The following is a 72,089-nucleotide window of genomic DNA, read 5'->3' on the forward strand; positions in this document are numbered from 1 at the left end:
GGATTTCGCGTCGCGCACTATGCCCCCAGACTATTTTGGTTGACCCAAAAATTGTTGCCTTCCACAATGATGATGTCTTTGGAGGATTTCATGGAAAGAAACCCCGAAGTTTACAGAAAATGTGATATGGAAGTGCTTAGTAGGATGTCACAAATTCTGATGGATAATGGGGTATGGGTTCCTCATTGTTGTTTTAATGACTGCCCTTTGTTTTTATGTTCAATTTTAAGAGCAACGAGTTTTGTTGCTTATAACTGGTAGTTTTTCAGACGCTGACTACAATTTCTGTTTTCTGCCGTAATTACACCATTCTAGTTTATTCGTACGTGCCTTTACATTCTTTGCAAGACAAATTTGAATGATTTTGGGTTTTCTATCCTCTGAAAACAATTTTCAAATTTTTTCTCTAAAATCATCACTCTCAGTTGGTTTAACTATCAACTAAAAGAAATTTTTTGCTTTTCTACTCAGAAAAATGAACTAGTTTTGGTCATGTTTTTTATGCAGCATAAGGTACAGCAGCAAGGTGTCTATGAATCCCTCTATCGAGACGTGATGGTGTTATTTGGCAAATGGGAGTTTGACCCAACAGAGCTGGAAGATCCGTTCCCTGATGGTGAGGGCTCTGTTCACCTCTGGCAAGGTTACGAAGATGGGATTGTTTCCTTTCAACTGCAACGATACATTGCGCAAAAGCTACCTTGGATCAAGTATCATGAAGTTCCTGGTATTGGGCATATGATGTTTCATGATGATGTTCACTGTGAAACCATCCTAAGGGCACTTTGCAAGGAGAAGAACACTCTTTAATATTGATTTTCTAAGTAGTAAAGCTTTTAAGTTAGTTCTTGAACAATCAAAGAGATGCTACATTGGATTATATTTGAATGTTTCCGACGTAATAGACTTTTTATTATCCATTTGCATTCAAATTTTCAAGCAACTTGTTAGTCATTTTCTCTGTCTGAACCGTGCTGTACAAACAGCATTTCTGCAGATATATCTTTTAAATGATTGCAGATATTCGAGATTTACTTGGAAATTTAAAAAGAACCTGGTTGTAAAAAATAAAAAATCATCTCATTTGGAGATCATATCAGAATTTTATAATGAAGACGACTTCCACAAAAGATATGTTACACGTGCACAGGATGCATACATGTGTGTGTATTGGAATGGCGGGTGAGAATAGAACTAGAATATGGTGCAATGGAATGTTCGTTATGGTTAGTACCATTTTTGGTTGGTCAGTGTGGGAGGTTGGGTAGTTGGAATGACCTGGTCGACCTACTTTAAGAACTTAATTCACATCTCCTTTTATATTTCGATTATGTTCCTATCACATTCTTGAAGAAAGGCAGGTAGTTAGGTTCCAACTAAAAGTCAAAACTGATGGACTATAAAAAAAGAGTGACCTCAAGAATCAGTAGAGCCCCTGATAGTCGACTAAACATAAGGTATTATCTTCATTGCTTGAAAGCTATTTCATGTGACCATTGAATTCAGATAATATTAGTTTTTTTACACAGTTAATGTAGGTGTCTGTGTTCTCTCTTACAGGGATGTGGTCTGAGGCAGTGGCAATATTGGGGATTGGCATTGTGATATGGGCATATCAGGCCATAAGGCCTCCCCCTCCAAAGATCTGTGGGTCGAAAAATGGTCCTCCTGTGACTTCACCTAGAATCAAGCTTAGTGATGGAAGGCATTTGGCTTACAGGGAAAGAGGTGTTGCTAGAGAAAATGCGAAGTACAGAGTTATTGTTGTTCATGGCTTTGACAGCTCCAAGGACATCTACTTGCCACTCTCTCAGGTGTGAACTCTCTATTCTTAAAACCAAACTTTTTTGGTAATGTGACTGGGGCTTTTGAAAAACACCATCGTCGTCCTCATCATCCTTTGCCTTAATCCCGTATCAATGGGGTCCGCCACATGAATTATCTCTCCCCTATCTTTTCTAGTACGTGCCATTTTACGTACTACGTTTAAATTTTCGAAGTCCTTTTTAATAACCTAATCGCTGAACAATATTCTTGAATTTTGAATTTTCATAGGAAGCTTCAATTTCTTCAGAAAGGATTTCATAATAATTCTCAAAAGATATGTTCTATCTTAATCATAATATATTAATCACTCACTATGTGATAAATGCATTCGTTTAAAGCAGACGCTTAAAAATTACATACGCGTTGCAGAGAAATGAACATAACCAGTCGTGGCCTGCAGGAACTGATAGATGAGCTGGGAATATACATTCTGACATTTGACAGAGCTGGGTATGGAGACAGTGATCCTAACCCGAATCGCTCAGTGAAGAGCGAAGTGTTTGATGTTCAAGAACTTGCTGATCGGTTGCAGTTAGGAGAGAAATTTTATTTGATTGGAGTCTCCATTGGGACATACACCGCCTGGGGTTGTCTCAAATACATACCACACAGGCATGTTCGTCAATTCAAGTCTAGATTTCAAGAACCGCATTAATTTATTTTCATTTGAAGGAATTTAGAAGCTATTAAATCTGACATTTCTTCTATTAGTACTTCGTGAACTTAAATGAATGTTACATATTTGGAACATTGCTTCAAATTTGAATTACGACTCATGCCTTCATTTACTTTAAACCATGCAGGCTAGCTGGTGTTGGTCTAATAGTTCCAGTCATAAATTTCTGGTGGCCTTCTTTTCCATCTGAACTCTCTGCAGAGGAGTACAAGAAACAACCTAAGAAGGACCAATGGAAACTTCGTATCGCACACTATGCCCCTGCACTATTATACTCTTGGATGTCCCAGAAATGGTTTCCTTCATGTTCAATCATGGCTAGAGATCCAGTAATTTTCACCAAACGCGACTTTGAAATCTTAAAGAAAATGTTACAAGTTCCCAATCCTAATGAGGTAGCTTTCCTAAATCTTAATAAAAACCTTTTTCTTCTTCTTCTTGTTTAAAGTGTCAAAAACAAGTTCTGATGATTTATGATGGTTGCGACGATCTATTGTCTCTCAATTGCAGCATAAGATACGACAGCAAGGTGAACACGAGTCCCTCTACCGCGACTTGATGGTGGGTTTTGGCAGTTGGGAATTTGATCCAATGGAACTGAAAAGTCCATTTCCTAACAATGAGGGCAGTGTCCAGCTATGGCAAGGTTGTCTAGACACTCTGGTGCCATCTCAAATGCAGAGATATGTCGCGAAGAAGCTGCCTTGGATTCGGTATTATGAAGTTCCTGATGGTGGACACTTGATCGTCCATGATAATGGTTTATGTGAAACCATGTTCAAGGCACTGCTGCTCAGAGAAGAACCCACTATAGTGTAGATTTGATCAGATGATATGGTGTCTCTAAGTTTGAAATTTGCAACTTGTTTATCATCTATGAGTGTGTGTTTGTGTGTTTTTGCTAGTAATGGAAGTCTGTTGCACTAATACTAACGAGTGGACAACTAATATGAATGAGAAAGGACTGCATTAGTATGAAACTATTGATCAAATGGAATGAAAGTATATGCTCGGTTCAACAAATACAAATCAATCTTCATTTATTTTTTATTTTTTTATTTTTATTTTCTAATCATCCTTAAGCCATTATGAATCAAACTGCTCAAATTTTCAAATTCATGTAGGTGAGTATAAATTGTGGTTATTGAGAAAACAAAAGCAGTGCTCACTATTGGCATTTTTTCTCTTTGTTCTAAAGAAGATCCTCCTATTTTTCTTACCATTTATTCACATTTTAGCAAATCAAGAATTTGAATCTTGGAGGATGTTTTTCACAAGTTCAAGTCAAAAAAAAAAAAAAAAATAGAACACTTGGGACCATTTAGATGGTTATACTCCAATTTTCAATTTTGAACAAATTTTGTTTTTATTTATTTGTTTTAGCTAATTTTCTCAGTTATAACCAGAAATAAACTTAAAAATTTTGTGTTTTTGCCTCGCTAGTGGTAATTTTTTTAATCAATACTTACGCATTTAATATTTATATATGAACCAGATAAGCATAATGATGCATAAAGTTCTTGCCCCATTTTATCATTAATAAACACAACTTACAAATAAATAAATAAATAAAAAGAAAAAAAAAAATCTATTGATGCACCATGCCTGAACCAAACTCACAAAAAAAAAAAATAAAAAAAATAAAATAAAGCGCTGGGACCAAACTTAGCTGGGCTGGACCTTGTTGTCGATAACAGTATTCGGGTCGGTTAACTTTAAACAGATCCATACCTAATTGTCCAAACCATTGGAGCCCAGATGTAGAGGGTGGATTAGATTAGACACTCTTTTGGATATTTTTCTCTTTTGCCAAGGAAATGATTTATAAGCCCAAAACTGCTGGGCCAAAAGCATCCCATCTCCCCCATCCATGGGACTTGGTAAGCTTTCAGCCCAATACTGCAAACGAAGTGTTGGGCTTGTGTATCAGACAGCTCTATTTCTAAATATTTGTGAGAAATTATTATTATATGGTTTGGACAATTACAACTCGTACAAATAAAATATTGAATGAATTTTACACATTTATTTTTTAACTTATTAGAGACGGAATGGACCAAAAAATTTTTGAGCTGCAACCGTGATGCCAGTCATATTCCATTGTGAAAGTGTGAAACGGTTTTTAGAAATTATTGTAATTGCAGTTAATGGTCGGAAAAAATCCTCGAATCAAATCCTAAAAAAGTTAATTATATATTGTCAGTGTCGTGATGGCTCCAATTTAGATCATTTGACAAGGCACTTGTAAATTGAAGTATGTACTATGTAGTTCATCACACGCTATAGATAAACAATATGTATACACGTACTCAAAAACATAAAAAGGCAAAGCACACCATGTTGTGATATTTTGAAAATAAATAATATCTTTGCCCTATTGTGAAAAGGACAAGGCAGTGTGTATCCATTGTTTAACTAGTTCTATACTCTCCAGCAAGGCACCCAAAGAATATCCTTAGAATTTGGTATAAACCCAAAACAATTATTCCATTATTCCAACAACGATGATTAGAGAGAGACACACACACATATATATATTTATGTCTGAAATATTAATAAATTGATTGAATGTGCTAATTGTTACCTGTGGAGAAAACAATAATTATATAACATATGAACTAATTTTCACTGCACTTAATTTATCATGATGGGAAAAAATTCAAAAAATGTTATGCTCTGAACTTTCCCTTTCATATATAAATTTTCAATAAAAATTATATATATATATATGCCTCTTACTTGACCAATTATATATTTAATTAAAAGAAGTAATTTACAGTGGTTAAGTACTATATAACAAACTAGAAGCAATAGTGCCTAGAGTGATGAATATAGAGGTCAAATAAAATTTGATTGAAGGACCAAAAGTAACCATGAGCATACTATACAACATAATTAGAGTGGGTCAGTAGGCTAGTAGTGGGTACAATCTTGATTGTGATCACATGACATAAAATGTAAGTCGGTGAAGTGCAAGAGGATGAACATATATCCCTTGAACTTTTGAAAACTCTGTATAAATTGCCGCCTCCCAATAGCTTACCGTCAATTTTGATTAATTATTTTATTAAAAATTCAAAATACCTTTTTTTATTTTTTGGGATGGGGAGTTTTTTTTTTTTTTTTTTTTTTTTTTTTTTTTAAAGTATTTATCAATTTATGATAATAATAAAAAAAAGATAAATAGATTTGTAACTATCATTTTTTAAAACGATTAACTTATTATTAAAATTGTATTATTTATAATAAAACTTATTATAATCAGTTTAAACTTTTTTTTATAGTAGAAAAATATTTTTTATATACAATATATTGATGAAAATTAATAAATTTTAAAAAATACTAGTACTTTTCATGTAATATATTCATTAAAATTATGCAAATTTAATGAATATATGTCATCAAATTAGTATGAAATTTTTTCATAATTTATTTAAATAAGAAAAACAGATTAAGTATAATTCAATAAGAATGACCATTATGGTTATTTAATGAAATATGTTATAGATATTAGAGTAATTTGTAACAAAATGTGATGGTTTAAAAAGTATGCACAAAATATAGTTCGGGGTGTTATTTACAAATTAAGGGTGATAATATTGACGCTTCAAAAAATATTATAGTGCTCCATCCATTATTTTATTAAATTAAAATGACAAAATAAGTTCTAATCAAACATTCCAAAATTGCGTTTTTTTTTTTTTTTTAAATCGTTTTCCCTTTTCTCACCCTAACTTCCTTTCATGGCTCCTTGCTTACCTAAAGTAGTTTACTTTATTCACGAAGACAAAATAAACACGGTGATAAACAATAAATATCTATGCATTGAATCCAAAAGAAAGATATAGACAATCATTGACCAAATCAATTTATTCTTTCTAAAGTTTTAAGCAAAACAGGTTTTTTTTTTTTTTTTTAATTCTACATACGATGCCAATTTGATATGACCCTCGAACATTTTCATTGTTATGCGATTAGTTTCATATTTGTTACAATTGAAAAAGTATAAGCAAATAATATGTATAAAAATAAAGTTGATTTTGCATTCAAATTTCTAATCAGCTCCTTAAATTTTGAAAAGACAGAGAATTAAGGAAGAATCCGAAATTACAAGGAAAAAAAAAAAAAAAAAAAAGGTTGCAGAGGTCTGCTACAAGGATGGAACAGGAGAGTAGAATAGAGATAAGTGAGATGGAGATGGAAACAATAGAGTAGAAATCCATTACAACACAACAAGAATATTTTTGACATTTTATTTTATTTATAATAATAGTGGAGTGCAAGAGTACTGTTTTAAAGTTAGAATATTACTGTTTTTTACAAATTTGAACATAATTTAATTTAATTAATTAATTAATTAATTTTTTTTTTAAACACACTTTATCCTAAAATATATATTCTGCCTCCATTGTTACGAATCTGCCTCCATTGTTTTCAAATTAAATAAACTCAATTATAGAGGATGGCTTGCCCCACACCATTTATGGAACAATGTGCGCTGGCATACAGAGTATGAGTCATATAAACATCTGTATTTCCGACAAAACCCATATCTTTTCTACAACTTAATTTGCAGCACATGATGCCAGCCAGCCAAGCTAAGGACATAATGGTTATTACCTCCTCAGTCTCACAAAGAGTATCTTTTTAAGAACATGTGACAATCCAATTTGTGAAAATCACAATTATCAAAGTGACACACTTTTTTATTTTTTTATTTTTTATGTATGTATGTATATAAAAACTTTCAATTTCATTTTCAAATTACAAGTTTAATCGTTCTTGTATTTCAAATTAAAACAGAAATTAAAGACTTATTTGATGCGTAATTTTTGAAACTGTTCTAAAAAATTCAGATAATAGAAAACAGTTTCCAAATACTAATAGAAGACAATTATCTAAAAATAGGTTTGTGTTTTTTATTCAATTTTTTGTTTTCAGTTTTTTGTTACTCTTCTTAGAGTAACAAACCAAACACACTTAGATTCTGAATACAGGACAAAAATAGGTCATTTATTTATTTTTAATCTGGTCAAAATCGAGTTAATAATTGAAATAAAAGGGAAAACTGTGGAAGTTAAAACAGTAACTGTGGATCGGAAATGTAAATGCAAGTTAATTAATTTTGTAAGTAACAAAAGGTGATGTTAATCAAAGTCCCACAGTATACACAAATAACCCATCTAAAGAAGTCACCTAATAAATACTAATTGGAAAGTCAAAGGTGAAGGAAGAAAGAAATAGACAGACTCTCATCTTTTCAGAAAATGTCCCTAAAATACTTAGAACAGCAGCAATTCCCCTGAAGAAGTCCTGTCTGGTGAGAGCTCAAAACCCTCTATTCTTCCTTCTTGAAAATATTACTGTAAATCATTAAATTCCTTTCTATGTTTGAATCACAGACTCACTTTTTTTTTTTGTCCTTCTTTTTTTGCCCCTTTTGGTTCAGGAATGAACAATGGTTCTCAGGAGAGTAGCTATTCTGCTGATGGGGTGTTTTGGAATTTCTGGTTGTCAGACCACAACAAGAGCCCTTCCACCTCCAGAGAGTATTAGTGGGTCATCTTCATCAGATGGTGATGTTGAAGATCCACTTGTTGATCCCCCAAGAATCAGATTGAGTGATGGAAGGTACCTAGCTTATCAAGAGAGAGGAGTCCCCAAGAACAAATCAAACTACAAAATTATTATTGTTCATGGATTTGGCAGCTCCAAAGATATGAGCTTTCTGGCATCCCAAGTATGTACAAACTTATAACTCTCTTCCTCAAATTTTTTTTTTTTTCTTATTATTGATCTCAAAATTATCAGTTAGATTTGCATATGTGTAGAACAAAAACACAGCCTCTGTGTGTGAGAGAGAGATATATATCAGTTCACAATAGGATGAAATTCATGAGAAAGCTAATGGGAAATTGTCAAAATTCTTAAAAAGTGCATAGGAATTTAGGAAATGTACAAGGAATGTGAATGCTAAGAGATCTCTTAACTTGGTAAAAGGATTAAAAAAGAAAGAAAAAGAAAAATTACATCCCTATTTTTACAGCATGTTGAATCTTCCTATATGAACATCATGTTTCTTGTGCATATCACACACACAGCAAATGGGAATTTTCTGGGCTCTTCCCAACTAATTCAGAGACTAATGCCCAAAGTTTTCATTCCTATTCTCAGAATAGGTTGCCTTGAATTGTGAAGTTGTGGTTGGAATTTTGTTCTATAACTATTTTGTAGCCTAGTATATAAGGGGGTGTAAGGTTTAGGGTGTGGTATGAGAGAACACTCAAAGCTGCAGTTTAGAGAGTGAGAGGGTTTTGGGGCTGAAACTTGTAATCATTTTATTTTATTTTATTTTTGGGCATTGTGAAAACTTTCGTTGGATGTAGACGTAGGCTTTACCCCGAACCATGTAAATCTTTGTGTTGTTCTGTGTGTGATGTGTATTTATATATTTATTTATGTGTCCCGTTTCTTGATTGCGATCTTGGTGTTGAGGTTGTGGAGTCTAATCACAAGCCCAGTTTACGTTGCCACTTCGCAGACTCTGGTCAGGGTTGATTGTTTTTTTGGGAGACTGTCTTTTACACCATTGGATGCCCTTTGTATTTAATTCCCCTTATTTTTTCTTGTTTAGGGTTTTTTTGTGGTTTTGAGAGGCAGCCGAATTGTCAGGTTTTCTGTGCACCCATTGTTGATAGTGAAATTTCTGATACACCTATGGATGTAGGCAAAACAATTTTGCCGAACCACGTAAATCTTGTGTTTTCTTGTGTGATAGTTTTCTCTTGATTGTTTTTCCATTCCCAACACTTTGTTCACGGCGTTTGTTGTAACAGGAAGAATTCCTGCTAATTTTGCTGTAAAATAAACACTGGACAAAAGGCACAAGGCAGCAATGCCATGCACGACAATTGCACATACAACAGAAGGTTTTTGTACAGTAAAAGCACCAGGGGATGATTTCCTCTTGTCTTTTTAGGCATCATTGTCATAAACATAATTCCAACTATATGGGCAATTCACAATTGCAATCAAGGCCACAAATATGGTTCAACACAGGTTCAAATTAACAAAATCAATCTCACAGTGCTTCAGTTTTCAGGATCTAATGGAGGAGCTGGGGATATATATTCTGATATTTGATCGAGCTGGGTACGGAGAAAGTGATCCGAATCCAAAGCGCTCCATAAAAAGCGAAGCATATGACATTCAAGAACTAGCTGATCAGTTACATTTAGGATCCAAGTTCTATGTAATTGGAGTCTCATTGGGTTCTTACCCCACCTGGAGTTGCCTCAAACGCATACCACACAGGCAAAAACCACTCTCACTACTTGTTATATAGCTTCTTGGCTCTTGAAATGCCAATCCTGTCTAAAAATCCGCTGCTTTTTCCTCAAAACCTCTCTTACAGGCTAGCAGGCGTGGCTCTAGTTGTTCCGGTTGTCAATTACAGCTGGCCTTCTCTTCCCGATGATGTAACAAACGATGATTATAGGAGAAATCTTGCCCGGTGGGCTCTCTGGACTGCACGATATGCCTCCGGACTACTATACTGGTGGTTGACTCAGAAACTGTTCCCCTCATCTACTGTCCTTGATAGAAATCCAACATTTTTTAGCAACAAAGACTTGGAGGTCTTGAAGAATACACCAGGATATCAATTGCTCAGTCAGGTAAAATACAAAACAATGAATAATAATGGAAAGTGCAAAGTTTATGTGCTAAGTATTATTATTGAGTAATTGATTTGTATTTATACATAGAATTACTGGGAAAATGATTGCGATACTAGTTTATATTTTGCTTCCATTTACAGAATAAGTTGAAAGAGCAAGGTGTGTTCGATTCTATCCGTCGTGACTTTATTTCAGGATTTGGCAAGTGGGATTTTGATCCACTGGACTTGAGTAATCCGTTTCCTCAAAATGAAAGCTCTGTTCACATCTGGCAAGGTTATGAAGACAAAGTTGTGCCTTTTCAATTACAAAGATATGTTTCGAAAAGGCTACCATGGATTCAGTATCATGAAGTTCCTGATGGTGGACATTTGCTTGTGTATGATAGTGCTGTCTGTGAAGCCATTTTAAGAGCTCTCTTGCTTGGAGAAGATCCTCCATTATATAGACCTAAATCAGCCAATTGATTCTTTCTTTTAACTTTTTCTCATGTGTATCATCCAAATTGATTGTTCATATCTTTTTCCTTGTCATCAAATTGATTAGTCTATTAGCAGATTGATTTATTTATAGGGAATGACAAACAAGTACTAAATTACATTTGTTTCAAGAAAATTCAAAGGATATTACTTTAATCCTTTCTGATTCGACTTTTTTACTTGTTCTCTACATAGTAAGCCAATGCTATTTTGTTGTTTGAGCATTTTGTTGCTAGTAAGGTAGGTCTGAAAAATGCATTTGTATGCTACATATATTTTGTAGTACATGCATTGGGAGTGGTATATCATATTTTTCATAATGATTCGATGCCCCAATCGGTTTTTTGGCGACTCCAATGAGCGGTGTTCAGCAAGGACTCCTACATAATAATCAAATGAGATTTGACTGTCTCTCCTGTTATTGTGTTTTCAATCGATGTTTGGCATTCCAGTTGGCTTTAAAAACCGATCGACACTTTTATCATTTTCCCTTTTATTGTTCTCGTTCCAAGGGAAAGTCATCTTGTAATCTTTAGTATTTCCAATGAGAAAGAAGATGCTTTTTGATCCAAAACCAATCTTCTTTGAAAGTTTCTCTTGCCATTGGAGTTGAGTGATTACTCTTTCCAATCAAGCATGTTAAAAACATTCAGGTTTCAATTGAGCCTTATTATCAGTTCCTCTGTTATTTCTCAAAAATTTCATTTTTATCAGCTTTTGTTATGAGAAATTTAATATTTAAATTAACTTTCAATATACCTATCTGAAATTTTAAAAGCAACAAGATATGAACAAAAATTGGCCTACAATAGATTGTCCATTCATAATTATCAGACACGATTTAGTGGTGCAAAACAATATTTAGTGTTGGAACTTGGAAGTTTCTCTTTCTGTCCTTTTTATGTGTGGTTACTGAGAAGCTTTCATTATAGAAGGGGAAAAAAAATAAGGGGCATAATGGGTACAACTGAGCTAGCAAATCTGCCTAACTAAATTTTGGGCTTGCATTACATAAAACCTTAGGTACTTCAGATAACTTGCAACAAGAAAGCCCATTCATGTACCATCTATGATCTAACATAACAAGACCAAATTTATAACAGTAATAATTCGTTCCACAGCTTGCAAATTCAGCTGTAATAAGCCTCTTACAAAACTGGATTGTATTCCTAGAAAGTAAACAAAAGAGCCCATCATGAGCCAAAAGTGGGCTGTCCCCTGATACTGCAAGTTTGCTTTTTGAAAGTAACAAAAATGGGAAGGTATTTTAGATAGGTGTTAGTTGGGAAGTTTTATATACTCGCTCGTATGTACTCTGTTCATTTTTCGTCTGGGGATTCGATGTGGGATGAACCCTTTTAACAATAGGCTACTACTTTAGTTCGCAGTCACAGTGTAACGGATCCTGATGAATATTAATGTAAACCAACCAAACTGACTGATTGTATAACGATATGGGACTTTTGAAAAAGGGTCATGTATCGACCTATACGGCGAACCATGACTATTACTATTCTAAATAGAGTCTTCCAAGTATTCTAGTTGCATCCCAAACGCTGGAAAAATGCTTTAGTTTTTGCTACAAAATTCTTTTAAGCAATCTGACAATGGTTTTTAGCTCCAAAAGGTTATAGCAGAATGGGGACTATTTGCTACAAAATTGTAATGTCGCAAAATATTTACTACAAAAATTAGTTTAATCTCAAACAGTTTAACAGTTATTGCAACATAATTTCATTTCTGTAACCTTGGCTATAATTACCCACGAAGCTGCCACAAATTATTTTTGTTGCCAAATGGTATTACAGTTTTTTTTTTTTTGTCCTTTTAGTTATTAAAAAAAAAAAAAAAAAAAAAAAAAAATAGACCTTTAGCTACAAAACCTTTCATAGCCAAAAGTCTCCCCTATTGTACAGCTGAGATAATAGACTGCAATTTTCTGCTTATTTTGCCTCTTTTCTCTGGTTAGCAGCCCTCTCATAGGATATGACCTCTCCATGCTATACCGAGGCAAGTATGCGACTTTCGATTGAATATAGTAGCAAAAATTGACAATTGGCATGAATAAGTATGTTGACGGAATCCATTTTTCTTTGTAACCAACCTTGTGGCTGATCTTTGCAGCCCTTGATGAAACCATTTGATCATTTTATAGTCTTATAATGAAAGTTATGAGGGAAAAAAATGAAAAAAGTCAACCTATTGCTTCCAGAAAGCTCAAACTATATAAACAGTCATGGCTGCAATTTTTGATGGTGACTAAACTGTTGACTATGAATTATATATGATAAAAACAAATTAAATTAACAATTTATTTAATTTTGATTAATGAAGAGTGCTGAATGTCACTGGATTTTGGTTCTCCTTCATTTATTACTTCCTGTTTCTTTTATGAAATTATCGGGTGAGCTTTCCCAATCATTCAAGTCAATGCCAAACAATCCATTACAAATGATGTTGATCTAGACATAGTGATTGTTGAAGTAAACATTCATTAATCAAGTCTTTGATCAAATAATGTTAGTTGTGTATGGTTATTGGAGATTACCAAACTTTCATCAGATTTTGTTAATCCAATTCATGAGGTTTAAAGGAATGAGTAGTTGAATTCATTCAAATTGTTATATGTATTAATTGCTTCTAAAAAGCTCAAACTAATGAGAAAAATACAAGCTCACCTGCCATGATGGGGCATTCGTGGCTGAAGTTTTTGTCGGTAAATTAAACAGTTGATTATGAATTATAATATACACAATTTGAGTTAACATTTTATGACTTTAGAAGATAATTAAAACTATCCAATGTCAGTGGATTTGGTTCTCCTTCATTTGGCTCCTATTTCTTTTATGAAAGATGAGGTGAGCTTTTGCAATTGCCAAACAAGCTCTTACAAAATTAGTACTGTTCTATAGCATTCTAAATACTAATAATTAATTTGCAATTTTCAAATAGCAATTAGATTTACAAATCAAGATCAAGTATTTGACAATCTGATGACATGGTCAACCAAAACGACTGCTTGAAATATTTCTACTGTTAGTCAATTTCTGCACATCAAAACTGACAAAAAGAAAAATCATATCCAAACACAACACTAATGTCCAAGATCTTATACTATGCATAAAAAAACAGCTGTTTAACTATAAAATTGTATAATCAATTAAGACCAAAAAATTTAATATATGATTTTTTGCCACCTTGACATATATAAATTATATAATACATTTTGCTTTAAATGTAGTGTCGCTATATATGATTTTTGTAGGCAGTTCTTGTTGGGCTATATGAGATTAATTTACTATCAATGATAGGCGTTTACAATGGAAAACTCTCACAATTCGACCGCCTCTCAACACACACAACCCCACAATTTGGCTGCTACTCCGGAAAGCAATGCACCCGGGACCCCTGCGAGTAGGGACGGACCCAGAATATTACCCGGGGGGTAGCAATATTTTATGAGTATTCAATGAAAAAAGAAAAAAATAGCAAGGTATATTAATAAATAAAAAAAAAAAAAAAAAAAAAATTCAGGTGGGGCAAATTGCCCCCCTCACATACACATAGGTCCATCCCTGTCTGCGAGCTGAACATGCATCTCAATCCTACTCCTAGTGAGCTCACCAAGTAGCTCAACTGACGACCGGGGTCAGCTAAGCGGTAACAATAATCAAGCTTTTGATTCAGGCTCCACAAACTCAACAGTAGAACGTGAACGAAAATTAATGAATCTCACTTTCTACAAGCACTAGAATCATTTAAAAACTAGGTCATCAGAATCATTTCAAAAGCATCCCATTATCCCATATCTTGGGTTAAAATCTATGTCATTTTAGATTTCTTTAGAGTCATACTCAAAAAGTAATGACAAAAGCAGCATATATTTACTCTTTGATAAACCAAACCTAATCTGTAAAAAGATGTATACATTTAAATAAAGAAAGATAATATGATAGATATTGCACCAATAATCTAATGGGGTTTTTGCAAAAGCACGCTGATAATGACTAATATTGGTAGTAGTTTAATCTATAATGCTCATAATGGAACCAAAAGCAGATTGACCATAAAGTGTATATATATATATATATATATATATATATATATGTATAATTTGCATTAACGAATCTAGCATTGATAGGTGAGACTAATCAGTCACAGGAGCATGCTAGTTGATGTCCTTGTCTTCTTCTTATACTGCACGCTAGCTGCAATACAGAGTATTATCTTAAACAAATTAAAATAAAGTAACAATATTGACATTTGCATAAGCAAAAATTAATTAGTGCCTCCTGATATATTATGGTTAAAGAAAATGTTATTTTTTATGTTTACCGTAATTTACTATGATATTAGTACTTGAAGTGCATCATATTAACAACAATTAAATTAAGGGTAATTTATCTGTGTTCGACACAAGGTGGCAGACGGTGATATACAATTGTAGAGGTTAGAAATTGATTGAAAATGATAGAATAGACCGTATAAGATACTCGTTAAAATTGTTTCTCAATTATTAAAATGGTTTCTGTGAATACTCCATAACAAAAACTTATCTCTATTTCAAATGAAAATCAAAACGCAAAATAAAAAGGGTAATGGTATTAGTATAGCTTTAAACTCTTATTGATCAAGAGATTTTTTTTTTTTTTTCAGTATCTACTCAGTCTCTTTGCTTTCACGGGTTCCTAAATTATAGGAGGTAGATTGAAACCCACGTTTTTTGAATTTAATTATATATATAGAAAAGTTTTTGTACTTTTTTGACCTTTGAGGTAAGCGTTTTATGTTGTTCGGGGTTATTATTATATACATGTGCAAGCGACGGTCAGGTGGGTAAACCACTGTAATATAATAAACAATTATTATAAAACCGTATTATGAATTAAGTCAATTTTTTAAAGGAGTGTTATTCTCGTGCTTCCCATGCTATCGAATTCAATCCCGTGACTTAGATTGTGAGGAGTCATGTATAAAAATATTTTTGATATTTTTTTAATATAGAAAGAAACTTGGTGCACAGAAAATTGTGGATTCTTATATAAAAATCAAAATGTTTGGACGACTATTCAAGATACTTTGTATTTTTTTCTAGAGCCATGCTTTGGCTTTACTTGGATCAAAAGTCTTAGGGCAGATCATGCTTTGGCTTTACTTAGATTATGATGAAATTGTTTCAAACCTTCTTTCTTGTCAAGATAGTTGATTTATTTTTTCCAGAAAAGAAAATTATATAATATAATATAAAAATGAGGTAGACAATATTAGGGCAGATTGTGGATGATTTTAAAAAGGAATAATGAAAGAGTATGGTGGTGATCAATGTCTATGTGAATATTGAAATTCTTCACCAAGTGGACGACTTTGATAATGTCACGAAATGTCATATATATAGTTTTAATTAATCTTACTCCTTCATGTTTAAATTATTATTTCTTTGGATTAAGTGCAAAAAAACTCATTCATAATATACAAAATATGCAATTACTCCTTTATTGTTCGAAAATCTCTTTACTTTTTTCAATTTGTACAAATAAGAAGAAATCACATTTTTGACTATAAAATTACTAAATTAATCTTACTTTATCATTAACAAAAATGAAAAAAAAAAGAGGCAAAATGTCAAAAATAACCTTAAAGTCATAATTTCTTCTCTACCTACTATATATATATATATATATATACACACACACACTTTGTCTCTCTCTTCGATATATCTCTCTTCAATCTCAATATTCATATCTCACAATTTTCCCTACAGTTTATTCACACACCCATCAGCCTTTATCTTTTATTCCATAACCGTAAATAAACAACTTTATCTTTAATTCCATAACGTAAATAAACCTAATTATTTATAAAAGATTGACACAACACTGCTTGGCATGTTGTAATCGTACACAAAGTTAAAATTTGAAGAATGAATATGAAAATGTAAGAATTTGCAGATAAAAACTAAATAAACACAAATGAAAATACTCATACAATTGATCCAAACTTTCTAATATTGCTTTCATTTTGCCCTTATCTGAATACAAAAAGTTTTTTTTTTTTTTATTATCTAATTTCTCTTTATTTTTATATATCATTTTTTATGATTTCTATATATTTATACCAAAAATTTGTAACTGGTTCTTAATTTTTTACTCCTTATCTTCTTGAAGAGATTGGAATTGGATTGCTGATTTTTTAGAGTGAGTCAAACAACGTCTTCACGGGTTGTGCTCCCCGACTCTACTGATATTATAAAATTTTCTAATATCAGCTATTTTTCATCAAATTCATTTAATACAGGAAATATGCACTTTTTTTCTAATAGGTATATTTTTTTTTTACATATTTCTTATATAACTCGGGTTTTTATTTTTATTTTTATTTTTTACACTTAACCCTATTTATTTTTATATTTTTTTCTCCATGTAAATTAACTCACAATGTCCTATTTAATTTACATGACATCAAATATTTTCATGCTTGAGACAACTATGGTGATCTATGAAACACGGACACCCCTCTCAGGGTCCTGTACCATTGTCGGACACTCGTGTTCGAGCACGAATATACGTGTCTGACACTTCTGTGAAGTGTTCAGAAATTATTTTTTATGGGACACGTGACGGACACGGATAGGACACGTACTGGATATGGCGGGGTATATTTTGTAATTTTTTTTTAAGAAAAATGGGGTACCTAATGTAATTTTAAATGTTTAAAAGTAAAATTTTGAAAATTTAAAAAAAACTAAAATTTTGAAAATTTTAAAAAAAAACTACACAAGCAATGAACTAATGAATGAAGAATGTTAAACATGTTAGAAATGTACTTGATCTTATTTGTCTAATTTTGTTGATAACTCTGTTTGGTTCTTAATTGCTTAGATGATGAATTAAAGTATTTCATGCAATATTTTTTTAGGATGTTAAATTTATGGTATTGTCGATTTTGAATATATATATATATATATATATATATATATATATATATATCGTCTTGCTGTATCCGTGTCGTGTCGTATCGTATCTGTGCTTCATAGATTTTTTTTTTTTTAGCCTAGCAATAGAATGCCTTATGGCATCTACAAGCACAGAAGAACAAGACAGCCACACAAAAGAAACAAACAAGCAAAGGCACAAAAGAGCCAGAACCCCACAAAAATAATAGATCAGTGTGATGTGTCAACCCTAGGTTGAACATCACCAACCAAATGAGCTAGCTGTGTAGCAAAAGACTGCGATGGAGATGATTCCGAGTTAATTGAATCGCTAGTCTGCGCACCAAGAGGAATATTACACGCAGCTTCAAATGAAAACTGATCCGTAACCAAACAATCCGTAAAAGGAACCACTGAGACCTTAGGCTTCTTCTCATCAATTAAAGAGGATCCCGGAACCAACACAGGATTAATAGTGCGACGCTTACAACTGTTCCACACGGGAAAAGATCCCTGGCTTTGAGAAGATTTTGACAAAGCAAAAGAACGACCTTTACGAGACATCGCCGGACCTTTACCTTTCCTGCTACCTTTAGAGAGTTGATCCCATCGGGACAAAGGCAACATCTGCCCTTGGCCTTGAGAAACTGAGGGCACACATTGAATGGGCTCCTCCACATAGGCAAATGCCATAAAACTCTAAGAGGGGGAGCTATGAACATCATTATTTGCCGACCCATACACACCCGCCCTTTCCTGAACACATTCATCAGAATGACCCGATCCCACAACCGCATTAACACCCAAAAGAGACCCCACAAGTGGAGACTTGGAACAAGCACCTATAACAACACTGACCCCTCCTACAGCCGCCACACCCACATTTGATAATGCCTCTTCCACAATTGGAACAGTATCAAAAGGAACCTGACCACGAGGCGCAGTCACAGTGAGATCACCCAAAACCCATCGAAATCATCACCCTCCACGTAGAGCCAATTCTTGCCGGAACTCACAGCCAAATAGTTAGTGCGATTACCACCGGGATTCTGGATATCCTCCCCAAGTAACCCTCCACCCCCAACCAAGGACCATACTTCATTAATTCCATATGGGGCCGAGAAGCACTAACCGAACAAGTATTCCAGTTATGCCCAATAATACCATAAGCATAACACAAGGAAGGGAGTTTTTCATAACAAACTGGAATCCGAAACTCCGTATCCGATGGACCTCGTAACCGCACATTTCGACGAAGTGGTTTAGAAATATCCAACTCCATTTTGAGACGGAGAACTTGACTATTAACCAACAAAGTCTCCTTGCTCTCTATCACACCCTTGTCATGCAACTTTACCTTCAAACACTGGCCAAAGGAATCAGCAATGCGCCAACCGACCATTTCAGAGAGGTAATTAGTTGGAACATCACAAAGTTGAATCCAAAATGGGGAAAGCTGAAATGCCGACTCGGAAAGGAGAAGACCTTTCTCCCACTCTTTGAGAACCAACAAATGTCCATCAAACAACCATGGGCAGCCTTGCAAGATCCGGAGATGAACCGAACTGTCCGGAATGACAAGTTGAAACAAATTCTCGGCAATTTTATAAGCAACTAGACAGGAGGACAGAGCTTCAGACTGTCGCTCCTTTGGCCACAACTTTTGAAACATCCGACCAAACGTATGTTTAGCACCAGCAAGCGTAATAGTCTTTGCAGCTCAAACTTTGCCAAACAAGCTATTACAACACATAGACACCCCTTGAGCTGTATCCTCAACCAATAAATGAACAGGCAGCTTCTCTGCACTCGTAAGAGTCAAGCCATTCATTTGGGCAATCAAAGAAGATGCCATCAACCCAAGACAAACAAAAGAAAAAACAAGACCATAGAAGAAGACCCACAACTTGCGCTAACTCTGTAAAAGAGTAACCATGAACCCAAAAAAGAAGCACAGAAGGCCCAGATAATATAACACAAAAAGAAGAAGATACGAGAAGAATATAGAAGCCAGTCAACCCTTGGACTGCAAGTAAAACACCCAAGCCACAAAGAAATAGAAGGATAATAGAAAGTACAACGGCACACAAACGTGCTTGAAAGTAAGCCACAATTTTAAAAAGACTCGGACAGAGACCCACGTGAAGCTTTGGAACAAGTAATAAACTGATATAGGATAACAGCAACAGGTGGCAATAAGAGAAGACAAAAGCAAAGAAGTAACTAGGGGTGCACAAAAGAACCGTGGAACCGGAACTGTGAGAACCGGAACCAATTTTTCGGTTCTCATCGATTCCGGTTTCGGTTCCAAAAATAAGGAACCGGTGAAACCGATTCCGGTTCCTAACTCATGGTTCGGTTCCAGAACCGAACCGAACCAAATCGATATATATATATATATATATATATAATTGTACTTGATTACTTGTGGGGTGTGGGCTACTAGTACTGGGCTGTGCCAACAGTGTTGTTGTGGGCTGTGGAGTGTGGGTCGTTGTAAGATCTGCTTAAATAATAATAAGATATCGAATTTTGTCTATCAAAAGTTGAAAAGTGAAAACTCAAAACAAACTCAAAACCTAAATTTACTTAACTTCTCAATTTCTCAAACTCACTCGGTCACTCCGCAGCTCTGCCTCCCATCTCCTCTCATCTCATCTCCTTTCCTTTCAGCCTCTCGGTCCTCTCACTATCTCAAGTCTCAGAACTCAGAAGTCTTTATCTTCTCAGATCACACTCGCGACTCTCGCGGCTCCGACTCGCCTCTGATTCGGTGATTCGTGGATTCGTGGTCTCTATCTTCTCAGATCTGACAGATCTTCGGCTTCCGGTCTCAGTTTGGTAGGTAGGTATTTCAGATCTGACAGATTTTCTTTATATTTCTTGATCATCCATAACAACGTTGTTTTATTTACCTTTTCCTTTCAATCCTAAGTTATTTTGTTTCATAATAATTTATTTTTGTTTGTTAATTTAATTAATCACATCTTCTTTCAGTTCTTTGGTTATAACTTTATATATAACTCTATGAATGCATATATTGTTTTATTTACTTATTTTTTCTTTTCTTTTTGGGTAAATAATTTTCTTTAGTTTCTTGTTTATATATAGATAGATGTAATTATTTTGATAAGATCTTTCCTTTTCAAGCGTACATTTTATATTATAATTAAATGATAACATCGCGTGTCTACCAGCTTTGTTTGGCAAGAATTAAGGTTAGTTTTGGACCTTTGGTTATTTTGAGATAGGATTTTGTAACAGTTAAATTTGTTCCTAGAAGTACATCCAGCTTTTAATAGCAAAATTAATTCAACTTTTATTCTTTAGAAAAGTACTTCTAAAATAGTACTTAAAACAGCTATGGGTATGAAGCAACTACTCGTGCCAAAAGTAATGCTACATAAATTCAGTTTGGTATGAAGCAACTACTCGTGCCAAAAGTAATGCTACATAAATTCAGTTTGGTATGAAGCAACTACTCGTGCCAAAAGTGAATTCTACATCTAGGTGAATGAAATGTTAGTCAAATTTTAAATTTTTTTTTTTTAACTTAATGATTAACCTGTTTTTTTATTTTTATTTTTATTTCGTTTCATATGCATTATGCAGATAGCTTTTATTGAATTAAACGATGGATTTTGGTATTTTTTGTTTCAGTGACTTTCAACTTTCAAGTGTCAACTGGCTTCCTCATCATCTTCCTCAGTTAATGTAATTTTTATTTTTCTTTTTCTTTTTCCTATTATCTTTTTCATTTTCCTTTTCCTTTTCTAATATATTTATATAATTTCAGATTCAACATTGTTAGTGTCTTTGTCAAGTGACTCCGGGGAGGCTGGGGAGCATTCTGATGGTCATGCATCTCAACCTTCTAAAAAGGTATTTAAAACAACTTCTTAAAAAAAAGGTAAAAAAAAGGGTCGGTCTCCTGTGTGGCAACATTTTACTAAACAAATAAAAGATGGGAAGCCAAATGGTGCCAAATGTAACTATTGTGGAGTAGTATTTAAGTGGTCGAGTGAGAATGTGACTAGTGCTTTAAAAAATATCATATTAAAGTTTGTCCTAAATTCTCCAATAAAGACAAGAAACAAAAGCTTTTGTCATTTCAATCGGGGACATGAAAAGATAGTAGTAGCCTTGGTGTTTGGAGTTTTAACCAAGAAAAATGTAGGCTAGCTCTTGCTAAAATGATTATTATAGATGAGTTGCCTTTCAAATTTGTAGACCATGAAGGTTTTCATTTGTTTTGTAGCGAATTGCAACATAATTTTAAAATTGTGTCACGCACTACTTTGGTAAGGGATTGCTTTGCATTGTATCTTGATGAGAAAAAAAAATTAAAACATTTGTTATTGAAGACAAACCAAAGGATTTGCATTACTACAGATGCATGGACCTCACTATAAAACCTGTCTTATATGTGCCTTACAGCTCACTTTATTGATAGTCATTGGAAATTGCATAAAAGAATAATAAGCTTTTGTACACTTTCTAGTCACAAAGGTGAGGCGATTGGTCAGGCTATGGAAGAATGTTTGATAGGATGGGGTATTGAGAAACTAGGTACTATTACTGTTGATAATGCGAGTTCAAATGATGTTGTTGTTGGATATTTGAAGAACACAATTTCTAAGGTCAATGAAACTTTCATGTTGGGTGGTGATTTTTATCATGTTAGGTGTTGTGCTTATATTCTTAATTTAGTTGTGAAAGATGGGTTAAATGAACTGAAAGATTCAATAATTCGAATTCATGGGGCAGTAAAATATGTTAGGAGTTCTCCACAAAAAGAACAATGCTTCAAAACATGTGTAGAGAAGGAGAAGATAACAAGTAAAAGCTTTTTGTGCCTAAATGTTCCAACTAGGTAGAACTCCACATATCTAATGCTAGAGGCTGCAATCAAATTTCAAAAAGCATTTGAAAGGCTAGCATATGAAGAATAATTCAAATTTGAACTTAGTAGTAATGATGGAATTCCTACGGCTAAGGATTGTGATGATGCTCGTTTTTTTACTCAAATATTGCAAAAATTCTATGATGCCACAGTGCATTTGTCTGGTTCATTGTATGTCACTTCTAATTTGTTCTTCAGTGAAATTTATGGCATTGAAGCTAGCTTGGTTGAATGGTCCAAAAGTTTGGATCCTTGTATGTAATACCCCTAATTTTAAAACGATAGTCTCGATATTTATTTATTTGTTTTAATTGTATTTTTTAATTATTTAATTAATTATTTGACTAATTACTTATGTGTTTAATTGAATTAGGTATTACTTGATTATTTGATTATGTGTCTATGTATTATTTGTATTTGTCTATGTGTTAATTGTTTAATTAGATTATGTGCTTAAATGTTGTTTTGATTAATTGTAAATTAAATGTTTTCTTTTCTTTTATTATTTTATTTTATTTTTCTTTTATGGTTATGGTTAGTAGTAATGGGCCAACCAATTAGGTTCCATGGACTACTTGGATAGGAGGTTGGATGTGTATGAATTATTACCCATGGATAATGTATGTGTATATATAGATATATTTTATATACATATATAAAAAGGAAAGTAATTTATTAATTATTTTTATTGTAACTTGGGTAGTAATATTTAATCTGATGTATATGTTTTATATTTAAATAATAAAAATATACATAGATTTGATACGTGTTATGTTTTAAGTTACTTTATAATATTATGATAACTTAAGTATTATTAGATAATCCATTAATAAATAATGGAATGTGTATAATTTATTTATTTAATAAACATATACATAAATTATATACGTAACATATTTTACTTACCTTTTTAATATATATATAAAAGAGAAAGTAATTTATTAATTATTTTTATGGTAATTTGGGTAGTAATATTTAATCTGATGTATATGTTTATTTAAATAATAAAAATATACATAGATTTGATACGTGTTATGTTTTAAATTACTTTATAATATTATGGTAATTTAAATATTATTAGATAATCCATTAATAAATAATGGAATGTGTATAATTTATTTATTTAATAAACATATACATAAATTATATACGTAACATATTTTGTTTACCTTTTTAATATTTTTATTTTCATTTTTTTTTTTTTAGTTGACTTGAATTGGGAAAAGGGTTAGGGTTATTTTATTTAGCCTATAAATATATAGCTATAGGTTGTAAAAGGGGGTTAGAAATATTCACGTGATATATACTAGAGAGATAGTGTTAGAGAGGGAAGGAGGAAAAGGAAGGAATGAGGAGAAAAACCCTGTAGAGAGAAGATCAAAGAAGAAGAAGTTTAACTTTCGATCCGAAAGTTTAAGCCAAGTTCTTCTTCTATCTCTTTCCCTTTGATTCGTATTTCTGTACATGCCTAGGAAATTTCAGGATTTATTAAACACATAAAATTAAATAATTATGCATGTTTAATTAGGTTAGAACATAGGTTTTATGAAATTGGTTCATATCTGTTCTTGTGTTATGAATTGATAAAATGTATGGTTTTGATTTGATTTCTTATGTGAATTTTTACATGTTTAAATTATGTATTTTTCTTATCTGTGGAATGATGGAACGTAGAAACATGCCTAGGATTCCTGAACATTAAATAGGGACTAGGTTTGGGTTTTAATAAATTTAAATAGACTCAATCATAATGATGCTTGCTATTTGAATGTTTTAAACAAACGAATGGATTTAATCTTTTAAAATATTTTAACAATTGAGATTAAATGTGTAGGATGAATTGGATATAGAGAATCCTTATTTAACGGTATAACAAAATATCATCATATATAAGATTCAGTTTGTGTAGGACATATGATATAGGAAGTTTAAAGAAATAATAAGTCATTCCTATTATGTGATAATTTGATATCATATTTATTATAGTTATTTATGGAATGTTTGATGTATTTCCTTAATTGTTACATCAATTGTTAAATTGTGTGGTTTAATGCACCGGTATGGGACGGTGGCATTCTAGGGATGGATTAATTTATCAGTTAAGTCCTACCTGTTTTATATAAGGGAATGGATTAACTAAAATGTTAAATCCTACTTATATTTAAGTCAGGTCAGCTGAACAAGTTGAATGACTTATGGAGGATTAATTTATTATATAAGGGAATGGATTAACTAAAATGTTAAGTCCTACTTATATTCAAGTCAGGTCAACTGAACAAGTTAAATGACTTATGGAGGATTAATTTATACTGGATAGGATGGTTACTAGATTATATATATATAAGTATGGTGCCATGATATGAGCTTGAGTCTCAGGATCAATGGTTAGGGCGCGTATATTGCCAGGGATGTGTAGCTAGATATAGTGTAGTTGTGTACCCTGGTAGGTTTAGGTACTCATGCCCACTATATGTGCGTTTTGCATGTTGCCTACTATTCAGGTTAAGACAACCCTATAATCTAGTGAGGTTCCTTTAGTGTGTATATATATATATACGGACTACTAGGTACTGTTGGATTGACTAGGATGTATACGTGTATCGGATCTCTACTTGGACTGTAGTAGAGTAGAACTTGTTTGTGGGCCTGACCCACCATTATTTTTCAGGTGTTCGTCACGAGTAGAGGTTGTTCGTGCTGAGCGGGGATCAGTCTATTTCATTCTTCCGATGCTACATAGGAGTTCCTTTATGATTCAGTTTCCTGTTTTAGATTACTGTCATTTGTTTAGTTTGGATTTTCTAGGGGTCCACACAGTATGGATTCCCGAGTTGTATTTTGGAGGATCAGTTGTATCAGAAGAGTTTATTAATTAATGGAAATATATTATAAGATTTATTATTAGATTATCATTTTAGTTTCTTGTCAGCATTTTATTTATTCTTCTTTATTCTTTTGTACTCTGTGTTCGTTTATTATCAATTTGTTTTGATATCCTCGGGTATTCGGGCGTGGGCCTGGCCAACCCGCATTCGGAAATTCGGGGGTATCACAGTTGGTATCAGAGCACTCCAGGTTCAAGTGTCCTTAGGAGTGTCTTTTGTTATGTGACTTCCGCGTTGCGTCTCTTAAAACTTAGAGCCCGTATTAGGGTTCATTGTACTTTATTTACGGTTTGTTAGGAGGAGCTGATGTCAATTATATTCTGTAGTCATAGAATGGTTGGCACTAGAAAAAGGATGGGTTCAAGGCGAAAGCAATAAAGACCCAAAGGAGTAAAGGAGTATGTTATCGATTTCGTTGCCAGAAGGCAGAGTTAAGGATTGACGGTTTAGGTTCGTTTGGCGTTACTTTAAAAGTATAAGCCAAGGAAGGATTTAGGTGTACGTGATAGGTCACCGCATATCGGGACCAACACGACTTCAGTTGATCTCAAAAAGAAGACAAGCAAGGAGTAGGAGCCGAAGAGGATCCTAATGGAGGAGATTTATGTGTATCCAATAGAGAGGGTACTAAATCTTGAAGAGGGATGATTGCGCGAGGTGATCTGAATTGCTAGTAGTATAACGAATGTTATTAGCAGAATTGGGGTTGATCAATCTACAAATAATTAAATCTTTCTTATCATCTCTAAAAGAGGTATATAAGAAGTATTGTTCAGGAGTTTGGGGATCGGATGTGTTCTTATCAAAACGAAATACATAATTTTTAAATCACATACAAAAAGGCATTGGTATTATGTTATGACGTTCTAATTCGATTTATAAAGTCAAGTAAGACAGTTTACATTCCGCATATAAGGAGGATGAGGGTTAAGCCCTTAGTATTTGCTTAGGAAAACATTTGTACTTCTAAGCGATATTTTAAAGGATATGTTTCGTGGTTGAATGATTATTTACGAAACTATAAAAGGAAATTTTGAAACAATCTAGTAAGGTTGATTTCAAAGGAGACTTTCTTTTCTAGAAAGAACGATATCCTAAGTAGGAGTATATTTTGTTCTATTGTATTTATCATACGTGTTTTATTTTATTTTTTTATTAATTATTCGGGATTTGGTATGTGGTTTAGTTGGGGACATAAGTGTGTGATCAACCAATTATTGTTTTAATAATATGGAGTCATAGCGCTATTTACGTTAAATTTGTGAACATACGGTCATAGAATTTGGTAGATACACATAAATCTAACCAATCTATTAAACCTGGACATGGGTCATTATGGTGTGTTTTGGGATGGGATAATTAAACCATCACTACGAGTCAAACAATCTAGAACAATTAATTTGATATACTTTACGTTAGGTATGGATTCGTATCATATTACAACGCCATGATATTGGTGATTGTTATTGTTTCGGTATGCGTGAGGTAGTGGTAAATAAAGATCACTAAAACGCCATGATGATATATCAGAGGTGCTGGATTTGCTGAACATCTTCTTGAAAATTTCAGAAGTTGTTACCAAGTCAGAAGGAGGATTTAGTACTGAATTAAGTACTTATTGGAATGACACCGAGTGAGGATAGGAGACTGAATAAATATTCATCAGTAAATTCTTAATCAAGAATTTATTCAAGAGGGTGTGTCATTGGGAGGAATTTGCCGGTGTTACACATGGAGGAGGAAACTAAGTCTCTTCATTTCCATAAATAATATGGAATTATTTTTTTTAGTCACAATTTGCAACAATTAGCTGTTGTAAGGAAATTGATGACTTATGTAGAGGATGGGAAGATTTCATATTCTTTTGAAGTTAGATAAAGAAGTCGGATTGTCATTAACTTGTCTTAAAGAAGCAGGGTGTGTCAAAGACAAGATGGTGAGACCAAATACTTATATAAAGATGAGGTGCATGGTATGTATGGAAAGGTCGTAGTTTGTTGACTTTTGTTGAGTTAAAGTCATAGTTAACTATTGATAAATTGAATTACCGATTGATTTTTAATATCGGCAAGTTTATCACGAATTAGTGATGGATAGATTTAGTTACAGAATTCGCTTTTGAAGATGCTCCAATTTAAACAATGGGTACAAACGAAAGCTGGTGGTACCGGACTAACGGTACTTTCTGTAGATAAATTTGATGGAGGATGTATGGATTGAGTTTCACAACTCTTAGTTCTTTATTTACCCTAGTAGAAACATGATGCTTCATAGTATGAAGCAGATGTTTGGAGGACAGGCATGAAGAGGAATATAATATTTTTTCTCTAAGTCTAATATTTATTAAATAGTAGAGATGGACCATCAAAGATCACTAGATTCTTGCAACTATTTTCTATACTAAAGTGGAAATGACAGAGCATTTTCACGGATTTAGTTGAGGGATTGCTGATTTGATGCAAGGGTCAGGATTCTAGATAGGATATTGGTTGACTGATAAAATTAAATCAGTTTCATTTTGTCTATTTTGATCAAGCTGGTAAGATATCAGTTCATACGAATATAATGGATCACGAGACGGCTTAGATGGATGCAAAGTGTGAATAATAACACTTGTTATTACCAAGGTAGTTTAGGAGGTCAATTTTGAATATCGGAGCTGACCCTAGAGAAGGTGTTACATTACTCAGATGGAATTTAAGGTACTGGAGGAGGAGTTAGTAGTTTCTATAAATAGTGATATGACTGTCGGGCGACTGAGATGGAAATTTATAATTTTTTTTTGGTACACCCAGACGGTTAGAAGGTACATCACGACATCAAATGTCAGTTTTGGTGAACAGGTACGGATAGGGACGTGTATATAATTGCCCTAAGTGTAAAACCTGCTACAAAGGTAGAAAATTGATCATTAGATATCATAGGAATCTTTAGCCACTTCCTATAACAAATATGGAAGTTGAACTAAACAGGAGTGATAGTTGGTGGGAAGGATCGACATTGATTTGGAATTTCAATTTTCCATATGGAATCCGAGTGGTGGATTGAGAAAGATCGCTTGAGGACATAAATTTTAATGATGCTTATTTTAGAATTTCATAGTAGTTATATAGTTCAGTGATAGTGGTGTTATAGTATGTGGATGTCCATATTAGTGGATGTAAAGTGCTATTTCGAAGGAGCTTTATGAAGATTTTGGAGCAGCAGCTCTACTTCATATATATAGACGGAGGAATTAATCGAGAGATTAAATTAGACCATAAAGGATATGTTTGAGGCGTATATCTTAGATTTTCATGGACTGTTGGAAGTGTTTACTTCACTTGTCGGAATTTTGTTTGTGATATTGTTGGCACAAGGAGGTTAGTGTGACAACTTTGGAGGTTTTGTATCTTTCACAATGCATACCTCTCATTTGTTGGTTGGAAATGGAAGTAAGGGTTGTACAATCAGACCTCGACTTCATTTAAAAATATGTCGGAAATAGATACTTCCCTTTATATTGAATTGTGCGCGGTTGGGAGGCAACAATAGGATGTTGTAAATAGTTGAACTCGTATACTAGAGTTTTTCTATCAGGGAGTAGTTTGCTCGTTCTGTTTTCTATGTAGGAAGAAAGGCGATTTTTGGAGAAAGGTCAATTTTACTTATTACATTGACTTTTAGAAGATTGTGTTTTGCAATTGAGGCAGTCACCTCTGAATTAGCGTTACCAAATTATTAGCGCTGGGTGCATAGGAGTTTGTGCGTATATTCTATGGCACTTGGAGGTATGTAGATCATTCCCTTGTCGATATAGGAGGATTACTTTGTTATTTGATACAACCTACGCATTGTATGATTATTATGTTTCTTAAAATATAGGAACTCTGTATACCACTTGGTATATTAGAGTTAAGTGGAGCCCTTATAGTGAGGTTGCGTCTATTTGGGAATATGAGAATGTTTTTCGCTCACAGTTTCCAAGCATAATGGAAGAAAGTAAGGGCGAATTCCGAGGACGGAATTACTTTTATTAGGGGGGAAGAATGTAATACCCCTAATTTTAAAAGGATAGTCTCGGTATTTATTTATTTGTTTTAATTGTATTTTTTAATTATTTAATTAATTATTTGACTAATTGCTTATGTGTTTAATTGAATTAGGTATTACTTGATTATTTGATTATGTGTCTATGTATTATTTGTATTTGTCTATGTGTTAATTATTTAATTAGATTATGTGTTTAAATGGTGTTTTGATTAATTGTAAATTAAATGTTTTCTTTTCTTTTATTATTTTATTTTATTTTTCTTTTATGGTTATGGTTAGTAGTAATGGGCCAACCAATTGAGTCCCATGGACTACTTGGATAGGAGGTTGGATGTGTATGAATTATTACCCATGGATAATGTATGTGTATATATAGATATATATTATATACATATATAAAAAGGAAAGTAATTTATTAATTATTTTTATGGTAACTTGGGTAGTAATATTTAATCTGATGTATATGTTTTATATTTAAATAATAAAAATATACATAGATTTGATACGTGTTATGTTTTAAGTTACTTTATAATATTATGGTAACTTAAGTATTATTAGATAATCCATTAATAAATAATGGAATGTGTATAATTTATTTATTTAATAAACATATACATAAATTATATACGTAACATATTTTACTTACCTTTTTAATATATATATAAAAGAGAAAGTAATTTATTAATTATTTTTATGGTAATTTGGGTAATAATATTTAATCTGATGTATATATTTATTTAAATAATAAAAATATATATAAATTTGATACGTGTTATGTTTTAAGTTACTTTATAATATTATGGTAACTTAAATATTATTAGATAATCCATTAATAAATAATGGAATGTGTATAATTTAATTATTTAATAAACATATACATAAATTATATACGTAACATATTTTGCTTACCTTTTTAATATTTTTATTTTCATTTTTTTTTAGTTGACTTGGATTGGGAAAAGGGTTAGGGTTATTTTATTTAGCCTATAAATATATAGCTATAGGTTGTAAAAGGGGGTTAGAAATATTCACGTGATATATACTAGAGAGATAGTGTTAGAGAGGGAAGGAGAAAAATGAAGGAATGAGGAGAAAAACCCTGTAGAGAGAAGATCAAAAAAGAAGAAGTTTAACTTTCGATCCGAAAGTTTAAGCCAAGTTCTTCTTCTATCTCTTTCTCTTTGATTCGTGTTTTTGTACATGCCTAGGAAATTCCAGGATTTATTAAACACATAAAATTAAATAATTATGCATGTTTAATTGGGTTAGAACATAGGTTTTATGAAATTGGTTCATATCTGTTCTTGTGTTATGAATTGATAAAATGTATGGTTTTGATTTGATTTCTTATGTGAATTTTTACATGTTTAAATTATGTATTTTTCCTATCTGTGGAATGATGGAACGTAGAAACATGCCTAGGATTCCTGAACATTAAATAGGGACTAGGTTTGGGTTTTAATAAATTTAAATAGATTCAATCATAATGATGCTTGCTATTTGAATGTTTTAAACAAACGAATGGTTTTAATCTTTTAAAATATTTTAACAATTGAGATTAAATGTGTAGGATGAATTGGATATAGAGAATCCTTATTTAACGGTATAATAAAATATCATCATGCATAAGATTCAGTTTATGTAGGACATATGATATAGGAAGTTTAAAGAAATAATAAGTTATTCCTATTATGTGATAACTTGATATCATATTTATCATAGTTATTTATGAAATGTTTGATGTATTTCCTTAATTGTTACATCAATTGTTAAATTGTGTGGTTTAATGCACCGGTATGAGACGGTGGCATTCTAGGGATGGATTAACTTATCAGTTAAGTCCTACCTATTTTATATAAGGGAATGGATTAACTAAAATGTTAAATCTTACTTATATTTAAGTCAGGTCAGCTGAACAAGTTGAATGACTTATGGAGGATTAATATATTATATAAGGGAATGGATTAACTAAAATGTTAAGTCCTACTTATATTCAAGTCAGGTCAGCTGAACAAGTTGAATGACTTATGGAGGATTAATTTATACTGGATAGGATGGTTACTAGATTATATATATATAAGTATGGTGCCATGATATGAGCTTGAGTCTCAGGATCAATGGTTAGGGCGCGTATATCGCCATGAATGTGTAGCTAGATATAGTGTAGTTGTGTACCTTGGTAGGTCTAGGTACTCATGCCCACTATATGTGCGTTTTGCATGTTACTTACTATTCAGGTTGAGACAACCCTATAGTCTAGTGAGGTTCATTTAGTGTGTATATATATATATACGGACTACTAGTTACTGTTGGATTGACTAGGATGTATACGTGTATCGGATTTCTGCTTGGACTGTAGTAGAGTAGAACTTGTTTGTGGGCTTGACCCACTATTATTTTTCACGTGTTCGTCACGAGTAGAGGTTGTTCGTGCTGAGCGGGGATTAGTCTACTTCATTCTTCCGATGCTACATAGGAGTTCCTTTATGATTTAGTTTCCTGTTTTAGATTACTGTCATTTGTTTAGTTTGGATTTTCTAGGGGTCCACACAGTATGGATTCCCTAGTTGTATTTTGGAGGGTTGTATCAGAAGAATTTATTAATTAATGAAAATATATTATGAGGTTTATTATTAGATTATCATTTTAGTTTCTTGTCAGCATTTTATTTATTCTTCTTTATTCTTTTGTACTCTGTGTTCGTTTATTATTAATTTGTTTTGATATCCTCGGATATTCGGGCGTGGACCTGGCCAACCCGCATTCGGAAATTCAGGGGTATCACATTGTATATGTGCCATGGCTAAAAAAATGAAGATTAAGTTTGATAAGTATTGGGGAAACATTGAAAAGTTGAATGTAATGCTATTCATTGTAAATGTGTTAGACCCTCGTTGTAAATTAATGTATTTAAGGTTTTGTTTCTCCAAAATTCATGATCTAACCAAGGTAATTGTGTTGATGAAAAGGATAGCAGATATGCTGAAACGTCTTTTTGATGAGTTTGAAAAGGCTGAGTTAGCTAATTCATCCTCATTTCAAATTGTAAATGTTGAGACTAATACTATGGTGATTGCCCATTAGGTGGTACAAATGATGTGGTCTCACTATCAGAGTTTGAAAAACATATGGAACAAGAAGGTGATGAGAGAGACAAAACTAAAGTAAACAAATATTTGGAGGAATCTCGTGAAAAGAATAGTTCAAACTTTGATATTTTGAATTGGTGGAAGGTGAATAGTGTGAGGTATAAAGTTCTTTCTGAAGTTGCAAGGGTTGTTTTAGCCATTCCCGTCTCTACCGTTGCTTCCGAGTCCACATTTAGTAAGGGAGGTCGTGTTCTTGATCGATTTCGTAGTTCTCTTAGTCCCAAATTTGTGAAATGCTTAATTTGCGGACAAGATTGGTTGCGTTCTTCACCAGTCCCAATTCAAGTGGAAGAAACTATGGCTGAAATTAAAGCAATTGAATCTAGTACTATTAATTTTATATAAAATATAGTTTTAAAGTATTTTGCTTTTATTAAAATATTTAGAAAAATTGTCTTTGCCTTTTGTAGATGAGAATGTAGTAGCTGGTTAGCACTTGGCAACAGCATGCAGCCAGGCATGATGCATCAGAATGTCTCACTGAGTCACTGGTGAGTTCTTTTGTAGTTCTTTTACTGGTTATACTTTTTTAGTTTCAAATTCACCACATTCTGTAACTCTTGTTTTTTTTAAAAGGTGGGGAAAATGCTTTCTGTGTGAGGTTGTGCGCAGCTAAAATGGAGGCTGTTGCTGATGATGCTGCATAATGGACTATTAGTATTAGATTTCATATCAACTATTAGTGAATGATGTTGGATTGTTGAATGTTGAATGTTGATTCAGTTTTTTTTTTTTTGTAATTCTAATGGAGTAACTGAATTTGTGGGATGTAATATTTTTATATTTTGTGTTTATTTATGTTTTTATTTTTGTTATTGTATTTGTATTTTTTTTAAGGAAAATTAAAATAATATTGAAAAAGTCAGCTTGGTCAACGGTTCCATGGAACCGAACCGGAACCGAACCGTTTTTCACGGTTCGGTTCCGCTGTCCAAGGTTCCGGTTCCGGTTCCATTTTTTAGGAACCGTTAAGACCGGTTCCTGTTCCGGTTCTAGTAGGAAACCGTACCGAACTGAACCGTGTGCACCCTAGAAGTAACAGGCAAGCACTAAACGCACCTGCATACCCTGACATAAACCCACGTGAAGGAGTCCCACATGGAAGCGATCGGCCAGGGTCCACCACAAACCGGCCCAACCACACAAGACCCACCAGAGCCCAATCCACACCAACCGGGAACACCCCTACGATCGAAACCGACGACGAACGCCGACCACTAACCGGCACATAACAAAGGAACAAACACACAGCAGCCATCGCCGCCGAGAACCCACCCAAACAAAAACAAAGAACAGAGGTAAAAGTAGCACAGGAAGAAACCACCAGGACCACAAGAAGAAAACCTCATGATCAAATCGAAAACGGAAACGTGAATAGCTTGGAACAAGCATCATGCTTAACCCACAACAAGATCAAAGAGCAACGACAACAAGAAAAAGAAAAATCAAAACTCTAATCACACAGAGAACTCAGCGAAACTGAGAACTCTCATGAGAGAAGGTGAGTTTGGTTAATGTATGCGCGTGTTTTGTAACTGAAACTTGAGAATAGAGTACATATCTCATAGATGGTTATCATCAAAAGCTAGTTTTACCCTCTCTTTTTTCTCCAAGATAATTGCATATATATATATATATATATATATATATATATATATATTTCCATAAATCAGCAATCCATATTTCTAGGTTTGGTAATGATGTTTTGTACGTACAATAACAAACCAAGAAATATGTACATATATATATACAGAGAGAGAGAGAGAGAGTACAATATATGTTTGTTCTCGTCATGGACTTTTTGTTTTCTTTTCTATATAATACAATATATTTAGATCAGTATAATTAATGCAGCTCAACAAATAAGTGGAATTGCAGGAACAATCGGATTGTTTTCCCCACAAAAATATGAACATGATCCATTGAATGTGAAAACCATCCTTACCTTCCATTTTTGCAATTTGGTTTGCACCATAAATATATATATATATATATATAGGGAATGTGAAATCAAAAACTATATGTATCCAATTATAAATTATAAAGTAATTATAAAGTGCTCTACAAAGACCGATAGAACCATTCTAAAAATAAAAATTATTCTCTCCGTTTCATAATAGATGGGTCACAGTTCCTAAAGTATCCATTTATTATGAGACAGAGGAAATATAAAAGTAATAAAAATCTCAGCTGAAAAGTAGAACTTATGAAAATTTATTTACATGCAGACGTACATACATATATATATATATATAAACATGAAGAAGTTATGTAGGGAGTATATATACCATATTGTCTGGTAATGATGAGCTTTGTACGTACAATAACAAACCGAGAAATATGTATATAGAGAGAGAGAGAGAGAGAGACCAAGGGAGGTGCATTATCTTCTTCGAATGGCACTTGACTGAAGGGATATTGTAAGGAGAACTGTGTTGTTGCTTTGTGTTTACATGAAGAAGTTATGTAGGGAGTATATATAAACATGAAGAAGTTATGTAGGGAGTATATATATAAGAAGATAATGCACCTCCCTTGGTCTCTCTCTCTCTCTCTCTCTCTATACATATTTCTCGGTTTGTTATTGTACGTACAAAGCTCATCATTACCAGACAATATGGTCATCTGGCTCATCTCTCTCTCTCTCTCTCTCTCTCTTTGTTTTTTCTGCATTAGAGTAATCCCTCATTCACAACCACTCCATATAAATGAAGAGCAACAACCCATCTTTATCACTCCCTCATATTCTTTTGTTTCTAGCCCCCTTTTTATGCAAGACCATTTAGAACAGGACAATGAATACATATAATTCAGCTCTCTCTCTCTCTACCATTTTGTTTCTACGATTATAATATATATATATACATATGTGACATTAAATTTAAAACCTATTAGAAGAAGACAATACTAGATCTATATATATATATATATATATATATATCACAATTTTCATTGTCTCTCTCAACTATTGCTTTAATTAATCCAGCGAAACCTTCCTCATGCACATAAAATTGATTTACATTTACAGGATAACATAATAATAATACTATTTAGATATTAAAAAGCTAAAGCAAAAAAGATAAAAAGAAAAAGAATCCTATCTCCTCCTTTCAAGTTGCACCAAGTAATCCAATATGGCAATGAGGCTACTGGGATTAATCTGACCATCAAGAGACAAACAACCTATCTGTCATTTCTCATCTTCTTCAAAAGTTCGCAAAGTGATGGTTCTGTGAAGATTGAACCATTTGCAAATCCGTGCTTGTTTGGCAAGAGTTATCGTCGCTGATCAAATTCCTACAGAAAATAAAAAGAATGAAGGCATAATAGGGTATGAAAATATCAAGATTAAACCAGAGAAATAACTATAGATTAAGAAAAAAAATTTGTCCTTTTTTATTTTTTTAACCAAGTTACAAGTAGACATAATTGTGCATAAAGTCATAAACTAACTAATAGTGTGTGCTTCATTACTGTCAACTTCTCCTTTCAAAAGTGGCAAACTAGGGGAGGGAAAGCTCGAATACAAGCATACCAGCTCGGGGATCTAGGCGTCTACCAACTAGACTACTGGATAATATTTGATTCAACTTTTGTCATGATTATCAAGAAGAAAGACTTTAATTGCACTGAAACCAAAAGGTTGGATATGTTTCAAGTAAATAACTGACCTTTTTCTTTTTCACCTAATCTTGAGCTAATGAATATTCAGTTTTTAAAGTAACTTCTTTACTTTACTCCTCTTTTTTCCTACCAAGTCCTTTTCTTTCCCTTTTTGTCTAAAAAAGTTGCCCAAACAGTAGTATGGGCTTTGGAGGTTTAAAGAGAGTTGTTCTATATGCAACTTAATTTGGACTTTCAGAGATTTAAACAGTGTAAAAAGAAGGGTACTACACCCTTCTTTAATACTATAAATTCTAAATACACTCTAAAATATGGAAAATGATTCTCTAACACAACCAAAAACTCTAAAACCGATACTTTTCCAGCATTCTGATGCAGCAAAGTGGGAGGGCTGGGAATGTATTGGCTTTCTAAGTCCGTTGTTCTGTTCTGCCAGTCTATCATTACTCTTTGAACTATATTAGGAATGTGTATGCAGTACTTACTCTCGAGGGCGAGATGCCCAGAGGGAACTTAGAGCTCGTAGGCGGCCATAGTACTCGCCAATCACCAAGAAACATCTTGCTGCCTGTCGAACAGTCAATAATCGGTGCAATTGATGAAGAGTTTGCTGTCTTAAATTATCAGCCTACAAAGTCGATAAAAAAAAAAAAAAAAAAAATCAAATATAACATAATAATGTTCAAGCAAATAAATAAATTCAAAATCAATGAAAGAGACAAGAATAAGTCCAATTATATAAAGGATCAAACACAACCATGTTATTCAATTTGAGATGGGACCTATACGCATGGGCACAAACTTTAAATTAACAAAACTTCATATGAGGTTTGGACCATTCCAACAGCAAATTAAAAATTTAATATGCGTTCTTCAATTCTTCAATTAAACTATCCATATAATGCTTTCCCAGAATTATTTAAAAATTTTGTTGACAGGTGATCTTTTCAGCAGGTGTCATTTTCAAACTCCACTGTGATAGAAACAATTTAATTAGATGAAAAAACAACATCAAGTACTCTCTCATTCAACACTGTGAATTGACTTCTTAGCAGCGTAGCAATGTATTTTCATTCAAAAATAAAAAAAATCATTGATGAATGAAGAATTATAAATTAAAATAAGCCAATCAAGTAGAGGAACGATTTCATCCATCAATCATATGCAAGGCAAATATGCACTCAAGGAATCCATTGATCAACTGTATGAAAATGCCTTGTGTTCGACTCTTTCTATTGACAAAAATGTTTCAGAAAAATGAACACGTGACACGGTGTCGATTCATCTAATTTGAGAGTACTAGAAGTGTTTTTGTGATAGGTTTAATTACCTGGCGAACAAAGCCTTCAAGATCAGTAAGCTTGCCCAGAGCAACCACCATATGATGCATGCCATCACTGACAGACCCTCCTGCAATAATGTCAATCATAGACTGTTGTAGCTGTTCCAAACCCTGGGTAAGGGCCTCCTCGGCCTGTTGTGAGGAATGCTGGAGGTTGTAAATCCCCATGATTTGCTGCTCAGTTAACGGGTCCAGTTGTCCTATTAACATCTGATAAAGGAAAAACACACACACATACACACACAAAATGAGTTAAAAGAAGTAAAGGTTATTGCTTGGTGCATTGGTAAAATGCTTGGGCTGTCGAGCGTGAGAGCATGAGTTTGAATCTCTAGAGCAATCACTTTGTGCAAATAATGTTTTGGGTCAGTATCCAATTCAAGGCTCGTGAAGGTCATTGTTGTAATTTTGAGCAGAGAGCTAATTTTGATCAAGCATGTAACTAACACCAATGATTACTCTAGAAACTGTAACTAGTAATGGTTTATTAATCATTGACATGGCAAGAAAAGGAAGTCCAAAAGTGTTATTCCATGAAAAATCTGTTTTAAGTCATAAAAAGGAGCATTTTAGTTTAAGGACTTACTTAGCCTTGTGAACAACTCTTTTTGGATTGGCCAGGTGTGCTTGAGAATAAATCTTCCTTGTGTTTGAACTTCTTGGCAAAATCACAAATGACCAGAATGACCTGATTTGTTCCTTATCTTGAAAGAAACTAAATGACTAAATTACTCCTACATTTTTATGGATTGGGTAAAAAGTCCACTATGATGACTAAAGTGACAAGATAGTTGTAATGAATGCAGTTATATTCAAAACAGTGGCTTAAGTGAACATGGTTTAGAAACAATATGCTGGAAATTGAAACCTTGATGAGTTCAGAGGGCCGGAAACCGCCCATCCAGAGGAAGCAGCGTTCTGCCGGAGTAAGCCACATTCCGGTGACGAGGTGGAAGACATCAGATTTGGCTGCCATAACTTTCAGGCGGAAAATTTCGTCATAGTGAGCAATGTATCCTTCAACTATTATTCTCAGATCACCATCTGATAAATGTGCCTGCAAAGCTGTCCTGAGCTCCGACATATGCCTGTGGTCATCATCTAACCATCTGGCATACTCCATGTCAAATATTGCAGCACCTGCAATAATTAAAATATATATATATATTAACAATAGCAATTTGGAGCCTTAATAACTATTCACTTAAGGAGTATTATATTATTTGTTTGACAATGTTGCATTTCTTTGACAAGGAAAATTACATTGACTTTATGAGTAAGTGGATTAAGAGATTTGATTTTGGTGAATCAGAAAAGTAAGCCTATGAATATTCTAGAAATCATGGAGACTATTTTGGGTTGGTGTTGAAGGATGCATTGAAATACTTGACTAACACCAACAGTAATCTCTGACAATTGGAATGCATTGAAATGCTTGAATAAGGTTCAGATACATAATGTTGAAGATTTTAGAAGTTTGTCATTATTGTATAACTTATTGTTTTCATAACAACTGTTCCATAAAACAAAAGGGAAAGGACAAGAAATTAGACATCTTCCAAGTCAAATTCAGAATTTCTGTCTATTCAAATAATGAAATCAACATTGAATACATTGAAATCCAAAACAGGAGTTAGCATAATCTGACAGAAAATCTAGTTCTAAAACTTTCAGATCAAAGCTACAGCTAGCAGGTCAAACTTGGCCGGAAACTAACATTTTGGATATCATGTTCAGTGCCTCTGTAGGAACAAAAACTGAATCGTTTTATTTATTTTTTGACAATCACTTTAATCAAATAACAAGAAGGTAAAAAATTTCACTTCATTTGCTATTCAATTTGATCAAAGTCAAAAATTGAATAACACCATTCATACGGTGGTAACCCTTAATTAAATACCAATGACAAAAAGGGTTTTTTTTTAATGCAACTTTTGAGTCCAATGTAAAAGGTCGGGGTATTTTGGTAAAACTCACCAGAGCTAATACTTCCACCGGCACCGGCACCTCCTCCCATGAACAACCCCTGTTAACCCAAACGATCAATGTCACAAACAATTAATTAACTCACAAAAATAGCGCACACACAATTATACTTATTTGTACAAGCTTTTGCTGAAATTAAAAACCTGAGCTCGAGCTCGTTGAAGGTCCTGCTCTAGCTGACTGAGCTTGATCCTACTTGATTCCAACTGCTGTACATAGGCCTGTTCAAGAACAGAGAAAGAGATTAATGGGAAGTGAGATTCTAGAATTTTAAGCCCGGAAGTGTGCCGGAATTCGACATTTTCAGGCAAGTTACTGCGGCTGGAATCTGATCCACACCTTTTTTCTGAGTCTGCTCTTCCTTGCAGCTTCTCTGTTTTGAGCCAAACGCCTTAATGTCTGTAACCAATTTATGCATATGTTTTCAGCTTAAATTTTACAACTTCAAAAAGTAATTAATATTAGCATCAGTCCTCAAATCAAGTGAGAAAAATTAAGAACCAAAAAAAAAAAAAAAAAAAATACAAACCAAGCAAAAATTATATATATTACAATAATACCTTTGCATCAAGTACCTTCTCTGAGGATGAACTAGCTCCCTTCCTCTGCAACATTCAGAAAGAAAAAAATAATAAATAAATAATTGTTGTTGGAAAAAGCTAGAGATGCCTAATTTTGTTGGAGTATACTTTAAGAAAAATTGCAGTAATAAAATTGTTTTCCTTTTGGCAGAGAAATATTGGCTATTGCCAATACAATGTACATCTTCCTTTCTTTGGCAATAAAGAGTCTAAAGGTAGCCCACATGATTATAAGATACTGTTTTTGATGGTAAAGAAATAGCAGTATCCCTGTTAGAGATTTTGTGATTTCTATAACCAAAGTGTATGATTAGAAGGAAGAGATACGACAGTCCGTACTTGGGCATGTCTGATATCTGATACTGATGTGAGAACTGTTGTTGCTGGAACAAGTAACCATCATTACATGGCGAATGTATATATTATTACCCGCCATATATATTCGTCGCTCAAGGGGTTTTTAGATTTGATATTCTAATTCCAAGATAGATTATGGCCTAAAAAGACAAGTACTTAAACTACAGTTTTGGGGATTGAATAAAGGTTGTCATTATTATAATAGATACGAAATAGTGGCAACTACTGTAAAGATTCACTCTTTTTCTCTATCTCATATTCTCAATTCATGTCAGACCTTAATCAGAAATCACCAAAATCAGAAAAACTCTGCCGTTGATTGATTTTCTTAAGGTTCTTGGGATCTGTGCCTTTTTTAGGGAGAGAAAAAGAGGGAGAGACCCCCCCAAAAAAAAAAATGTTGCCACCTTTTTCCCAGTTTTTGAAACGTACTAGTAAGAGAAGAGGTGGTTGATCTATGAGAAATAGGCATTAGAGGACAGTGGACTAAGAACCTTTTCTGGGGAAGATTTGGCAGCTAGTTGAGTGACTTGAGTCTGTGATAGTCTTGTTGTAGGGCTATCACTTGCCATCTCTAGCTGGTGCTGTTGATGTTGATGTTGATGTTGTTGTTGTTGGTGTTGTTGGTGTTGTGGTAGCATGAGATGCTTCTGATCAAAGGAGGTCTGATGATCTGAAGATGAAGATGCCTTTTTACTGATGGGAGATTCTGGTTCTAGTTGGGTATCAGCTTTACTTGAAAGAGTGTTCACTGCTGAACCTGAATCAGTACTCTCTCTCTCCCCTCCTGATTTTGAACTACCCTGGATAATTAAACAACACACCAACCAAAATTATCCAAAAGGGTATTAAAATATCAACTCAAATACCCATCTTTTCAAATGGGCATTCAAGAACCATCCCCACAGAAACATTTAAAAAAAAAAAAAAAGTTGTCATTTTTTCGAATGGGGGTATTACAGAGTAGTCTCAAAAACCCCAGGAGAGAGATGAAACAAAGATTAAGGTTGATGGCGTGCCATATAAAACAAATGGTCAAAGATATGAGAGAGAGAGAGAGAGAGAGTTACAGAAATTACTCTTGGGGTCTGATGGAATCTCATAGGCCATGAAGGGAACATTTCCAGAGTTGCTGCAGGCCTGGCTGTAAATAAAGCTGCACAGAATCACAAAAGCAGAATCTCTCAGCATCAGCAAAATAAAGACTCCAAGATTTTCAAAACTCGTGAAAGGGAAAACCTAATCCCCCTTTTCTCTTTTCTGCAGTTATGGAGTCAGTAAATCATGCAGAGGGCTCAGGTTTAAGCCCCCACGCCATCAAGTCCTTTGTCCCAAAATGATTACTCTATTGGAAATGGTAAACCTTCCTCTGTGAACTCTGTAGACATATTCAAACCTCTCTATGTCTCTCTCTCTCTCTAACCTCTCTGTCTCTGTCTCTCTCTCTCTCTCTAGGAGTTGGTTATGCATATCAAAGGAGGGGGAGAAAGAAAGTAGAAGCCTACGTGCTTTTGATGCATCATTATTGAGCCTAAGTCCTTGCAGCACAATAGCCTCCTCCAGCTCTCCAAAATCAAAAGCAGATCCTTCTTGATTACTGGAACAAAATAGTATTAATTTACAGATTGTCAGAAATGAACAGGGAACTAATAATATACCAATCAAATTAGAAAAAATGAAGCAAACCCATGTAGTAATCAATCTTTAATTTTGTACTCTGAGAAACAAAAAAAAAGGGTAGAAGATTGAAAAAAACCCATTTGGAAATTTTTTGCTAAGCCATACATGAAACTAGTACTAGCATGATTGAGCCCATGAAGAACTGCATATGGGTTGTGGTGGTTTGAAGGTCCCAAGTCTGACAAACCAGTCTCTCCAATTCTATGGTTCGCCATGCAACAAGAATAGGCTTCACACCATTCTAGTGCTTCTTCCTCTGGAAGCAACTGCAATAAACACAAGATGAAAAATAATTTTCCAGGAAAAGAAGAGAAAAGAAAGAAATAGAGCAATTGGGATTTTGGGATATTAGTTGGTTGAAATTCCAACCTGTGTACCTTCACTTCGCTGTTGAATTCCTAGAAACAAAGTCCTCTTAAGAGAGCCAAAAATAAAACTCTATTGAGAGAAAGACACTAGAGGAACAAAAAGATCAAAGCTTTCTTGTCAAACTATATCTAAGTAGACACCTCAGGATGGTCCAGTCCTAATCTCAAACACCTTTCAATCTCTTTTCCCATTGCACCTTTTGTTCTTTCATGGGTCTCTATCTTCTTTCTTTCTTTCTTTCTTCTCTCCTTCCCTATGAAGAAACCTTATTGACTATTCTGTTTGGGCTTGCTTTATCTCCTTCTCTAGCAATTATTATCAGATTTGAAACTCATCCCATGGTACAGAAGATCTTGTCCTTGCAAACCTGTCTGAAGCCCTCTGGTTTTTGTGGGGTTTGAAAACAAAAATTTTGCTATAAAATAATAATATCTCTTTTAGTTTGTTTTATATAAAGAAAAAAATGGTGGGCACTTGGAATCACTGACTCCAACTCCACTCTCTCTCTCTCTCTCTCTCTCTCTCTCTCTAACCGTCTCTGCTTTTTCATTGGTTCTTTTTGTGGAGCCTTCAGAAATTGCAAGTACTCATGTTGAAAGAGTAATGTAAAAACAGACGACGGTAAATTTCAACAGGGGAAAATGAGACAAGGCTTTCTTTCGAAAAAAGAAGGTAAAAGCTGATGAAAAAGAAGAGGATTTAAAGATGTTTGTTCTATTGATCTTTTTATGCCACATAAAGGGGGATTGAGTTTACTTTGACAACTCATGCCCTCTATTATCTCAGTCATAGTGTGTGTGTGTGTGAGAGAGAGAGAGAGAGAGAGAGAGAGAGATATTGTATTTAATTTGGAGTTTTGCTTGTACCATTTCAACAAAAAAAAAATAGAATAATTACCAATAAGAAAACACTAGTTGCATTTTTAATGCAAGCTTTAGAGATGGGTTTATTTGGTATTATCCCCTTTGTTGATGGGTCAACATCCATTCCCTGTCATTACCTAAAACCATGCCACATCAAGATTCCTTTCCATCAAATATTAGAAATTAATTTGTTTCATTAATGTCCCTTGGTTTAGGTCCATGGCACCGTGGACTAATTTGATGATTTGTTTCTCATTAGACTTCTAATTATTCCCACATTATAATCTTAGGTTAGTATTGTTATTAGACATCCCAACCCTTGTTGCTTAAACCCCAAAAGCCCTTAAATCCAATCTAGAAAGATTTAGTTTTTTCTACTTTAGTGTTTGTTTTGGATAAACATGACCATCATTATTGAGAAAAAGCATATATATATATATATAGATATGTATATGTATATGTATACACATATAGAGACACATATATAAGAAGAGGGGGGTGCTTTTAGGTAATGGAGGCCCATGATCCTTTTCATGAAGAGGTGGATACAAATATTTTATGTTGTGTTCATCTACTACCTTTTGTAATTTTAGGTAATATGCCCTCTTACCAATTATTCCTTGACAACCCAATGATTGGTCTAACAATTAGGGTTTGGCTCAAATAGAGTAGTGTTTCATGGATTAGGTGTACATGCAAATATTTGATTTTGATGCTATTACTTTTATTCTCAATTCAACTCACTAGTCTCACAACATGTTCTTCATATGTGAAAGAGTTCGAGGATTAGGGGATTCCATAGATCTTGCAAACCTTTAAAACTACACTTGTTTATAGTTTCATAATTGCTTCTATGTATGTATAAAGCTGATTGGTTTGGACCATATCTAAGTACTACTTATGGCTTCATCATAATGTTGTTAGATCAGATTAAGTCATTGCTTTGTCACTTAAGAATAGAACTAAAAAAATATTATAATATTTTTGTATTATAATGTGTATAATTTAAACAAATTCAACTTGCATTTTCTAGCTTTTGAAAAGGAAGTCCTAATTAACCAAGATTGTGATGAAGAGAAGACTTTGTTAATTATAGAGCATGTTGGTTCTAACTTGACCTTCCAGTACTAGAAAGATCACAGAGGCTGATGATTAGATTAGATGTACGTGGACGCAAGATCAAAATGAAGAATTAATCATGATTAATCAGTACCAAATTTTAAAAAGAAATTATTTTTTTTTTCCTCAAAAAAGAAAGTAATTAAATTATTAGAATTAATAATAGTGATTAAATTAAATCATAACCATATGATGGGAATTCCATATTCTTTCATCTCTTCTTGGAATCTTATAAACAAATGTGTTTTGCTTTCTTAGTCCCAAAGTTCCTCTCTTTCCCACTTGATATTCTGATTCGAATATTATTTGTTTGACCATCAAATCTCTCAAATTAAGTCCCAGAGTCCAAATTACCACCATGCCATTTACTTTATTCATGCTATGTTTACTAAATGGGGGATTGAATTTGAAATTGATGAAAATTTGTTTCAAACTTTGTATTAAATTTTTTTGATCAATTTCAAATTTAATCGTTGATTCGATACTAAATGGGGGATTTGATTTTGAAATTGATGAAAATTTGTTTCAAACTTTGTATTAATTTTTTTTGATCAATTTCAAATTTAATCGTTGATTCGGTACTTCCAAACGCTTCATTTGATATTTTTATAATCATAAAAATTTTGAGTGCTTGAATGAATTGCGGTATACAAACCTTAAATCGGTCTCCAAGCAGGCACGGTTCCATGCTATACTCACTATTATGTCTCACTATATTTGTCATTTTGATACATATATTTATGAAATATTACCATTGCTCCCCCTAAAATTATTTTCAAAATTTATTATTACCCCTCCCACATGAGTTTCTAAATCCATACCAACTCCAAGCAAATAAGAAGGAAAATAGATAAGAGTGTTGTATATAATCTATACAGATTAATCAATTCAAATAAAAAAACTTATATTTGGAGGGTTTGGTTCATGCATAGAGACTGATTTTTCTATACAGAGTAGGTGATGAAATTTGATTACTTATTATACTTTCTCTTATCCTCATTCCTCATGCCTTAAGTATAATTTTATCATTTTAATGAAACAGTATATGTAGGGCTAACTTAATTCTGACCCCTTTTCGTTTTTTTGAGAAAGAACTCTCCCACAATATTTTTAAAGAGATTCGAACTCTCTATTTTTCATTTTGAAAAAGAGAGAAAAAATCAATAAACCATCGGCACTGATAATTTATGATATTATTTTATACACGGTGATTATTCGCCGACTCAAAACTATATCTTATACGTGAGAGCTGCTAATTTTTATCATTGGACCAAATAATGATTTTCTAAATAAGTAAGAATATATGAAACTCACATTGTCGTATTCTCCTATATATATTAAAGGAAAAGGAAGTGAAGCCAGCTCCAAGTTTTTGGTGTTTTCCCTTTTTAGTACAAAAATGTATTTAATACGTCAACACCGCCAAACTATCCACTTGCACCAACTAACACCATGAAGACGTACATGGAAGTTTTTTCCAATTTCAACTATGCTGTATTTTGAAAACATTATCAATATATATATGTTCATCGCATTTTAATGCATTAACAAGTAAAAATAGTAGCATATACCAACTCTGACTCTGGTCCAGGTAATCAAGACTCTTTGATTCAAAATTAAAAAGTTATCAATCAAAGCCAGGTTTCGATCCTGGGACCCGTGGGTTATGAGCCCACCACGATTTCGCTGCGCCACTCTGATTTATTACAATCTGTTGAGGACTCTGTTTTTTTAAAAAAAAATTAATTCAGAATTTACAAGTGGCAACAAGTTGATAATTAAGGAAGATTTACTCAAAAAACATAATAATAATAAGTTGATTTTTTGTTCATTAGTATTGTGGAAGATATTAAGCTGTTTCAATCTTCTAAGTATACCAAATAACAAATATAATAATAATAATAAATAAATAAATCTTCTAAGAGTGAGAATTGTGGAATCTCTATCTTCTGAGGTAGGATTAAAATTACACTGAAGTGGGCAAATGGACGTTTTGTCTAAAAAAAAAAAAAAAAAAACTGATTTGCAGTGACAAATTTGACCATCTTGTCTTATTAATATATTTAACAATGATATTCCATTCCATATTTGATTCCTTAATAATATGTCTTGCTTTTGGGTTAAAATAATAATTATTATTATTATTAAATGAAAAAAAAAAATTGCGTGGAAATGTTACACATAGGGTGGGAAATATTTCCACTAATCAGGATACAGCACATGTGCAAGAGGGCTCCAATCACAGTGAGACACATGTCCATGCATGGGGCGGTCCAAGATCAAAGAGAATTGGGCCGGATCATGTAGAACGGGCCAATTGAGTAGGTATGCAACCGAAAGCCCATTCTGTCCAAAAAATAGAAGCGGAATGTGAAGCCCACTAGGCCCAAATGTAATCCATATCCAGCTGAAAGAAGCTCTCTGCAAGATAGCAAGTAATGAGTCCCGAAAGACTTCATCTAGGATTTGTGCTCGAATCCTTGTCTTTGGGCTCGAGCGGAGGCCCTTTCTCATATGAATTCTTTTTCTCCAGCTATTGGGGATCCCATTTCCTTACCAACCCAATATATGCTTATTGGACTCTATGTGTTAACGAGAATCGCCAAGTTATTTGTGTAAATAGGTATAATTCATGCAATTGCTGCAGAGATTATACGGACTCGAACAGTAGACCTTTTCCGTAAAACAGATCAAACTGATTATTATCAAAGTGATACAAACTGTTTCAAACTTTCAAAGATCCAACATGCATTCTATAATTCTTGTGTTACAGATGTTGGATGTTCGTAGAGAGAAATCTTTGCTTCAATTCAATCACGTTCCGGCGGAGATTTATTGTACCTACAATTTCAAGAAAAATAAAAATATATAAATAAAAAATAGTTATAATAGAAAATACTTATATTGAATTCCCGATACTTTTTCAAGAAAGTGGTGTTGCTATTAATTACTCCCTGAACCCATTTTAAGTGTCCATTTTTTAGAATATAGCTTTTTAGGATATGGTTTTTAATATATATATATATATATCTATATTTGTTATATTAGTAGTGAATGAATTATTAAATTTACTCGTTGTGAGTTTATAATGATGGTGATTATTAGGGATGGCAATAGGGCAGTTCTGGGTAGGCATACCTCCCTCACCCTCACACCCATTTAAATTACCCCATCCCGCCTCGCCCAAAACTACTTAAACGAGGTGCCATGTCACTCCATCCTCATTCTTGTTTATGTTTTTGCACCATGTGGGCACCCGCCCAGTTTACTCCCAAATGTTTTATTTTATTTTTTCCCTCCAAACACAATTATACAAGTATACATTGCACACAAAAAGTGTCATCACTAGTAGTTTAACATAAAATTTAAATTACAAATATTCCATAATGGTTTCTGATAAGTGTTGAAAGACGCACATCTTAACTCTTAATGTTACATTTATTAGCACCGTAGCCTTATCTTTCTTCGTCGTCTTAGTACTTATTTGCTTTATTGTCATTTTCAGGTTACTAAAGATAATAAGGGTTCATTCCAGCACCTTAGAGCCCTTGAGAAGATCAACCAAACAGCAGCGAGGAAAGAGCAGATGAAGAAGACAAGACTGCAGGGTTTACGATTGATCGTCCACAACCGATCAGAAGCAACCACGATCAATCGAACCAGATTCACAATCGATCGTGAGTCGGGCTGAGATTGTTAAAATGTTGTTTCGGTCCCCATTTGCGAAGCAAGTTGTGGTGCACGAGATTGGTGACATTAATGCACGTGGTCTGGCCTATTTTGTGGCCTTGGAGTCAACTATAAATAGAGATTGAAGCCCTTTTTGATATATATACAATCTTGGGATCAAATTGGGAGCCTCTCTCTCTCTCTACTTTATCTCTCTAGGTTTTCATCTCACAATAAGAAGAAGAAGAAGATAGAGATAGAGCTGAGCTTGGAGCTGATTGTTCACACCTTGAAAACTACCTTCCTTCTCTCCATGGCCGGCTAGCTCTCCACTTAGGGTTCGGATGAACCAAGTTTGTGCAACTCTATCTCATGACTTCATTTTTGGGGAATTTGTAGTTGTATAACTTGCTAGGCCTAGAGAATTCTTGATTGGTGGTACCAAACAATGACATGCTATGTTCTTTTATCAATTTCAATTCTCTTCATGTTGTCTTATATTTGGATGAATTGACTATTGATCTCTACCTTGGGTGCCTTTTTGTAATTGTATTCAAGGATGGCCGTCATTAATATTAATTTGGATACACTTGCTATTTGATTTGATAGATTATACTCATTCTTGATGAATTATATCACAATTTTTAGTAGTTAGGTGGATAGTCCATTTTTGAGGTTAATAATTCATACTTATTGATTGCATTTGTAGCACTATTCTTGATTGTTGATGTGTGCTTGTAGCCATGTCTCTCTTATGCAACACAACATCCCCCATTAATTGAAGTCATTTGTTTAGTTACATGAGCTTAGCGGTGATATCCACGCCCTAAGTCTCTCTCTCTCTCTTAATTCCATTCTATTAAGCTCTCGCACCATTTCAATTGCAAATTCACTTAGCTTAATTCTAGGATTAATTAACTCAAACAAACCATCGTTGTTACAATCATATGCTCATTGATGTTAAGTTTAATTCAAGCCTATAGTCCTTGTGTTTGACCCCTACTCACACTACTCTACGTAGTTGTAGTGGGATACTTGAATTTGTGATTTTTTTGCCGCCACACTTTACCACACTGCCAAGTATATCTCAAATTGTTAAGTTTATATATCGATCAATCGAGACTAACTTTGAATCGACGGATTCGTCCTAAACAATAGTTTCCATTTGGGGTTGAAACATTAAAACCCAGTTCTTTCAATAAATGTGTTTTGTATATGAATACTATTTTATTAATTTAGAGATATTTTCAACATTATTGTGCATACATTTTTTTAAGCATTCATCAATCATATTGCATTAGATTGGTGAGTGTGATATAGGAGTGGTGACATCTAAATTGCTATGGAGCTGAATTGGAGATCAACTCTAACAAACAATCAATCAACTGAGATTGGTTAGCTAACTAGTTCGGAGACTAGAATCGGATTTTGATCTGACTAGACTAGGTCCCATAGTTTTTTCCGTTGGAGTTTTTCAAGTAAAAATCTGTGTTCATGTGCTTATTTTCCTTCATTTTAAATTTCTTATGGTTGTATGCGTTGAACATGATGATTTTTTATTTTTTTTAATAAATGGGGTGGTTGTATTAGTTTTTCAGTAAGAGAGGACATACCCTCCAGGAAAAGGAAGCAAAAATACAAAAGAAACTGAATACATCCACACTACAATTATTTTAAAATTGAATTTTCAATAAGTTAGTTAAAATTCACACTGCAACAAACTAGGCTTGATCAATAATTAGATAAAAATAGTTAAGAAAACAAACGAGACCTATTCAACCCTCCAGGTCTATATCACAGATCTTGCACGTACACTCAATTAGAGCCTAGGGTTTTTGTGCTTACCCGATCAAATAGGTATAGAGAGTCCTGCAGCAATACCATTGTCCAAAGATGTTATTTTCCATCAAGCTGGCATCCCTGGTCATTGCCTATCGCGTAACGAATTTCCGATACATCACATAACAGCAATCATATTTCCTTAAAAACCATAAAGAAGAACGGGAAACAGAATGTGAAGTGCTTGAGTACAGACTGCACAGCTTGAAAAAATAACTATGCAGAAACAAAAACGACTCCAATTCATAAATATTCCCCATTTCCCGTTACATGCATATCTGAATGGTTGTATTTGACAACTGATTGAGAAAAATAATAAAACTTATGAATCATTTCATAATGGTGGCGGAATTAGAATCATAATCTTGTACCTAAAACTAAAATTACAGCATACACAAATACTTTAGAAGCACGTCCATCAAACACTAGTTACTAGGCATAAGTAAATTGTAAAACAAATAACAACGGAACCTTCTTTGTCCATTCATATAATCTTGGACTAAAAAGACGAGTTTGCAAACTTCATTGCCTCGTATTGCCTCAGGAATGTAGCGGATGCTTCCTTTAAAGGAAGATATAAAACCATATTTAACCACCAACTGAATGAAAACACAAAAAAAAAAAAAAAAAAAAAAAAAAAAAAAAAAAAATTAGGCGTGTAAAATAACCAAAAGAAATCACATATTACCTTAATTTATTTTGTTCAGCGAGATCAATGTGTAATTCGCGTAGTAATCACAACAAACAAGCTGGTCTTTTTGGAGGACTTCGTGTGGAGAACCTAAAATACACTGGAGAAATCTTCTTCCCACAATTAATATTGTTCACTTCCGCTGTTGTGAAATCAAACTGAAGGAAAAATGGTAAGAAGTACAACTAAGATCTGTCGTAATCTAATAAATGGGCACTGCATGCCTAACCAACAAAAGAAATGTGTTATATACTATCTGCATGAAGTGTTGCACATCTGCTGGCCTTCTGCTGGTTTTTTCCTGTTGATCTTGAAGCTGCAGTGCCAAAATTCATAATCTTCTTGAGCTGAATTCGCGTACTTTCTTATTATGAAATCAAACAAACATTCAGGGCTACATGTACATAAAAATATATAAAGGAGCAACTAACTTATTTCATCATGTTGTGGAAAAGGAAAGCGAAAAAGCATATTTTCATTTCATTCCTTGTACAAACTTCACCAAAAGGTCCTATTTTTTTACAAGCCGATGACGATCTGCAGGAACTGAAATTTAGACAGCATGAGATAAAGTTTTAACTCGTTTAGCTGGGTAAGACTGCCTCAAAAATTTCTAGCCGTAATAAACATTTTCTTCTAGTTAGTACTCTGTACTGACAACATACATAATCCTAGTCAAGCAGAACAAGTGAAAGCGAATGGTAATTCGGAAGCTTCTTGCAGATGCTCACCTCATTTACCACATCAAATATCACCCAGAGATTGTTAAAAGCACTGAGAAAACTGAACACGACTTCACACCACAGTAAAGATACTCTAACAACTAGTAAAACATAAAACCACCAACCAAATGTAAAAATCAGGATAAGCTTACAGACTAGAAGCAAAGCAAAACAAGAAACAACAAATAGAGCGATTAATTTTACTCAGGAGCAAATCAGCGAGTTTTCGTATTTGGCAGCTAAATCTAATACTAGGAAGCCCTAAATTTGGAACATCTGCCACCATTCAACTTCACAGTTCCATCTCAAATATAACATTCTAGGCACCGACCAGGATTTGGCAAGTCCAAAAGGGGTTGGTGCAGTTGACCTTGCATTTTAAAGTAAATGCATGAGCAAACTTCAAGAATCATCTACATTGGACTTGATCATCTATGTATATCAGGGAAGATGAAACGACATCAACAATATACATGAATAAGCTGCTTATTCAGTTAAAGGGATATGCAATTTTTAGGAAAATAATACAGATGGAAACCCTAATCTAAAATTTTAAAAACTAGAGTACGTACAGACCTAAGTGGAGCAAAATATGAAGAACTATGTGTATTAGGTATATAAAATGTATGTATTTGTGCGCACGCGCGTGAGAGAGAGAGAGAGAGAGAGAGAGAGAGAGAGAGAGTGGAGGAAAGATGCCACATTTGAAGCACTCAAACATACAATCAACATAAATAGTTTGTATCTCCAAATTATTTATTTCATGAATGTCATATAGTTTCCTTTCAATCACACTTGTTAAGGATCAAATTGGCAGAGAATCAGTACCTCGGTAGCATACAATACAACTAAGTTCATACCAGCCATCTTCTCAAGTGCAAAATTCGAAGTTCAAGAACCTCTAACTGATAATTAAATTGAAAAAAAAAAAAAAATGCTATATAAAAATGAACTAAAGGTATGAGCTCAAACAACTAAAATTTTATGGATTAATTGGATAAAAACAATGCAAAACTCTTTAAAAATCATATTAGAGCTCCAAAGGGCAGAGTCAAGTGATTCCTAACACATGGGGTCAAATTGATGGTGAGATTCTTCTGGATTAAGGGATTGAGGTCAGTTTGACTAGAGGGATTAATCAAATGAACTATATATATGAGTTATATGAATTTGGCAAATCATCTAAATAAAGAATATCCAAGCAGTCCTAACATGCTTAAAAGAATTACTGTCACTATTATATAATCATCTAGGAAAATCAATCAAATCCTCTACCACTGATTAGTACTAGCATCACAAATGAACCCAATCATATTACTCACTAATTGAGTATTCAAACAATAAGCTAAACTAAACTTGGATGACCATAAGAGTAGAAGTTTCACCAGAGTGCCGGCTACCACACGGACGTACCTGAAATCGGAAAAGAGCATTCATAACAGGAAGGTCACTTTTTCATTGGCAAGAAACACACTCACACACCCTCTTTACTCCTTTGGGGACTTGAATCCTCAACCTTCTACTTTAAAAGGTGATAAAGTACCACTAGGCTACAAAGGCCCTTGGTTAACAGGACAGTTACTTGAAAAGGCTATGGGAATAATGATGACGAGAAGAGACCGGAAGTTGTAATGTAATGGACAGTTACTTGTTAGGATCTTGGTTTATGAGGGGGTTTCATTGGTGAGTGGTACAGCAATGTTGACATAGTGAAAGAACAACATGTGTGGAATGTGCCACTTTGGTTACCTTTCTTGACAACTTTGATCACATTTGGGGCCTCAACTCTGGGTTACATGTACTATATAAATTTGGCAAATCAGCTAAATAAAAAATATTCAATAAGTCTTAAGAATTACGGTAACGATTATACAAATATTATCTAGGAAAATCAATCAAATCCTCTACTACTGATCAAGACTAGCATCACAAATGAGATCAGTTATATTACTCAATAATAAGCAAAACATGGATGAGCATCAGAATTTCTTTCAACCAAAAACCCTTAAGAATAAACGCAAGACATACCACGGAATAAAAAAACGAAAAAAAATAAAACTCTTATGCATGTAGCAAACATTTAAGAAACTACTTACCTATACACATGCAACCTCAAGAAACTGCCATGTCGTAAACAATCAACACTAGTTGAGTGCCAAATGTGTGGTCTTACCAAGTTTTGAATGAAGAACCTGTTGAAGAGCTGGATTGCATTATATAGGTTGGTTTGATTGTCACGCATTGTTCAAGTGTTTCCAACCCCTGGTTTCAAGGAATATTATTCACAATGTTGACAGAGAAAAAAGACAAGCAGTTATGTGTAAACAAATAATAAATAAATCAATCGATTTCAGGTCATTTTTATGATAAACATTAATAGATTATTTGAACCAATTATTTTACTTATAAGTCTCCAAACATGATCTTACATTTTAATATACAACACACAAACAGACCGGAGAAAAACGAAACAAATTAGATTTGAGCAAAAGACACTTAAGAAATTAAGTATGTACTCAATTTCCTAACACGGTTGGCACAATCCAAATTGAAGGCGGCATATGCTTATGTGAAGGATCAAGAATGTAATGCGTCCCAAAGCTTCCATTTTTTATGTCGAAGATACCAATGTCACGGCGCCCATGTGGGAGATGGAACAAAATGTCTGTATAATCATCAGTGTAGTATATGGAATTCGGTTGGCACCCGGGCCATTTAGAAGCTGAAACACAAATTGAATGGTTATCTCCCAGAAACAAGGTGTCTCCGCCCAAGCTCTTCACTTTAACCCGCGTATGCTTGATCTTCCCAGTTTGATGTAAAAGTAGCTTGAAAACCTTAAATGCTGAAGTTGCATGCTGCAAATCTTCTCCACATGTTAGATACCTTTCTACAGTAAGTAAATCTCCACTAGATGATTCCACAAGATACATTCGTCTTCGAGGGCCCCCATGAGTTAGCTGTTTAATTACCTTCACTTGGGGAACCTTACTCTCCCCAATCCTTCTATTAAGATCAACCATTATGATTCCACTCCAATAATCAATTGCAAGTATTTGGTCTTTATAATATATGACATCATTGATAAGCTTAAATTTCTCATCTATATAAGTCCAAGATTTGTCTCCGGATTGAATGAATGCCAGTCTTCTGTCACTACTATAGATTGCGCTAACAATATAGTCATTAGGAGACGATGCAGGGTCAGCAGACAATGTAGCCTTCATAACTTCAATCTCAACCTCAACAGGAGTTTCGTCATACCCGTATCCGTGCTCAATTGCATCTTCCCTATCGCTATCATTAAGTTCGAATTCTGAGGGGTCCATAATTGGAGGGAGCGTAACGGTTGCGCCAGAGAATGGGTTGATTAGGGTTAAGGCAAAAGATTCTTCAACAGTAACCAACCAACCATGTGAGGAACCAGAAAGTCTCTTTTTGTAAGGCACCCGTAACTGAAAATCATACAGCTTATTGTGAGTAATGCTATATAGACTACGTCTTTCCTCACTATTATCTTCTGTGGGTACCATCAAGAATGGAATTTGTCTACAACATTTATTTTGAACAAATTTAATTTTGTTCTCCGTTGCGACAGAGTGCCATAGTTTGCATACTGCACCAAAGCGAACACAATCCAAAAGCGAAACCAAGTTGTCCAGAATAATATCCAACAAGTGCTTCGGCAGGAAGGCCCACTCTGACTCCTCCAATGAGTTCACATCCATAACCAATACCACTGAAATATCAACAAATCAAAGAATCTAAATAATCATGTCTACTATAATCAATTAAATGGCAAAAATTCTAATGGGATTCATAATTTTTAACTAATGATTTATTTTTTTATTTTATATATATATATATAAAATAAAAATAAAACAAAACATAAATTGAGTGCTATAGCAACTTAAATCTGTTGTTACAAGTTATATAAATAAAAAAAGGAGATATATTAATATATCCATTTGTTATATGAATACACGATAGAATAAACTTAAATTCAGCTAATAGATACTTGTATATCCGTATATATAATATAATATACAAATAAAAGTATATATATGAATATGAATAATCACAACAACTAACCTGAAGAGCCTACAATAATCTTAGCGACGCAAAACAATCAAACCAAAACCAAAGTGAGGGATATTATGACCCTCTACTAACCTATATATTATAAATTGACAATTCTTTTTCCTACTAGAACAAGGATGAGTCGAGGAACCCTCATCGCTCTCCAAAAAACAAAGATGGGATGTTGTGTTTTTATTATTGTGCCCTCCCACTTTAGTATTAAATTGACAATGGTAATCTTGTTACGTCTTTCACGTTTTTTACGTCATTAATGAGAAGAGAATTCCTAATACCACGGTAAAGAAAAAAGAATTTATTTAATAAATTTTATCACTACAAATTAATATTTAATTAATTTGTAATATCGTGTTATCAATAAAATACGAGCATTCCCACTTATTATCATATATGATTAATATATGATTAGTCCGCGTACCAGCTAAGAAGTTATCGCGGCTATTAAATTGTTTTTCCTTATTTCCACGTCTCATTATGCCAAAAATTAAACACAAAGTATTGTAATTACAAAAATAATTTGAATTACATCGCAAATAATATGACAACTTAACTTGATGTATTCTAAAAATGATTGTGTATAGAGAATACATGTATGATTGAGAGAAATAATAGGAAAAAATTATTTATGTTAAAATCTGAACTCAAATAAAACTCATTGACAGACATTTTAAGGATTAACTAATCTTAATTTTCTGAACCAATTTTTATGTGTGAATAATCAAATAAATACATAGTTCACTTAAAACTTTTTAAAATTATATTTTGAATCATCTATCTCTTAAATAAGAATCATAATTTCCTCTTCTTTATTAATCTAACAAAACCACTATTTTACCTATTTAAAATTTTCCTAAACCATTTACGAGTAAAAAAAAAAAAGAAAGTGGGAAACCACTTTTCTCTCTTTGAAGTTTCCTAAACTAATATTAGGAAATAACTATCGTCCATCAAAACAATATTCAAAGTAAGATTGTTTATTTTTTGTTTCTTGAGCTTCATGTTTGTACTAATTAAAAAATGGTTAGTCATATTAAATAATTTTTGTATTAGTATTAATCAATATTATCTTCTTTTTTTTCCTTTGTTTCTTGAGGTTCCGGACATGTTTGTCTTAATAAAAAAATAAATAAATAAAAACAAAACAAAAAAGAAAATGATAAGAGAACCAAACCAAACAACCAAATAAAAGGTCGAACTTAACCTGGCTCAGCCACGTCAGATTACTTTTTAAAAACATAACTCCTACCTCTTTCCTTCTCTCTCCTCTCTTTCTTTAATTCTCGATTGTTCTTCTCTATTCAATCTTATCTTTGATTTTAGTTTTGTCTCTCTTTTTTATTTCGTAAAATTGAAGATAAAATTAAAAAATAAATAAATAAATTTCTTCATGTTTTGCAAATGCAAAAGTAATAGAACATAAAAGAAAAAGGAAAACAAAAGCTACAACTGTTGTTTCTCTCCTTTAGATTTTGTATCCATAAAAATCAAACAGAAACTTTGAGAAGATTCAACTCTTGTGTGGATATTTACTTACCAAAAAAAAAATCTTATGCATATTTTTCATCTGGAATTGGAAAGATTCATAAATAGAGAAAAGTAGTGATTTTGAAAAAGGAGAGAGGATAAAGAATTTTAAATCTTGTCTCTATAATACTTTGGATATGTGTATATCAAGAGAGGGAATATATAAAAGCGGAGAGAGAAACGAAGAGGAAGAGAGAGAAAAGGAAAAAGTGGGAGAGAAAGCGGAGAGAGAAACGAAGAGGAAGAGAGAGAAAAGGAAAAGTGGGAGAGAAAAGATCGGTAATGAAATTCCACGTAAGATTCAGTGTTTATTTCGGGCTCAAACAAAAATTGAGTGCTACAGAAACTTAAATCTGTTGTTACAAGTTATATATATTTTATAACGGTAAAGCATACTTAATTAAATTCAACTAATACATACTTGTATATCCGTATATATAATATAATAAATACAAATAAAAGTATATGAATATAAATCATCATAACAACTAACCTGAAGAACCTAGACGAAAACCAAATAGAACAATGAGTAAAGAGAATCAAACCAAAAGCAAAAGTAAACAAAGTAAGAGATATTATGATGCTCTTTACTAACCTATACGTTATAAATTGACAATTCTTTTTCCTACTCGAATAAGGATGAGTGGAGGGTTCCTTGAACTATCAAAAGCAGGTAAAATTCCACTTTAAAGGCCGACCACTGAAGAGTATAATTACTGAGTTACTCTTACTTTTTAATTTATAGTAAAAAAATTAAAATATATGCTATTATGAAATGACCATTTTGCCCATATCTTCTTTCCCCTTTGTTTTTATTTTATTTTTTTATTTTTTTATTTTTACCTAATTGGGTACGACACACATGCCCTTCACGGACGCTCGAACTTGGTAGTAATACCACCTGCTTGGTCGCTGCCGGCTTTCGCTTTCCTCTGGCGAGATTGGAGTTGGTTAATTAGATTTGGGTTTTGCTAGGATTGGAGATACTCCTATGATTGAACAAAAGAAGGGAAAAAAAAAAAAAGGTGAAAAAGTGGGTGAAGGTCAGCTTTTGCAGAGGAAGAGAGACAGTTCCTTTCTAGCGGCGCTGCAGAAGCGAGCAAAGATGACATTGGCGAGCACTGTCTGAACGACGATGAAGTGTTCGGCGTTCAAGCGGCGGCGGCGGCAGAAGGAGACTACAAACAGCAGCAAGAAGAGTCGCGATTTGCGATTCTGAGATTCCTCCGGCGACACCGATTCCCACCAGAACAACATCGGCGTCCTCCCCTCCACTTCATCGACGCCGATCACACCAGGAATCAGTGCACACAGACATCTCTGGCATCCATCACTCCACCGGCCCAACACGTCAACCGTTCCACGCGAGATTACGCGCCGGACATGCTATTCGCGATTCTGAGATTCCTCCGGCGACAGCGATTCCCACCAGAACAGTCCTATCCTCCACTTCACCGATCACACCAGGAATCGGCGCACAAAGACATCGCCGGTATCCATCACTCCGCCGGCCCTCAAGCGTTTCACGCACGATTACGCGCCGGACCCGCGATTCTGAGATTCCTCCCGCGACACCAATTCCCACAGGAACAACATCAACGTTCTCACTCCTTTCTTCCACTTCACCGACGCCGATCACACCAGGAATCAGTGCACACAAACATCACCGGCATCCATCACTCCGCAAGAAAGAGGAGGGGTGGTGGCAATGGTGGGTGGCGGCAGAAGGAAGTGATACAGAGAGAGAGAGAGAGCAGAGAGATGAAAAGAAAACGCTGAGGAAAAAAGAAAAATTTGAAAGGGAAAAGAAGATAGGGGCAAAGCGGTCATTTCATGATAGCATATATTTTGATTTTTTATAATAAATTAAAAAGGAAGGGTAAATTAGTAATTGTGTTCTTCAATTTGTAGAAAACTTCGGCCTTTAGGGTTGTTTGGTGCAATGGAAAGAGGAGGAAATGAAAGGGAAGGTGATTAAAAAAATTATATTTAGCATAAATGGTGGGAAGAAAAGAGAAGGTGATGGATGGTTTTGGAAGGATAACTCAAGGTATGAATGGTAATTTTTTTAACCTCCTAAAAATGGGACGAAAGGGAGGGCTAGGATTGATGAATTAGTTCTGATGCCACATTTACCCTTACACAAAATCAAAATTACACTTGATTTTAGGATTTAGTTTGCAAAACAAGAATTGCAGACCTTGATTAGTTGATTTAGAAAAAAAATTAAAACAAAACCCATTCATACAAGTTAGCAGTTGCACGAGAGAGGGGGGCAAGCTTGGAGAGTTAAGAAAGAGTGGCTGAAGCTTGCGAACGGCGAACCCGAATTGGAACAGTGGGCGATGGAAACTGAAAGATATGGGTTTTGATTTTTTGAACAATTTGAAATGTAGATTTTGTAGTTTGCAGTTGGAGAGGGGGGGGGGGGGAGTGCAGAGTTGAGAACGAGAATAGAGATGGAGGCGGAGGCTAAATGATTTGCCTTAAAAATATATATTTTTTATCAATTTATCTTTTAAAATATAAAAGAATATAATAGTAAATTTATATAAATAGTTTCATTTCTTTTCATTTCATTCTTTTCCCAAACATGATTATTATCCTTCTCTTTCTTTTTCTTCATTAATCAACCAAACACGATTGAGGGTTAAAATTATCCTTTCCTACCCATTATCCTTCTTGCCCTTTCTCTCCTAACTAATGTTATCATTTCTCTTCATTTCCACCTTTGTACCAAACAATAGCCTTAAGGGATAATTTTGTTTACTTTTGATAGTTTAAGGGAAAACTTACTTCCAAAAATAGTTCAGGAGTTTTAAGCAACCAGCTAAAGTTTTGCTATTATAACAACTTAATGAATTTATATATATATTTAAAAAATAAAATAAATAAAAACAAAACACAAATTAAGTGCTATAGCAGCTTAAATATGTTGTTACAAGTAATATAAATAAATAACGACCATTTGTTATATGAATACACAATAGAATAAACTTAAATTCAGCTAATATATACTTGTATATTCGTATATTTAGTATAATATACAAATAAAAGTATATAAATATTAAATATGAATAATCACAACAACTGACCTGAAGAGTCTACAATAATTTTAGCTACTCAAACCAATAGAGCAATAAGCAAAGAGAATCAAACCAAAACCAAAGTGAGATATTATGACCCTCTACTAACCTATATATTATAAATTGACAATTCTTGTTCCTACTGGAACAAGGATGACTCGAGGGTTTCATTTTCTCATCGCGCTCCAAAAATACAAAGATGGAATGTTGTGTTGTTATTGATGTGCCCTCAACTTAAGTGGTAAATGACCATGGTAATCTTGTTAAGTCTAGAATAGACTTCCCTAATACCACGGCATAGAAAAAAGAATTTATTAATAATTCTTAACACAACATATTAATATTTAATTAATTTGTAATATAGTGTCATCAATAAAATACAAGCATTGACTCTTATTATCATATATGATTAGTTGGGGTACCAGCTAAGAAGTTGTGGCCGGTATTTAAAAATTTTTTCCTTAAAGGCTAAACATCATAAATGATTGTAATTATAAAAATAATTTGAATTACATGACAGATAATATGGCAACTTAACTTTGTATATTCTGAAAGCCATTGTGACTAGAGAATATATGATTGAGAGAAAAATAGAAAAAAATTATTTATGATAAAATTTAGACTCAAATAAAACTCATTGAGAGACGTTTATGGTCAATAATTTTCACCATTTTGTCACTGTTATCTTCTCATGGAATTAAGGAGGTTGCTCAGAGTGCTTTAATTAAGTACTCATTAAGCCTTGAGGATCTCAACAAGGCCTTACTTCACCCAGCCCTTAACCGAAATCAAGAGAAAAGCAGCTTAGGTGGAGGACTAGGTCAAAGAAAGCTGTCTTACCTTTGGTTTCTAAAAACTAAGCTACTAAAGTTCAAGAATGTCCTTTGGAGATACTTTATTTTTTTTTTTCAATTTCCACTTCATATTCTCCTCTTTCCACATAGGCGGCCTTATTTAAAGCGTAAGTAATATGTTGTGGAAATTGGAAAATAAAAATAAAAAATGGAAGTAAGGAAATATTTGAAAACAAAACCCTAATCGATAGCAAAAAAAAAAAAAAAAAAAAAAAATTGTTTTAGACCATATCCTAGGAAATCATATAATCTCCTTCAAAATTTAATTAAAAATAATAAGGGAGGAAAAGAGGGCTTGTGTTGTCAGCAAATTGGGTAGAGAGTGGCGAGAGAGAGGCTTGTAATTGATTACTGTTGGTTTTAGGCTACTTAAAAAAAAAAAAAATGCATTACAGTAAGTAAAGAAGGTTAAAAAAAGGAAAATTTATAGTGGAAATGGTAGTTAGGAACTTAGGATATAATGAATTAAGAGACGATGCATTAATTAGTTTAGGAAGTTTTTTGGTTTGCTGAAGGTGAATGAGCAAAGGCGAGAATAAAGAGGAAAAACTATTATTTGTTTTGATGAACGATAGATTTTTCTATATCTATATTTATATCTATCTATACTATTATCTATACTACGTAGTTTTATTAAAGGGAAAATTACACTTACATGGAGTTAGGAGCCTTAAATAACAAAATGATTTATTTTAAAAGTTCAATTTTCACTTTGGTTGAATTAATTAAAATAATTACATATGCATCAATAATTATTATTTAAGTCCAAAATGCCCTCCAAACACTTATTCCAAAATACTAAAAAGAGTACTTTCGTAAAATAATTTATTTTTACTTGAAAAATTTAGAAAAACAAGATACGGAGTATTTCCTTTAATGTTGAACCATATTGCTCTAATTTTCATATATATACACACGAGAACTTATACAAATAATATAAAAGATTCAATATAGTAAAAAAAAATGGGGCAATCAAAGATTAGTCCCCAAAAAGAAAAATATAATTAAACTCAAGAATATATATATTGTCTTTTACTGTGGTGCATGCCTTGAGATGATCATCAATATTTTGGCTCAATTAATTACCCTTATTTTATAAATAAATAAATAAATGATTGTTGGTGTACCATTTATTGAAGCAATCATTTTGTTTTTTTTTCATAATCTCCCTCTCCTGTGCTTGTGTATTGTATGTGTATATATGTATATATATGTGTGTGTATGTGTGTGTGTATATATATTCATATGAAAGTTTTCACATTTGCAAGTTTATATTGGTATGAACTAGGAGATATGGTTAAAGTTTTGTGCACATAAAATTATATGTATATGATGAATTTCTGTTTACCGAAAAACATTCTATATATAATGAAATTTTACTAAATTATTTTGTATACTTTGTTTGAACCGATATATATATATATATATATATATATATATATATATATATATATATTAGTGTTCAATTGCTCCCCGGTGAGCAGGAAAAAGTATATTCACTTTCAATTGTAGCCTAGTTCTAATCCTACTGTTAATATAATTCTTGCACTATTTTAGGAGACTTATATTATTTGAATTAGTAATTAATTACAATTGAGTTAAAATGACTATAGTAGTTAGTTTCATAAGAAGAAATAAATTAATTTTGTTTGGTACAACTTTTTAAGATTTGGTAAATTAACCGTGAATGGAAGAATATTAATTATTTTCATCGACATCATATATGAAAACTTTTTTTTTAAAAGATAAGAAGTTAAGGAAGAATATAACAAGAAAAAATTATTTATTTATTTATTATTATTATTTCTAATTTTATTATTCCCTATCAATTAAATATGTCTTCATATTCTACCAAAAAAAATAAAAATTCTTGTTATATACTCTTCCTTAACTTGAAGACGTGTTTAATTGGTAAAGAAAAATAAGATTAGCCAAAAAAAAAAAAAAAACTTTTTATTGTTATACTCTTCCTTAATTTTTATCTTTAAAAAATAAAAATAAAAATCATATATGATTTCGTTGAAAGAGATATATTCACAGTTAATTAACCAAATCTTAAAAGGCTATGTCAAACAAAATTGGTTTTTTTCTTTTTATGAAACGGTCTATTATAGTAATTTTACTTCAATTGTAATTAATTACTAATTCAAATAATATCACTTCCCTAAAATAGTACAAGGAACCATAGGATTAAATCCTACTACTATAATTGAAAGTGAGTATACTTTTTCCTACTCATCGGGGAGTAATTGAACACTACTGTGTGTGTGTGTTGTTTTTTATTTTATTTATTTTGGAAATATATACACCACAAAAATATTATTTTTCTAAATTTCATGAATGAAAGAATTATTTGATTTAGGAAGGATATTTTGGTATTTTGAAATAAGAGATTGGAGGGTATGTTGGACCTAAATAATAGTTTTTAATGCATATGTAATTATTTTACCTAACTCCACCAAATTGAAATGTTAACTTTTAAAATAGATCGATTTGTTATTTGAAACTCCTAAATCTACTTAAGTGGTTTTCCCTTTATTAAAAGTACAAGGAGTGTCAAGAATTTCAAATTGTCATTAAAAATAAATAAATAATTAAATAAATTACAAATTAAAAGTTACAAATAAAAATAAATTATATAATACTTTTAAAAGTTACCAATTAAAATAAATCATATTATACTAAAATTGTCAGAAATTTGGTGTGAATGGAAGTTGTTAATCAATGAGTCTGAAACTGGAGTGGTGCCACCATATCTTTTGTGACATTAATAACCCATGAATCTGGTTATTGATGTAGAATGTTTTTGTAATACAGAGTTTCCAAATGACAACGAATCCTTGACACGTGATTCAACGTGGTTAAGGATGGGTTGGAAAATAAGGGTAGCATGATTGACACTTAATGGTCACATTGAATCATGATCATATTTGTGAGTTTTGGGTTACAAACATTGAAAGAACGTAACGTTGTTGACAGTTGAGAATCGGTTGAATTGTTGGTGACCAAACTATGAAAGGATATGTTCTTTCTAAACAGACACACCCAAACACCAAAAGGCATCTCATACTCCAAGAGGTATCCCAAACAGACACACCCATACACAAAAGGCATCTCTAAGTCTATAAATACCCCACTGGGTTACCATAATTCATCGTTCAGTTTTTTTTTTTTTTTTTCTCTCTCTCCCTCTCTAGACTTGAATCCAACCAAAGTGGGTTCAAGCGTCAAGTGGTCTGAGCCACTTAAGCCCAAAACCAATTTCTTTGAGCCATATTAAATTTGGTCTGAGCCATTTGGTTCAGATTGCACCCAATTCATTATTTATAAAATATAGATGCATTTTTGAGTCAGAGAGAGTATTACACGGAGAAGGTTCGCCGTATCCATGAGTTTGTAGTGCTGCTACTGGTGGATGTAGACAGTTATATCCTGGGAGATAGATGCCACTGAGTCCGTTAACAATATAACGAGGCAAATCTATCTTAAGGACATAGTATCTAATACTAAGCTCGGTCCAGGTTATTTATTTATTTATTATTATTATTTTATTGCTTTAATTTACATTTTAATTAAATATACAGTTGCATATTTAATTAATCATTTCTTCGCATATTGTTAATTATCTCATAACAAATTAGTATAAGGGTTGTTATATCTTAAATGTCATATGAATCATATATTTTACCAACAAAAATAACTAAAAACAAGTTACCAATTAAATTAAATCTATATCTATACTATTATCAAAAGTACAAGGGATGTCAAGATTTTCAAATCATCAGTAAAAATAAATAAATAATTAAATAAATTATCAATTAAAAGTTACCAATTAAAATAAATCATTTTTTACTCTTAAAAGTTACCAATTAAAATAAATAGGGGTGTCAAGAATTTCAAATCGTCATTAAAAATAAATAAATAATTAAATAAATTAACAATTAAAAGTTACCAATTAAAATAAATCTTATTATACTTGGAATTTTTCAATGCTAAAACAACTAAAACAAGTTAATTCTATTTTACCTTTAAAAGTTATCAATTAAAATAAATAGGGGTGTTAAGAATTTCAAATCATCATTAAAAATAAATAAATTACCAATTAAAAGTTAGCAATTAAAATAAATCCTAGAGTCATATTACAAATAAAAACCTACTACTTTACCGAATCTATGTGGTTGTCCATGTGTCAAATATAATGGGACCTATTTTTTTAAAAAAAGTAATTAATTATTTGAAAAGTTGTCTATCTTCCTATTTTTTACAAATAAAAGTAAAAAATCCTATATTTTAAAATAGGTCCCATTATATTTGATAATACAAGTATTATAGATTAAAAAATAATACATCCGTTAGTTATGTATAAAAAGAGAAAAAACTGAGCAATCTCCTCCTTCATTAATTTGGTAAGGATAATCTTGAATAGGAGTGGCAATTCGTGTTCGTAGGTCATAATCGTGTCTTGTCGATGTAAATGTATTATATTAAATAGGTAGAACCAAACCCAACCCATTTAATTAATTTTGTCAAGAATTCTCAATACTAACCCAACCCGTTTATTAAACAGGTAAACGTGTTAACCCGTTTAATGACATGTTTATCAAAACGAGTAATATTTAATCAAATACTAAATAATAGAAAAAATTTGTCACAATTAACCCAAATATTCAAAATAAGAACGAAAAATTATAAGGTTTAGACAATGTTTATGTTGAAATGACTTAATTATTTATAGTAATTGGGTTTAAATAGGTAACATATTACATAGGTCATATTTACGATTATAACATGTTGAGTTAAATAGGTCATAAACGGGTTATATGGGTTGAACCCCTCAACTCTAACCCGACACGGTTAAGTTAACGGGTTAATTGTGTCGATCTTTTTATGACCCAAACCCGTTTATGCCAAACCCAAACCCTTTTAACTCATATCGTATTCATGTCGTGTTGTAATTTGTGTTGGGAGAGATAACAATAAACAAACACAGCGGAATAACTCTTCTACCTATATGCAAGCAAATATAGTGTATCTCTACTTTTATATGTGCTGAAAAATAATAGAGAAATAATCAATCACACCAAGTCACAAGAACATAAGCAATTTTTTACGGGGAAAATTTCCTCAGTGTGAGGAAGAAAAACCACGAGACCTAGTCCAGTTAAAATCTCCACTATCAACCAAATAATGGGTACACAAAATCTTCTCTAATCGCCAATTAGAGGTTACAATACAACTCATCAAGATATCACCAATCTTGGCAAAAAACAAAGAGAATTGGAGAGAAAATACCATAAACCCGGTTACTGTTCACGGGCACGAATCACTGTTCCCGAGCTCAAAGTCCAATCTCCACCGTTCAGATTTTAATTCATTGAGTCGTGAACCTCTCCTTCAAATTTTAGCTCGATCGGACCACAGACGAAGCAGGATCGGAGTTTTGATGAAATCTGGGCAGTATGAGAAAAAGCTGTTTTTTTCCTCTCTCTCTCTTGGGAAAGCTACGGCTTTTTTTTTTTTTTTTTCTCTTTTCTGACTTCTTTAGGGTTATACACCCTAAAGGGCTGAGCTTTGGACTTTAATAATACCCACTTGGGCTTTCTTCCATATAAAAGGAAATAAACCTAATAAATCTCCCCCTTTCCGACTATGTGGAGGGAATCGTCATCCCGGCGATTAAACAACAAACTTCAAGCTTCTCTCTTGGTAGTGTCTTTGTCAACATATCAGAGCCATTATCATTAGTGTGTGTGATACCCCTCGAATTTGAGACACGGGTTGATCAGGCCCAGGCTTAAACCCGAGGGATATCAGACAATTAATATTTTAAAGCGAACACGAAATATAAATTGAATTAAAGAAATAATATAACAAGCTGAAAGAAAACTAAAAGATAATCCTTAATAATTTAAATACTTAAAAAATCGATAATCCAAAACTCCATAAGTTTAATAACTCGGGAATCCAACTCTAGTGGACCCCTAATAAAAATCCAAACTGAAATAGAACAATTGAAAGAACATCCTAATAAGTTATGGAGAGAAATCCTACATCGTTGGTAGAGTGAGTAGAAACCTCTGCTCAGCACGAACACGTCTAAGTCTGGAACTGTCGTGTACCTGAAAAATAGAAGTGAGTCAGGCCCACGCGCAAGTTCTATACTACTACAATCCAAATAGAGGCCCGATACGCATGTACACTCTAAACAATTCAACAATAGCTAATAGTCCGTAAATATATATATAGTCACACTAAAGGACTCTCACTGGACTACAGGCCGGTCTTAACCTGAATGGAGGTAATATGCTAAAACGCACACGAAATGGGCATGTGTACCTAAGCCTAAACAGGGTACACCTCTAACCATCGTATCCAGCTATGCATCCCAATGCATATACGCTCCCTAACCGTCGATCCTGAGACTCAAGCTCATATCGAGGTACCATAACAATATATTTAAAATCCATCCTGAATCCTAGTAGTACCGCTTAACTAGTCGTTGCCATGACACTACAATCAATAGGACTTAACTTTTAGTTAATCCAATTCTTAATCCAAAGTAGGTAGGTTTTGGTATTTTGGAACCAAACCGCCCCTAGTATACCACCGTCCCATACTGGTGTATACCATCCAATCATCCAGCAGCTGATAATACCAACAATTAAAGTAGACCTCAACTGAATCCATATCTCCATCACAGATACTAAAATCATAGTGTAAGCATCTAGGAACACAGTCAACTATATATATAATCATGTTCAGCTTTATCCATTACTGATACTAACAATTTTAATGTAGGCATCAATTCACATAGTCACAGTACGTACATAAACCTTCACAGTTTAGGTTGTTCCATAAAAACTGATATAGTGATAAGATTAATTCAAAAAAGCATTCAATACTCAGCAGTTGATATTATAGACATTTAGAGTAAACATCAACGAAGTCCATACCTCCAATAGTTGATACTAACAGTAAATAGTGCAAGCATCAAAACAGAATTTTTAGTATGTATATAGACATGCTTTTTCAGATTGTATCACAAAATCCAGTTAATGTTAAATTTAAAGTTTAATTTCATTCAACACTAACACATCCTACTCATGTATAATTCAGACACATGACCATGGTATAGGGTGAAACAGGTTTTTATTCTATTGTTCATCTCAGAACATTACTAATGCAGAGAACTAAACACTGCAAGTATCCAACTCCAAACACAGTGTAATTATCTGTTCAAGTCCTCTACTGTCCAAGTTATGCCAAGTGAATAGATTAATTAACACTCCTTCTGGAACCTTAACCCAGACCTGAGCCTCTTTTAAACCTTCCACATTCAGTCTTAAACTCATCTGAAAAATTCTAAGACCATCTACTGCACGAAAAACTGTCTGGAAACGAAAAAAAAAAATTCTCAGCAATGAGACGTCTCCAAAAAGTGGAGCCGCCTCCTTTAGACCTTGGAGCCGCCTCCACTTTTTGGAACCGCCTCCACATCAAAAGGGAACCGGCTCTCTCCCTCTCTGCCCCGTCTCTTCATCTTCCCTCTTCTTCAGACGCCTTCTGCAACCTCTCTGCCCTACGCTATGGTTTCCAGAAGTTGTAACTCCATCCCAGTAGCCTCCCAGTTTATGTTTAAATTTTAATACAGTTCATGCATAGATTCAAACAGAGAAAAAAAACAAGCAAATAACATGTTTCAACAGACTTTTCAAGCATGCAACACATACTGACCCGTTTTAGTTTAAGCACGAACAGAGAAAATTTATAATTGATTTAATTAATCCTAGAACTATTTAGGAATGCAAAGAACACGAATTCTAAGGGAGAGAGTAAGGACAGAACTTGCCTTACACAGACTTCTGTCTATAATCTCCGGCGAAACCTCTGTTTCTTCACTTGGTTGTTTCCCCAGACGTCTACAAACCTTCTGTGTCTTACTATGGCGTAATATACTTCTAAAACCCTAGGCAGACATCCTAGGTGAGTATTTATAGGCCATACTAACCCAAGGCTTAGTTAAACCCTAATCGAATTACTCAGCCCATAGCAAAATCTAGGTTAAACATGACGGCTACTTATGTGTATACCATATACGCAACCAACCCTACTGTAACGTGAAGTTAGAAAACAATTTCCTTTAATTAAACAATTTCATAATCAAATAAAAATAATTAAATAAATAAACCATTAGAGCAAAATAAAAAACCAATTAATAAATTCAAATAATACAAACAATTCAAGTAAGTCAAATAAGTCAAAGAAACAATTAAAGAATTAAAAATTCAATTAATACAATAAATTAAATACCATGACTACCCTTTTGAAATTAGGGGTGTTACAATGTGAACCTTCTCAAGTTCAAGCAACTTATTGTTCAACGCATCTCTGATCCAATGGTATCGTACATCAATGTGCTTAGATCTTGCATAGAAACTGGAATTCTTAGCAAGATGAATAGCACTCTGGCTATCACAAAACAACACATACCTCTGCTACTTGAAACCAAGTTCTTTCAAGAACTTCTTTACCCATAGGAAATCTTTAGTCGCTTCCGTTGCTGCAATAAACTCTGCTTCTGTCATAGAAAGAGCAATACACTTCTGAAGTCTTGATTGCCAACCTACAGCCCCACCTGCAAAAGTGATCAAATAACTCGAAGTAGACTTACGTGTATCCACATCCCCTGCTATATCTACATCTGTGTAGCCAACTAACAATAGTTGTCCATTTCCCAAACCAAGTCTCAAACTGGAAGTGCCTCGAAGATACCTCATGATCCACTTCACTGCATTCCAATGCTCTCTTCCCGGATTTGACAAGAATCGCCTAACTACACCAACTGCATGGGCTATATTTGGCCTTGTGCAAATTATTGCATACATTAAACTTCCTACTGCTGAGGCGTAAGGAACTATTTCCATGTCTTTCTTTTCCTTATCTGTAGAAGGATATTGCTTTGTACTCAGTTTGAAGTGGGTAGCAAGAGGAGAGCTAACCACTTTAGTGTTGTCTATATTGAACCTCTGAAGCACTTTTTCAATGTATTCCTCTTGTGACAAATATAACTTCTTAACACTCTTGTCACGGCTGATTCTTATGCCAAGAATTTTCTTTGCTGGCCCCAAATCCTTCATACCAAATGACTTACTCAATTGCTTCTTCAACTGGTCAATCCTTGAAGCATTCCTGCCAACAATCAACATGTCATCCACATAAAGCAGCAAAATAATAAAATCATCATCAAAGAATTTTTGAACAAATACACAGTGATCAGAAGTTGTCTTCTTATAGCCTTGCTCTCCCATAACAGACTCAAACTTCTTATACCACTGTCTTGATGCTTGTTTCAAACCATATAGGTTTTTCTTCAGCTTGCACACATAATCCTCTTTCCCTTTCACTTTGAAACCCTCTGGTTACTTCATATAAATCTCTTTCTCCAAATCACCATGAAGAAAGACAGTTTTCACATCCATCTGCTCAACTTCCAAGTCAAGACGAGCTGCTAGACCGAATGCTATATGGATCGATAACATCTTTACGATTGGAGAGAAGATTTCATCAAAGTCAATGCCTTTTCTCTAACCGAACCCTTTGACAATCAATCTAGCTTTGTACAGTGGCTGGGAAGAGAACTCATTTGGCTTCTTCCTGTAAATCCACTTGTTTTCCAAAGCTCTTTTTCCTTTAGGTAGCTTTACTAACTCAAAGGTGTGGTTATCATGCAATGACTGCATCTCATCTTGCATGGCCTCAACCCATTCTGTCTTGTGTTCATCTTCTTTGGCTTCTACAAAACTCTAGGGCTCTCCCCCGTCAGTCAATAACACATACTGCTCTGCTGAATACCAAGTGGAAGGATGTCAGTCTCTGGCAGACTTCCTAGATGGAATCTCTAGTGGAATCTCTGGCACTGTCAACTGTTCATCAGTCTCAACATCTCCCTGAACTTGTAGGGAAACATCCACATCACCTGTACACTGGTGGTCATCCTGAACATCATTCTCAACCTGAGACGACAGATTCTTCAGAGGAGCTAGATCTACATCAGTTAAGATATCACCTTGCTGAGACATAGATTTCCCTGTTTTCTCAATATCCTGAATCGTCTGATCTTCTACAAACACAACATCTCTGCTTCTCACAATTTTCTTCTCAACTGGATCATAAAGCTTGTACCCAAACTCATTTTGGCCATAGCCAAGGAATATACATTGTCGCGTTTTCACATCAAGTTTAGACCTTTCATCTTTTGGAATATGCACAAATGCTTTGCACCCAAAACACAAGCAGATAATTATAGGAAACATCCTTACCTGTCTAAATTCGGTCTGGCACATCAAACTGTAAAAGAACACAGGGTGTGAGATTTAACACATGAACAACTGTGCTCAATGCCTCCCCCCAAAAGGATTTTGGCAACTGGGCATGTGAAAGCAAACATCTCACTCTCTCAACCAGTGTCATGTTCATCCTTTTTGCTATGCCATTTAACTGAGGAGTTTTCGGAGTTGTCATTTGATGCTGGATACCCTGCTATCTACAATACTCATCAAAAGGACCAGAATACTCTCTGCCGTTATCAGTACGAATGCATCTCAATTTCTTCCCAGTCTGTCTCTCAACTAAGGCTTGAAATCATTTGAATACTGCCAACACTTAGTCTTTTGAATTCAAGGTATATACCCATAACTTCTTTAAATGGTCATCTATGAAGGTCACAAAGTATCTGGAGCCACCAAGTGTTCTCGTCTTCATAGGGCCACACACATCTAAATGTACCAAATCCAGTATCTCTGACTTTTTCGAATGAGGGGAATTCTTGAAAGAGACTCTGCTCTGGTTCCCTGACAAACAATGAGTACACCTTTTCAGAAGTGTACTTTTCAGTCCACATAGTAGACTTTTCTTCCCCAGTAGAGCTAATCATTTCTCACTCATGTGAGCCAGTCTCTTTTGCCACAACTCTGTTGTGTCATTATCCTTCATCGCATTAACAATGTCGTTGGAGATCTTTACTTGTAGAACGTACAGTACAGAGTGCTTCATGCCTCGAGCCACAACCATAGCACCCCTAGCGAGCTTACACTGGCCATCACTGAAAGTGCTACAATACCCTTC

General features: G+C 33.6%; 4 protein-coding genes across 17 annotated transcripts in view; 3 read left to right on the forward strand and 1 right to left on the reverse strand.

Moving 5' to 3' along the window:
* LOC132270384 (uncharacterized) overlaps window positions 1–943 on the forward strand; it is an 8,929-nt gene extending 7,986 nt beyond the window's left edge. For all 10 annotated transcript variants that reach the window (XM_059771568.1, XM_059771561.1, XM_059771570.1 and 7 more), the window contains 2 exons: window positions 1–171; window positions 508–943. The exon at window positions 1–171 is cut by the window's left edge and continues 109 nt beyond it. In XM_059771568.1, the coding sequence (XP_059627551.1) occupies window positions 1–171; window positions 508–810 (474 nt within the window). In that variant the 3' untranslated portion in view covers window positions 811–943. The remainder of the gene's footprint in view (window positions 172–507) is intronic.
* A 392-nt stretch (window positions 944–1,335) lies between these two features.
* Window positions 1,336–3,811, forward strand: LOC132270386 (uncharacterized). 3 transcript variants are annotated; one of them, XM_059771571.1, is made up of 5 exons: window positions 1,336–1,457; window positions 1,561–1,814; window positions 2,228–2,439; window positions 2,631–2,898; window positions 3,014–3,811. In XM_059771571.1, exons 2-5 carry the CDS (start codon window positions 1,563–1,565, stop codon window positions 3,320–3,322), a joined length of 1,041 nt encoding a protein of 346 aa, XP_059627554.1. In that variant the 5' UTR covers window positions 1,336–1,457; window positions 1,561–1,562; the 3' UTR covers window positions 3,323–3,811. The 3 variants fall into 3 exon arrangements, with proteins under 3 accessions (XP_059627554.1, XP_059627555.1, XP_059627556.1); XM_059771572.1 differs by lacking the exon at window positions 1,336–1,457 and having other exon boundaries at window positions 1,481–1,814; XM_059771573.1 differs by lacking the exon at window positions 1,336–1,457 and having other exon boundaries at window positions 1,485–1,814; window positions 2,197–2,439.
* Window positions 3,812–7,713: 3,902 nt separating this feature from the next.
* On the forward strand, window positions 7,714–10,832 carry LOC132270393 (uncharacterized). 2 transcript variants are annotated; one of them, XM_059771578.1, is made up of 5 exons: window positions 7,714–7,823; window positions 7,953–8,243; window positions 9,606–9,817; window positions 9,918–10,179; window positions 10,323–10,832. In XM_059771578.1, the coding sequence occupies exons 2-5, from the start codon at window positions 7,962–7,964 to the stop codon at window positions 10,647–10,649; spliced, it is 1,083 nt and encodes a 360-aa protein (XP_059627561.1). In that variant the 5' UTR covers window positions 7,714–7,823; window positions 7,953–7,961; the 3' UTR covers window positions 10,650–10,832. The 2 variants fall into 2 exon arrangements, with proteins under 2 accessions (XP_059627561.1, XP_059627562.1); XM_059771579.1 differs by having other exon boundaries at window positions 10,378–10,665.
* A 24,618-nt stretch (window positions 10,833–35,450) lies between these two features.
* On the reverse strand, window positions 35,451–42,394 carry LOC132270418 (transcription factor TGA9). Of its 2 annotated transcripts, none has more exons than XM_059771599.1 (12): window positions 42,237–42,394; window positions 41,957–42,048; window positions 41,531–41,607; window positions 40,946–41,254; window positions 40,074–40,118; window positions 39,853–39,912; window positions 39,657–39,734; window positions 39,505–39,553; window positions 38,396–38,667; window positions 37,516–37,737; window positions 36,671–36,813; window positions 35,451–35,858 (listed from the first exon to the last, which is right to left on the reverse strand). In XM_059771599.1, the coding sequence occupies exons 1-12, from the start codon at window positions 42,344–42,346 to the stop codon at window positions 35,768–35,770; spliced, it is 1,548 nt and encodes a 515-aa protein (XP_059627582.1). In that variant the 5' UTR covers window positions 42,347–42,394; the 3' UTR covers window positions 35,451–35,767. The 2 variants fall into 2 exon arrangements, with proteins under 2 accessions (XP_059627582.1, XP_059627581.1); XM_059771598.1 differs by having other exon boundaries at window positions 41,522–41,607.
* Window positions 42,395–72,089: the final 29,695 nt, after the last annotated feature.

Source organism: Cornus florida, unplaced genomic scaffold (genome assembly GCF_030987335.1).
Source record: "Cornus florida cultivar Cherokee Brave unplaced genomic scaffold, ASM3098733v1 CherokeeBrave_3.0.0_Hap2_Chr08, whole genome shotgun sequence".
NCBI classification, from domain to species: Eukaryota; Viridiplantae; Streptophyta; class Magnoliopsida; order Cornales; family Cornaceae; genus Cornus; species Cornus florida.

Bases quoted from the DNA above. Each gene is read 5' to 3' on its own strand.
- LOC132270386 (XM_059771571.1), top strand. From the start codon at position 1,563: ATGTGGTCTGAGGCAGTGGCAATATTGGGGATTGGCATTGTGATATGG. The intron at 1,815-2,227 runs GTGTGAACTCTC...CGTGGCCTGCAG, and splicing joins TCTACTTGCCACTCTCTCAG to GAACTGATAGATGAGCTGGG. The intron at 2,899-3,013 runs GTAGCTTTCCTA...TCTCAATTGCAG, and splicing joins AAGTTCCCAATCCTAATGAG to CATAAGATACGACAGCAAGG.
- LOC132270393 (XM_059771578.1), top strand. From the start codon at position 7,962: ATGGTTCTCAGGAGAGTAGCTATTCTGCTGATGGGGTGTTTTGGAATT. The intron at 8,244-9,605 runs GTATGTACAAAC...TTCAGTTTTCAG, and splicing joins TGAGCTTTCTGGCATCCCAA to GATCTAATGGAGGAGCTGGG. The intron at 10,180-10,322 runs GTAAAATACAAA...TTCCATTTACAG, and splicing joins GATATCAATTGCTCAGTCAG to AATAAGTTGAAAGAGCAAGG.
- LOC132270418 (XM_059771598.1), bottom strand. From the start codon at position 42,346: ATGGCGAACCATAGAATTGGAGAGACTGGTTTGTCAGACTTGGGACCT. The intron at 42,049-42,236 runs GTATGGCTTAGC...ATTTTGTTCCAG, and splicing joins CATGCTAGTACTAGTTTCAT to TAATCAAGAAGGATCTGCTT. The intron at 36,814-37,515 runs GTAATTAAACCT...TCGACTTTGTAG, and splicing joins TTGAAGGCTTTGTTCGCCAG to GCTGATAATTTAAGACAGCA.